Source organism: Carettochelys insculpta, chromosome 2 (assembly GCF_033958435.1).
Source record: "Carettochelys insculpta isolate YL-2023 chromosome 2, ASM3395843v1, whole genome shotgun sequence".
Lineage (NCBI taxonomy): Eukaryota > Metazoa > Chordata > Testudines > Carettochelyidae > Carettochelys > Carettochelys insculpta.
The window spans coordinates 5494620-5555759 of record NC_134138.1 but is presented as its reverse complement, the minus strand read 5'-3'; the positions used below and the strand labels follow the sequence as shown (position 1 = coordinate 5555759).

At 56.3% G+C, this 61140-nt stretch overlaps 3 protein-coding genes across 3 annotated transcripts; 1 reads left to right on the top strand and 2 right to left on the bottom strand.

The window, feature by feature from the left end:
- Positions 1 to 3412: 3412 nt before the first annotated feature.
- LOC142009065 (uncharacterized) lies at positions 3413 to 9597 on the bottom strand. The gene is made up of 2 exons (XM_074986504.1): positions 9428 to 9597; positions 3413 to 7953 (listed from the first exon to the last, which is right to left on the bottom strand). Exon 2 carries the CDS (start codon positions 7442 to 7444, stop codon positions 5930 to 5932), a length of 1515 nt encoding a protein of 504 aa, XP_074842605.1. The 5' UTR covers positions 7445 to 7953; positions 9428 to 9597; the 3' UTR covers positions 3413 to 5929.
- A 269-nt stretch (positions 9598 to 9866) lies between these two features.
- On the top strand, positions 9867 to 25120 carry LOC142009064 (tonsoku-like protein). Its single transcript, XM_074986503.1, has 26 exons — positions 9867 to 9897; positions 10676 to 10771; positions 13308 to 13450; positions 13734 to 13917; positions 14494 to 14623; positions 14860 to 15031; positions 15205 to 15319; positions 15889 to 16034; positions 16284 to 16436; positions 16732 to 16857; positions 17581 to 17776; positions 17933 to 17997; positions 18172 to 18261; positions 18593 to 18665; positions 18792 to 18955; positions 19065 to 19188; positions 19273 to 20015; positions 20096 to 20190; positions 20466 to 20622; positions 20877 to 20955; positions 21554 to 21855; positions 22306 to 22477; positions 22990 to 23162; positions 23346 to 23419; positions 24037 to 24170; positions 24551 to 25120. Exons 1-26 carry the CDS (start codon positions 9867 to 9869, stop codon positions 24742 to 24744), a joined length of 4131 nt encoding a protein of 1376 aa, XP_074842604.1. The 3' UTR covers positions 24745 to 25120.
- Positions 25121 to 25929: 809 nt separating this feature from the next.
- LOC142008389 (vacuolar protein sorting-associated protein 28 homolog) lies at positions 25930 to 27079 on the bottom strand. The gene is made up of 2 exons (XM_074985571.1): positions 26745 to 27079; positions 25930 to 26339 (listed from the first exon to the last, which is right to left on the bottom strand). The coding sequence occupies exons 1-2, from the start codon at positions 26936 to 26938 to the stop codon at positions 26222 to 26224; spliced, it is 312 nt and encodes a 103-aa protein (XP_074841672.1). The 5' UTR covers positions 26939 to 27079; the 3' UTR covers positions 25930 to 26221.
- Between the last annotated feature and the right edge of the window lie 34061 nt (positions 27080 to 61140).

Sequence of the window (61140 nt, the reverse complement as noted above, 5' to 3'; positions counted from 1 at the left end):
TACATTGTGATGGGGTCAAATCTAGATACGACAGATCAGGAAAGGGATCTTGGAGTTATAGTGGATAGTTCTCTGAAGACATCCACGCAGTGTGCAGTGGCAGTTAGTAAAGTAAATAGGATGTTAGGAATTATGAAAAAAGGGATAGATAATAAGACAAAAGATATCATACTTCCCCTATATAAAACTATGGTACATCCACATCTTGAGTACTGCGTGCAGATGTGGTCTCCTCACCTCAAAAAAGATATATTGGCATTAGAAAAGGTTCAGAAAAGGGCGACTAAGATGATTAGGGGTTTGCAACGGGTCCCATATGGGGAGAGGCTAGAGAGACTGGGACTTTTCAGTCTGGAAAAGAGGCAAGTGAGGGGCGATATGATAGAGGTATATAAAATCATGAATGGTGTGGAGAAAGTGAATATAGAAAAATTATTTCTCTTTTCCCATAATACAAGAACTAGGGGACACCAAATGAAATTGATGGGAAGTAGGTTCAAAACTAATCAAAGGAAATTTTTCTTCACACAGCGCACAGTCAACCTGTGGAACTCCTTGCCCGAGGAGGCTGTGAAGGCCAGGACTCTATTAGGGTTTAAAAAAGAGCTTGATAAATTTTTGCAGGTTAGGTCCATAAATGGCTATTAGCCAGGGGTAAAGTATGGTGCCCTAGCCTTCAGAACAAGGGCAGGAGATGGATGGCAGGAGATAAATCACTTGATCATTGTCTTCTGTTCTCCTTCTCTGGGGCACCTGGCATTGGCCACTCTCGGCAGACGGGATACTGGGCTGGATGGACCTTTGGTCTGACCCAGTATGGCCATTCTTATGCTCTTATGAGGGACAATTCCATTTTGCTCCATGGGCCTTGGCCCACCACCTGAGCCGGTGGGTCACTGTGCCGAGTTCCCATTTGTTGCAGGCCCAGCAGGAAACCCACCATCACAAAGTGAGTGTTGGCCATCTGGGCCTCTGCTCAGTCTATTGTCCTGGCTGGGGTGGAGCCCCACCTCCCTCTGTGAAGCTCAGCACTGAAGCATTTCTCACACAGCTGCAGAGCTAAACGTCTATAACTCTGCCTACGTCCATGCTACAGACACACAAATAGCACACATAGCTTCAGGGCATCAGTAGCTTTCATTCGACACCTCACATACCCCCACCCCCAGCAACATTTGGGGCCAATAGCCACCCTGGGCATTCAAATGGCTTCCGGAACCAGCATAAACTCCAGCCACATATGACACCCAGACTGACCCGAACCTACAGCAGTGACACCCTCCCTCCCGGCTTCTCCAGCCAGGCAGGCTCTGCCAGCCAGCTGTCCTGCGAGGGGCTGCGCTCAGGAAGCGAGTGGGAAGGGGCAGGTGTATAAAAGCAGCCATTGCAGAGCAGGGTATGTCGCCGTTTACGTGCTGACAGGCGTTTACAGCAGCACTAAGGCCCCACGCAGCTGAGAGCGCAGGTGTTCAGGCTCAAAGGAGGAAGCCTGGAGTGTAGTCCACTTCCTGGATAATTCCCTGCCCGCCCATGCCAACCCTCTGTTCGGCACTGGTGAGGCCCCCATCTGGAATATTGTGTCCAGTTTGCCCCCCGCCCACCCCCCAGTATAAAAAGGATGTGGATTTGCTGGAGCAGGTTCAGTGAAGGGCAACAAAAATGATTAAGGGTCTGGAGCACAAGACCTGTGAGGAGAGGCTGAGGGATTTGGGCTTGTTTAGTTTACAGAAGAGAAGGCTGATGGGGTGATTTAATAGCAGCCCTCAACTTCCTGAAGGGGAGCTCTAAAGGGGAGGGTGAGAAACTGTTCTCAGTGGTGTCAGATGGCAGAACAAGGAGCAATGGTCTGAAGTTACAGGGGGAGGTGTAGGTTGCAGCTGTCCTGGTTCCCTGAAACAGTCATGGCCTTACTTATGCTATTCTCCCACCCACCTACCTGCAGCCCCATCGGGGAAGATCTGAAACTACGCCTGTTTGAGGCCCAGAAACTTCCTGAGCTCTTAGTCCTGGGCAGCAACAGGCACTCTGCTGTCGACACTGGCTGTGAGGCAGTCGCACGCACACCCAACAGTAGTTCTCTTCCTTGTGGATGGTCGCTCTCCCATGGCTGAGGCAGTGTTTGGGGAGGCGGGTTTGAGCAGGTGGGAAGGACCAAGGACAGGAGAGAATTGCTGAGCCGGGAGGCCTTAGATCATTTCACGTGATTAACACCCACCGAGTCGCTGAGGGGACAGGCAGGCTGGGAAGGCCAAAGCTGCGGGTTTGCCCAGCAGAGGAACTTGCTAGAGGGACCAGTCTGAATGCCCTGAGGCCCTTGGGCTAAGGGTTGGCCCTGGGCCAGTGATTGAGAAGGACACTGCCCACTCTTGTGTCTGAGTAGCTACGTTCCCCGCCCCCCCCACAGAGCTGCATCTCTGCCAGGGCTGGGCAGAAGAGACTGAGCGTTTCCATGTGTGGATGGGCTGAACTGCCTCCAATGCTTGGAGAGATGAATTCACTCTGCTGGGGTCGCTGACTGATCGGAGGGGTGAGGGAGACTGGCCTGTGAGCTTTCCATGCAGGGCGTAGTAAGCACAGGCCCAGTATGAGGCCTTAGGCCTGAACCAAAGTAATGGTCAAGACTTTGCTAACAGAAAGCAAAGTGCAGCTGTGAGCTGAAGGAATGCATTGCTCACAGAAGCTGGCAAGAAGAGGGGTGACAGTGCATAAACATAGCTACCGAGCATATTGAAGTAGGTACATGGTACCAGAACACCCTACCCTGGAACATTCCACAGATAAGAAAGAACAGGCCGACCCATCCCAATGACAGGGGCAAAAGTGTAATATGATGGATAGAGTTGTTTTGTTGGAACCAACATATACAAAGTGAGAGGAGGAACCTGACTACGTAGAAGGGGTCTACCTCAGTACGTCAGGAGTGATGTGTAAATTGTTTGTACCTGTGTATAAGAATGTACTTCTGGGATGTGGTGTGGGTCCAGCCGAGGGGGCAGTGGAAAGTCCTGCCACTGACTGAGCCGAGTCCATTGACCGTGGGTGCATATTTGTAGTATGCCCTGACTTAGACTGAGAAGTCTACAGGGAACTATTATTGTGTCCAATACGGCAATAAACCTGGCCGACGTGCCTTTGCACCTTACTAGACTCTGCGGTCATTGGGGGTTCTCTTCGGGTCTGCTGTGTCGGCTGTCTGCAGAGCTGGGGCAGCACACAGAGGGAACGCACGCACGCAGCCGAGTGATACCAGCATTGGAGAGAGCAGAGCACCACGCTGGTAGCATCTGACACCAAAATGCAGGTTCTTCACAATCATTATACAAGATACACTGATCATTTCTGGAAAGTAACAGAGAGGAAGCCGTGCTAGTCTATATACTATCAAAACAAAAAAGCAGTCAAGTAGCACTTTAAAGACTAACAAAATAATTTATTAGGTGAGCTTTCGTGGGACAGACCCACTTCTTCAGATCATAGCCAGACCAGAACAGACTCAATATTTAAGGCACAGAGAACCAAAAATAGTAATCAAGGTTGACAAATCAGAAAAAAATTATCAAGGTGAGCAAATCAGAGAGTAGAGGGGTGGAGGGGGAGGTGGGAGTCAAGAATTAGATTAAGCCAAGTATGCAAAAGAGCCCCCATAATAACCCAGAAAATTTGCATCCCGGTTCAAACCACGTGTTAATGTGTCGAATTTCAATATAAAAGAGAGTTCAGCAGCCTCTCTTCCAAGACTGTTGTGAAAATTCCTGTTGAGTAAGATGCAGACTTTTAAGTCATTAACAGAACCCTGATTACTATTTTTGGTTCTCTGTGCCTTAAATATTGAGTTTATTGCTTTTTTTGTTTTGATCATTTCTGGAGTATGATATTGCAGTGAACAGCCAGGATGATGATTTGATAAATTCTTCAAAGCAACAGTGGATCAGTAAGTAAAAGTGATGAGACCTTTTGTTCACAGAAGGTAAAAACGTGCCTCCCAATACTAATTAAAGTGAAATTGCCCATTACATGTGTATAGTAAAGTTAATAAGTTTCTTCAGTGGGGGAGTTACCCCACCTGTTAAGTGCTAGTACAGTCAACATCATCTAACAGGAACACAGCTGCTCTTGTGGTTAGAGCACTGGACTGGAGGTAAGGATTACCTGGCTAAATTCACAAGTCTACCACTTTATTCCTGTGTGATCAAAGGCAAACAACGTATCAGTTAGTGCAATCACTGGTACTTCCCTATGTCACAGGAGATCCATGAAGATGCTCTCATTCTCATTAACAAAGGGTTTGGGTATGATAAGGGGACACCACCAATGCCCAAGAAAATTGTTTCATCAATCAACCAATCTTCTCAAGACTAACACCTTCACGCAGATTGATGTGCCATATTCCGAGCTGTGGTATCTCCATCTGCTGTTGTGTCCATGACACATGGAGCGGGGTTCCCTCCAGAAAGAGCTAAGCTATCTGGAGACCAGCCCTCTTGGAGGGCAGTGAGGTGCTAAACCCAGAAGTGCAGAAATTGCGACCACAAGAACTGGAACTGCAAAGTGTTGGGAATCCCTCAGTCACGCTGATGGTTATGGTTGATAACAGCTGGCAGGACGGGATCCAAGCTGCCAACTCCCTCCCACCTGATAGGTAGGAAAGTACAAAATGATGGTGAGGTGTTACGGTTTGATCTGACTGGATCTGTGCGATATTAAACCCAAGGTCGATGTTTAACTACAGTGTTTCCAGGTGTAACAAAAACCATTGGAACAGAACTGACAAATGATTAGGTTCCAGGATACCTTTATCAAGTTAAAGGACCTACAGAAAATCTTTAAAACCTCACTGCCTAAAATTAGGCATCTCAATTGACTTCCTCATAAAGCTAAGTAGATATTCAGTGGGGCCAAGCACCCACAAAACTTCGGGAAAGCAAGTGGCTTATTTGTGTGTGGTTTAGTACGCAGCTAGGTGCAAAGTTTAAAATGCCTGGACATGTCACTCGATGTCACATACTGATTCGATGCAAACGTTGTATCCCTTGTATTTTGCAGAAGTTTAAAAACAAAAATACAAGAACAGGACAAGAAACTCCATAAAACAGCCATAAAGAACTTTCACTGTCCCAATAGTGATGAGCGTGTAGAACAATGCCCCACCAGAGGACCCAATTCTCTGTGCATTTATTCCTCAACTTGAGGTACAAGCAGGACAGCGACAGGGCTTAAACTCACCTTTGCTGTGGGCCAGCTCAGTGTCTGCCTGGCTCACAAGTAATGAAGTAGAGCAACTTCAAGTATGGTCCACTAAATCACCTTCTGCCTCCAGAGTGGTTAATGTTTAATATTTTAGGATCGTTAAAATATTACCATATTGTATTATAACAGCAGGTAGTCTACACCAGTGTTTCTTAAAATTCTTAAGACCACAGAACACCAAACAAAACTATATCTATGAGGAACAGCTACAAAAATTTTCTTCCAAAAAAAGAACTGCTCCCCTCAACTAGCAACATATATAGCGAAACCAAACTGAAGTCATTGCTGTGGTACCTGATTAAATTAAATAGTAACATTGTATCTGATTGTAAAGACAGAACATACATACCAATACCATATCATGACACCAAAAAAGTGTCAGATGCTCACAGCACACCTGCGAGTTGTTCTGGGAACACCAGTATTCTGCAGAACATAGTTTAAGAAACCCTGCGCTAGATCAGGGTTCCTGGTATATTGAGCTCTTGGGCAGCTGCCCAGGAGAGCTTCATATGCCGCCCAGGTGATCAGCACAGTGCTCACAGCTGGCAGCACGTTTTTAACTGGTGGTGCACATCCTTGCACATACATCAGTGCACGTAACAAAATTTATTCTGCACACAGATGGGAAAAATGAGAGGGAGCATTAGTCTAGACCAAACAGCGGTGTGGGAAATGTCAATTAAAACATCTCACAATTGGCTGCTGCCGCCATGAGCTCCTTAGCTGCCCCTGTCTGCAGAAATCCAGCAAACTCATCACATGTCATTTTATAGTTGAAGTGCACAAACAGTTCAGCTTTCACTAGGTCTGTTTGGAGCCTGTTCCTTTCATCGGCCCACAAATTCTTCATTACGCTAACAATGCGTTCCACAAAGGTGTTGCTGGCTGGAACAGCAAACACATGCTGCACAATTCTAAGCAAGTTCGGGGCCTCGCAGCACTTAAAGAATTCTACCCAGACTTCAGAGCTGCCGGTCTGACGGTGGCGTTCATGTTGCTGCTGTTCCTGTTCTGATTCAGCATTAATTATTGAACCCTTTAGGATTGGTAGTGCATCATTCAATACAGACACTTCTGTGAAAAGTTCATCTACATCCACTTGAATGTCCAAGTTTGTCATCAAAGTGCACCGTTTGTCTAGCTCCAGAGGCCTGTCCAGACTGAGCGGTGCACACAACTTATAGAAAGAATTTTCACTGAAATCAAACCTCTTTTCTAGATACCGGAGCATGTGCATGTAAGTCTGCTGGGCGTCTCCAATCAAGGTGTTCTGCTCGTTAGGGTGTAGCTTTTTCAAGAGTTGCATCACCTTGTACCCATAGAAACCTTTCTCTTGTCGATTCTGAATCTCTCTTCTCAGCTTGTTGAATGTAGCATACAGTTCAGTTACCTGAAGGTAATTACTCTCAAGAACCTTTATGGTGCTGGTAAATTGGCTCATAAGGTTATGCACAAAGTAGATGTACAGTTCAGGAAGTGTAATAGTTTCATCATTGGAAGCTATGTCCTTATGCTCAGAAAGAAAGGCCCAGACTGTGCAGTTCACATCCTCCTCCCCTTTACTCACAAAGTAAGATTTGAGGGCCGGCCAATTCTTCAGTAACTTTTCAATGGCAGTGAAAAGGGCCAGAAAACTTTTAGGTACTTGGCGTAAGATTTCTGTATAGTCTGTCTTCATGAAATCAAAGAACTCTTTAAGTTCACCGTTATTCTCGTCTAGTGCAAAGACTTCACTGAAGACCTTGAGGACCAAACACTCTACGTCGTAAGAGAGCATTCTCAAGCCATGCTTTGCTGTATTGTGTACTATCTGAGTGCTGCAATGTGTTGGTACAAGGTTTGGTAAATCCAGCATTTGTTTTAGGTGCACAAAACCAGACTCATTTTCTTCAAAATCTCTCTCTCCATATGCCACAATTTTATTCTGTACCAGACTGGCATTTTGAAGACAACTCCGTAAGTTCTTTACAATCACCTCTGATGTTTCATCTGCATCTTCAAGAAAGTCTAGGAGTGATGTGCAGATTCCCTTATCTTTATTGAAGTACTGGATGACAACTGGGAATAGTTTCATGCTCCCTATATTAAAAGCATCCACTGAGATTGAGAAAGGTGCTGATCCAATGTCTCGCACAGCCAGTTTTAAAGAATGTGGTGCTAATACAGCCTCGATCAAAGCTTCTACTTTTGTCATTCCACAGTGAATTTTGGAAGCTATTTTGGAATCAGGGAAAACGGAGGGGTACAGTTTATTTCCACAATCTTGAGAACGGTAGCTGTGGTAGTGTTTAACTCCATGATATGTTAAAAGCAATTCAGCTGCGCATATGCGTTGTTCTTCAGCATTGTTACTCTTTACGGAGACTTTATTGCTAGCATTACACCACACCTGTCCTTGTACTTTGATTTTGTGACCCTTTGTTTCTGCATGATGCTTGACGGCTTTTACAGAATCAAACTTAACTGTGAATTGAACATCACAAATAGAACAATATCCTGAGTCTTCACTTGCCTTTATAAGCCAATTCTGATACTCTGGGAGTTGCAGCCACTCATTTTTAAAAGTGCACAGCCTTCGAATTCTTTTTTTTTCCGGGTTCTGTCATTTCGCCCTTGCATTTGTCTGACTGCAGCACAGTTTAGCCACCAGATAAGATTGTTGACTGTGGACATCAGTTGCTTCTCTCTGCTTTTGTTGACGCACTAAAAAAGTTACCCAGAGAGTAGATTAAACATATTGTTGTGATGGACCATCCCCCCACGCTTTACGGAAAAAGGGTTATGAACACACCTATGAATAACTCAGAAATGTTTTGAACAAAAAATGACTTGTGACCTATCATTTTTAATGTTATAACCCCCTGGACCTGTAAAATCTATTTATGTACATGTATAATTTTTATAGTTAAAGTTATGAGTAACATCCGTTAATTAGGGTGGGGAGATAGCTCAGGGGTTTGAGCATTGGCCTGTTAAACCCAGGAGTGTGAGCTCAAGCCTTGAGGAGGCCATTGAGGGATTGGGGCAAATTGATGCCAGGGCAGGGGACTGGATGAGATGACCTCCAGAGGTCCCTTCCAGCTCTAGGGGGTGTATGTACATATTTGTATAACAAATATTCATCTCCATTAAGATTGCAATAGGAGGTGCAGCAGCCCTAATGTGAGAGTATGGCCTCAGAGAGGATAGCAGTGCTTAGCCACTTAATGGCAATCAATCCACCTCTGAGGAACTTGACTGTGAGCATACATTCCAGCAGACAGGCAACAACTTGTTAATTGTGTGATTAATGGTGATTATTTTTTAAAATAATGACATGAATTTAATTGCTCAACAGCAGAAGTATAAATCTAAGGTTCATTGAAAAGCTACTGAAATTTAGAATTTCAGTCATCTGTGCATTGACAAAGTGAGATTACAAGATCTATGGCTCTATGAAGTGCTTTAATTGTGGGGTATCATGAAACAACCTTCTGACTTGGGGTGTGAGGGGCCATTATCACTGGCACCATTGCAGTACAGGTTGTTCCTCTCTAACCCAGAATCTCTCCTCCAGCAACATCTGTAATCCGGCACCATTTGAGTTACCCAGATAACCACTTATCACGGGCGTGGCCAAGTTTCCCGGGGTCCCATGAAGTTTGTCGACAGCCCCCAGTGCTGTCCACTCAGCAGGGGTAGCCTGGTGATGCCCGGTCAGCAGCAGCAGCAGCAGCGTTGGTGACGTGCGAGACAATAATCCCCTCCTGTGGTCCCGCAAGTTCTCTCCTCCCGCACCGGTGGGGGCCTGAGGGTGCCGCACCAGGGAGGCTGGACCCGACCATCAGGTTTAGGGTCAGAAAGGGGCCCCACAGCTAAAACCGGGGCTGGGGTCTTGGCGCTCCCGCACCTCAGCGGTTCCCGCGCGGGCTGGGGGCGTGGCCTTAAGGGCACCTCAGCGGCTCCCGCGCGGCGTGGGGGCGTGGCCTTAACCGCACCTCAGCGGCTCGCGCCCGGACTGGGGGCGTGGCCCGCCCCGCCGCACCTCAGCGCCCCTCTGGTAACCAAGACGGTCTCCCGGGAGACGGCCGTTTTGCCAATGTCACCGGCGCTCCCTGGTCAAGGCGGCGGTTCTCAGCCCCTCCCTCGGGCCCAGATCCCCGCCTCAGCCACCTGCCGAGGTTAGCGCCGCACCGACCTGGCTGCGGGAACCGGACCGGACTGCGATGTCCAGTCAGCCGAGACGACCGGACCGGACCGACCCAGCTCGCGTTGGCCCAGCCCTGCCGCTCGCAGGACTACTAGTCCCAGAATACAACGCAGCCCAGGCCCTAGGTTGAGCGAAAGGCCCGAGCCGGGAATCTTTGCGCGGCATGCTGGGAACTGTAGTTGCTGGCCGCATTGCATGCTGGGGGTCACGCCCCGTCGATGGAATTCCTTCGCAGCCTATCAGAATAGGGGATTTAACCAGCTCTGGGGCGGGATTTAAGGGACTCCATTTGTGATTGGCTCTGTTGTTTGTGATCCGAGTGAAAGGTAGCCAATGGGAGTACAGAAATGGGATTGGCGTCCAATGGGATCGGCGCGTGGGCGGGCTCGGTTCGAACCGGCGCGGCGGGACGGGAGCTGGCGGCGGAATGAGCGCGGAGCGGAGCCGGGAGATCCGCCGTGAGGGCCGGGCGCGGGGGGCCGCGGGGCAGGGAGCTTGGGGCAGGCGGATCGGAGGGGTGGTGGGCAGGGCAGTGGGGTGTGGGGTGATGGGGGGTGAGAGGGGGCGGGGCGGGGTGTGGGGTGATGGGGGGTGAGAGGGGGCGGGGCAGGGCAGTGGGGTGTGGGGTGGTGGGAGGTGAGAGGGAGCAGGGCAGTGATGGGGTGGGGTGATGGGGGCGGGGCAGGGCAGTGGGGTGTGGGGTGATCAAAGGGGGTGCACCATCTGGGGCGTGATGGGGGAGCAGAGGGGGCCGGGTGATGGGGGGAGTCAGAGGCAGGGGGGTGATAGGTTGGCAAGGGCAGAGGGGGTGCGGGATTTGAAGGCGATATTGCAGTTGTGTGTGGCAGGGAGGCAGGAGGGTGTCAGAGAGGGTGGAGGTGGGTGGGGCTGAGGGTGTGTGGGGCCAGAGAGAGGGTCATTTATAGGTGGGATCGTTGAGCTAGGCTCCCAGACGGGTCTGGGCAGTGTGGGGTGAGGGGGTTTGGACTACCCTGCGACAGTCCTGTCCATGTGTCTGGGACTCAGCTCCTGTCTCCCCCAGGGAGCATGCAGCCAGGCTGGGGGTCAGATTCCATGGTGGTGGAGGTAATTGGAAATCCTGCGTGTTGTGATTTGTTGCCCTGAGCTGGGCACGTAGTTAGAGGGCCGATGACTCTGCGCCAGAGGGGTTTGATGCTGACAGGCTGTGGGAGCTTGACCGGGTTCTGATGTTCTTCTCTCCCCCCGGCCCCCCAGTGCTCCAGAAAGCAAAGGACAAGGCCCGGAGGAGTGGCAGCCTGAAGGAGGAAGCTGCCATTTGCAACCAGCTTGGGGAGATCTTGGCCAGACATGGTGAGTGGGTCCCAGGGCCTGGCTCTCAATGGCAAAGGGTGGCTAGCTGACTGCTGTCTGGCTCTCGTGGCCAGGGCTGACGCTGGGAGAGATGGGTCCGGGAGAGCCGTTCTGAGGAAGGTTTGGAGGCCCTGCTTTTGGGGCCACCGTTCGAAAGTTGGTCACTGGGCAATGCTCTCGGCTGTCTTTGTCGGTGCTGGTCTGGCTGTGTTTGTGACGGCTGGGCTGGGGAGGGCTCCTGGCCGTGGGAGCAGGCCTGGAATGGCTCTTGTTTGCAGGGATGGTACATCCATGGGCTGGGACCAGCCCCCAGGAGATTGTGTCTGCCACACAGCTGACCTTCCCCCAGCAGGGAGCCGATTCAGTGCGATGATCCTGGCCTGTGACCTGACCCCTGCTCTTGAAGAAGAACGCCCCATGCCTGAAACTCCCTGCCATTGTGACATCTAGCTCTCTCTTTAACCTGAATCTTGTTTGGCCTCCGTCCCCACAGCTCCCTGCAATGGTTAGAAACCTTCTCCTTTGTGCCAGCCAACTTTACTCAAGACTCTCTGTTCTCAGGCCAGCATTGTCCCTTGCATTCCCTGCTTTGGCCCCAGCCTGGGCCTGACCTCCTTGGTGTATCACCGGAGACTCGGGGGACACCCTCACAGCCTTCTCTTTGCGAGCTAGGCCAGCCAAGTTCTTCCAGTCACCTCTGCCTTCCTCAACAACCTGAGTGGCTCTTCTCTGCCTTTCTCTGGGGTGAAGTCCCCCTTTGTGCTCAGGAAATGGTACTTCGTGTTCCAGACCAGCTGTCATCAGTCATGGACGTGGTCCTCTCTCTGCTGGAGAGACTGTGCCTTTGCCTGCTGTGTGGCTGCATTGCATAGGTGGCTTTAGTCACCCTATAACCAGCCAAAGCATCCAGGTTTCTCTCACCTTCCTTCACTTCAGCTGATGAGCCTCCGGCTATCGGTAGCCCTTCACTCCAAGCACCTTGTCCTTTGTCGTACTGAGCAGCGCCTCGTTTCTGCTGCAGGCTTTGAGATCCCCCCGATCGTCCTGCCTACCATGCCGATCCTCCTCCGGAGCGAGCGCCCTTCCTGACTTGTGTCTGCAGCAAAGCCCATCAGTGCACTCCTGCTGTTCCTGCCTTGGGCATTAATAGATATGGTACAACTGGGCTCATGTCGGATCTCTGAGGAGCTGTGCCAGGAGCATCCCTGCCCTCTGCCAGTTTACCTTTCGGCACAGCCTGTTGCCTTCACCCCCTGAAGCCTGTTCTCTCCCCCTGTACGCTCCTGGGCTGATCCCAGAGTGCTCCAGTTTGGCTAACGTTGCATGTAGCTAATTTTGTCTGATGCTCTGCTGCCATCCAAGTGTGCTAGAGCCACTGTATTTCCTGTAGCTAGAAAATCAGAGGCCGTCAGCTACAACATGGGAGATGAGTATCACAGAGGGAGCCATGTTAGTCTGTAACTTCGAGAACAACAAGCAGTCCTGAGGCACCTTATAGATTAGCAGAGATTTTGGAGCATGAGCTTTTGGAGGCAATGAACCGCTTTGTCAGAGCATGTCTAGGAATGAGTACAGCAGAAAGGGATCTAGGGGTTACAGTGGACCACAAGCTAAATATGAGTCAACAGTGTGATGCTGTTGCAAAAAAAGCAAACATGATTCTAGGATGCATTAACAGGTGTGTTGTGAACAAGACACGAGAAGTCATTCTCCCGCTCTACTCTGCGCTGGTTAGGCCTCAGCTGGAGTATTGTGTCCAGTTCTGGGTACCGCAGTTCAGGAAGGATGTGGAGAAACTAGAGAGGGTCCAGAAAAGAGTGACAAGAATGATTAAAGGTCTAGAGAATGTGACCTATGAAGAAAGGCTGAAAGAATTGGGCTTGTTGAGTTTGGGAAATAGAAGACTGAGGGGGGACATGATAGCGGTTTTCAGGTATCTAAAAGGGTGTCATAAGGAGGAAGGAGAAAACTTGTTCTTCTTGGCCTCTGAGGATAGAACAAGAGGCAATGGACTTAAACTGCAGCAAGGGAGGTTTAGGTTGGACATTAGGAAGAAGTTCCTCACTGTCAGGGTGGTCAAACACTGGAATAAATTGCCAAGGGAGGTTGTGGAATCTCTGTCGCTGGAGATATTTAAGAACAGGTTAGATAGATGTCTATCAGGGATGGTCTAGACAGTACTTGGTCCTGCCATTGGGGCAGGGGGCTGGACTCGATGGCCTCTCAAGGTCCCTTCCAGTCCTAGTGTTCTCTGATTCTATGTGATGCAGCAGGTCTTTGCCCACGAAAGCCTTTGCTGCAAAATACGTTAGTCTATAAGGTGCCACGGGACTTGTTGTTGTTAACATAGGAGATGTGCTCTTGAGTCCCCGGTGCATGTCAGCTCTGAGCCCCAAGAGGGGTTACGCCCCGGGCTTGTTACTCTGGCTGCTCTTGTAGCTGATGGAGTGGGTGTGCCTCATCCCAGGGACCCCTGCTGTGCCTTGGGAAGCCAGCTGGCTCGCTTGTCACCCCAGTGTCTCTCTGCTCCCGGCAGGGCGGTACCGAGAGGCGCTGGTGGAGCACCAGGAGGAGCTGCGCCTCCTGGAGAGCGTGGAGGATGTTATCGGCTGTGCCGTGGCCCACCGGAAGATTGGGGAGCGCCTGGCTGAGCTGGAGAACTATGAAGCTGCTTTGAAGGTAATGGGGGAGAGGGGGATAATCAGCTGCAGGGATTGGGGCTCCCCAGGACCTGGGCTGAGAGCTACTTTCCCAGTATTCAGCCCCGCCAAAGGCCACGGGGTGACAGGAGCAGCAAGCCAGAGCAGGGGCGACAGAATGGCTGGAGGGGTTTAAAAGGGAACACTAGGGCACATAGTGGTAACCCCTGAGCTGTCAACCTTGCAGGGCCCAATTCAAAGCCAGCCCAGATCCATGGGGCTTGGGGGGTCTCATGCGCCCTCTTGTTCTCCTGCTCCATCAGCACCAGCGCCAGCATCTGGAGCTGGCCTGCGCTGTGTCCGACCACACTGAGCAGCAGAGGGCTTGGGCCACCATTGGCCGCACCTACATGTTCGTGGCGGAGAGCGGCCAGGCCGGGGAGGCGCTCTGGGAGGCGGAGCAGGCCTTCATGAAGAGCCTGGCCATCTTGGAGGAGCAGCTGGAAGGTGAGAGCCAGGCTGGGAGCTGTGGGACACGGAGCTAGGGAGGGGAGCCATCAGCTTGGGATGTGGTGCGCCCTGGGGAGGGTCACCAGTCGGCCTCTGCCTTGGCTGTCTGACCAGACGGTCTAAGTCCCCACCTTTTACCCCTTGTCCTTGCCCCAGAGCCTGCATCTGGGATGTCCCTGGTCCCTGAGCTCCATCCCCTCCCCAAGCCGGAACTCCCTGGCCTGGCCAGGAAGGGGCAGGCTCTCAGGCTTTCATCCGGGCTTCCCATCTACTCGTGCTGGCTTGTAAGGCCCAGTTAGGCTCGCCGCCGGGATTGTGGGATATGCAAGGGCACTCAGGGACCTCCAGCCTTTTCTGACCTCTCGGTTCCACAGCAGGGCAGCCAGGACCGTGCCCGAGACTGTTCCGTAGGGACCTCCCAGCGCTCCCACCCCATCCCTTGGGAGACAATTTGCTCAGCTCATTCGGCCAGCTGGAGGGTGAGGGGTCCAGGACCTGTCCAGCCCCTCTCTGGCCCTGGAGCTTCTGCCTTGTGGAGCCGGCTGGGTGACGGGCTGGCTCTGGCTGTCCCAGGGAAGGTGCCGCAGCGGGAGCTGAGTGAGATGAGGGCCCGGCTTTACCTCAACCTGGGCTTGGTGTACGACAGCATGAAGGACCAGGCCAGGTGCAGCCAGTACATCAAGAAGAGCATCTTCATCTCCGAGTAAGGCCCTGGCCCCACCCTGGGAGGGGCGGGTGGTGGTGCTGATAGGCCGAAGGCCCCTCTGAAGAGCTCCTGTGTTTCCCTGGGGTTCACCCTCTGCTGGTGGCTGCAGCCGTTTGGCTCAGGAAACCGGCTGGTGCTGTGGCTGGGGGGTGTCAGGTGGGGGCACAGGGCCCAGGGGTTTCCTGAGGACGTGAATGGGCGGGCGACCCTGCGGGTGACCCGTCTCCCTCTAGGCAGACTCACCTCTGTGAAGACCTGTACCGGGCCTACTTCAATCTGGGCCACATCCACCTGCGGGAGGGGCAGCACTCCAAGGCCATGCGCTGCCTGGAGCGGGCACGCGACTGCGCCCACACCATGAAGGAGAAGTGCATGGAGAGTGAGTGCTGTGCCGGCATCGCCCAGGTGAGGGCAGCGGGGAGCCCGTACTTGGCCCCCAGGCTCTTCCCCCTGGGGCCTGACCACCCAGCATGGCCAGCAAGGGGACAGCCCCCTCCCCCCCGCCAGGCCAGCACCCTTTGGTAGTTGGACCTCTCTGCCCCTCCCCTTGCTGACCCTGCTGCCCTGGGGCCTTGCAGGTGCTCCTCAGCCTGGGGGACTTTGTGGCCGCCAGGCGCTCGCTGAAGAAGGCCTACGTGCTGGGCTCCCAGCAGCCCCAGCAGCGCGAGAGCATCCGCAGGAACCTGCGTTACGGTGAGGGGGCTCGGGTTGGGGCTCCCTGCGACACGGCGCGGGGGGGGCTGAGGGGACCCAGTGGCCTGTGCAGCTGGCCGGGAGGAGGTTGGGTGTCACTCCCCAGGGCTCAGCCCAGGCTGACTGGGGCTGGGAGCTCTCCACCTCTGGCTCTCAGTGCAGCCCCTCCCCTTCACAGCCCTGTGTGGCTTGTGGCTCCTGGGGCGGTGCCCGCCCCCCCCACCCCCGTGTCACAGGCACGCCCAGGGAAAGGTGCCGCGGCTTCTCGGGTGCAGGGCCGCGCTTGCACAGGCCACTCCTGACAGGGCTTCTGGCACGTCCCCGACGTAGCCCCAGTGGCACCACAGGGCGGTGCTTTGACACTGACCCCGCACCAGCCCAGGGGGGCAGCGAAGGGGGCTCTGCAGGTGCTCACTGTCCCAGAGGCCTGCAGGCTGGGTTGGGTGAGGGGGACCTTGGTCCCCACATACCCCTTCACCTGTGGCTCCCCTACCTGCCCTGAGCCTCTAGGGGGAAGAAACCAGCCCACCCCCGGTGCGTGCCACTCACACTGCTGGCCTCTCCCCCAGCCATGAAGGTCAGCCATCTGCAGGAGGCTCTGGAGGAGGCAGTGCCCGGCGACTTGCAGACAGCCCTGGGCCTGTGTGAGCAGCTGGGGGACCTGTTCTCCAAGCATGGGGACTATCGCCGGGCGGTGGAGTTCTACCAGAGGCAGGTGGGTGAGGGCTGCCCCTGCTCTCGGCCTGTGGGCTGGGGGAGGACCAGGCTGCCTGGAGGCTGGGCTCCGTGCATGGTAAGGGGCTGGTTCCGCTTCCTCCTAGCCGCCGAAGTGCTGCCAAGCTCTGGCCCGAGGGCAGGGGCACCCGCTCAGATTCCTGCAGGCAGCAGGGATGGGGCTGGGCGAGCCCTGCGGGGGCGGGCGGCCACCCCGGGCACAGCATGCTGTGGACGGTGTCTCTGGCAGCTGCGCTACGCCGAGTCCCTGCAGAAGCCTGAGCAGGAGCTGGCTGTGATCCACGTCTCTCTGGCTACCACCTTTGCGGACCTGAGGGAGCCCGGCCGGGCGGTCCAGCACTACCAGACGGAGCTGGCGCTGCGGCGAGGAAACCCACTGGAGGTGAGGGGGCGGCCTGGGCTCTGCCTTCTGCCCGCCAGTCTCACCCTGCAGGGCCTGGGGACCCCGTGCTGGGCTTGGCCGTGCTCTGGGGAGTTGCGGGAGGGGAGCTCAGCTCGCAAGCAGGGCCTGGCTGGGCCCCACAGCTCGGGAGCAGGGAAGGAGGGTGGGGCAGGAGTAAGAGTCAGGATGGCAAAGGAGTTGCTCTTTGTCACTTACCCCGTGCCCCTGGGTGGGCTCCCTGCCAGTGGAGCTGGACTGGTGGGGGGAAGCTAATCCCATTGTCTGTGTGCCCCAGGAGGGGAAGACCTGGCTGAACATCGCCCTGGCCAGGGAGGAGGCTGGCGAAGGCTACGAGGCCCTGGAGCCCTGCTTTCAGAGCGCGCTCCGGTGCGCGGAGCAGGCTGGGGAGCCCAGGCTGCAGGTGAGGGGACGGGCCCAAAGCTGCTGCCCAATGGGGATGCCAGTGCTCGCCTGCAGCACCCCCTTCAGGCTGGGCAGCTGGCAGTGCCCCTCCCGGGGTCCCCCGAGCCTGCGATAACTGAGACTGGCACCCAGGAGTCCTCCCAGCCCCCCGCCCTACGCACAACACCTCCCTGCTAGGGCCTGTGGCCGAAAGTGCTGGTTTCTGGCCCCCTCCCGCTTCCAGGCTCTGCTCCTTGTTGGCACATGCCCGGGAGGGACCGTGCTGCTCACCTGCCGGGGAGCCCAGGCTGCACCCGGCTCCTCCTGCGCCAGCACAGCAGAAAGGCAGGGGAAGGGCGTGGGGTGCCGGGGCTTGGAGCTGAAAGGCGCCCAGGGCAGCTGCGGTGCTGGGGCTGGACTCGAGAGTGCCTAGCCAGCGTCCTCCCCTCACTCATAGCCTGTCTGCTGGGCCAGGCTGGGGGGCCTGGCAGCTGCTCCAGTGGTCAGTGCTGGGAGCTGCTCCTTCTGGGCTAGGCAGGGGCTGGGGGACCTGGGAGCTGCTCCAATGGTCAGTGCCCTGGCCTTGCTCCCTGCAGGGCCCCTTCAGGCCTGGGCGGGGGGCCTGGGGACTGCCTTAAAGGCCAGCGCCCCCAGCTGACAAGGCCTGGGCTAGCAGCCCTGGGAGCGCCCAACCCCATCTGCGGCTGGGCAGGGTGATCAGCCCATCCTTTCACCCCCCCAGCGGCAAATCCTACAGCACCTTCACCCCCTGCAGCAGAAGTGGGGGCACCCTGAGGCCCCCGACACGCTGGCCAGGCTTCAGGGCCTGTGCCGCTCGCAGGGCTGGAGCAGCGCCAGGGACAGCCGGGGGGAGGAGGAGGAGGAGGAGGACAGCAGCGAGCCCCTGGATGAGAGCGACCTGGAGCTGTCTGAGAGCGGTGAGTGGGCCGGCTGTGGGGGACGGGGAGGGAGCCGGAGCCGAGTCCCGGCCGGGTGAGGCTGTAGCCCTGCGCGTCTGCCTGGCGCGGGCCCCCCTTTGGCAGGGTGGGGGCTGTATTGGAGCCGGGTGCCTCACTCAGGCCTGTGCGTTCCAGACGGGGAGGAAGATGACCTGGACGGCTACAGCAAGAGCGTGCCTGGCCGCCGCAGGATCGCCAAGGTGAGGCTGGGCCTGGGCGCAGCGTCCTCGCCCCGTGGGGCCGTCGCTCCAGCTCCTGCGCCGGCGAGTCCGGATCCCGGGGCGCTGCGCGGGGCGGGGGGCCGAGGGCGCTGGCTCTGATCTGGGGCCCCCGGGCAGTGCTGACCCCGCCTCCGCCCTCCCTGTGCCCTGCAGTGGAACCGGCGCAACGACCGGGGTGAGACCCCGCTGCACCGCGCCTGCATCGACGGGAACCTGCGCCGGGTCCATTTCTTCCTGGAGCAGGTGGGAGCCGCTCCTCGTTCCTGGGCAGGGCGCCCTGGGGTACCTTCCGTCGGCCCGTGGGGGCAGCTGGGCGGCTGGCTGGGGTCGCGGCGTCCCTCTGCTCTGGCCCTCACAGCCCCCAGCAGGGGACGCGTTCAGCAAGTGTGTCCGGCCTGCAGGGCGCGTGGGAGTGAGCCAGGTAGGCGCTGGGCACTGGGCAGCTTCCCGGCCTGGCCCGCAGGGAGGGCAGCTGGAGGGGGAGATCCTGCGGGAGTTGGCATGAAGCCCAGCAGGGCACCTGGCCCCCACGTAACCCTCATGCCTGTTCATGTCTCTTTCCTCCTGGGGGCAGGGCCACCCCCTGAACCCGCGGGATTACTGCGGCTGGACCCCGCTGCACGAGGCCTGTAACCACGGGCACCTGGGTGAGTGGTGAGGAGGGTGTCGGTGTTGGGGGCGGATGACGGCAGGGGCTGGAACGGGTGATGGGGGCCGGCTGGAGGGGGCCCTAGTGCTGCCACCCAGCAGTAACTGCTGGCTCCTGTGCCCAGAGATCGTGCGGCTGCTGCTGGAGCGTAGTGCCTCCATCGATGACCCCGGGGGCCCAGGCTGCGAGGGGATCACCCCCCTGCACGACGCTCTCAACTGCGGCCACTTCGACGTGGCCGAGCTGCTGCTCCAGAGGGGCGCGTCGGCGGTGCTGAGGAACGCCAAGGTGGGGGAGCAGCGGCCTGTGGGCGGGCGCTGGGCTCGGCACCCCTGCACAGCTGTGGGGTTTCTGGGGGCGGCCCTGAGGCTCAGCCCCTCCATCTTATCCGCCGCAGGGCCTGAGCCCTCTGGGCACCCTCCGGGAGTGGGTGAGGATGTACGGCCGGGACCTGGACCAGGAGACACGCCAGCGCTGCCGAGCCATGGAGCAGCTGCTCAAGGAGGCGGTGGTGGGGCGATGTGAGGCCGGGTGGGAGTGGTGCTGTGGGGGGGCATCTCTTGGGGGCTGGGCCCAACTCACGGGGTTCCCTGTCTCCCGCCCAGCAGCAGAGGTGGCTCAGCCCCCACAGGATGTGCCGCACAGCCAGCTGTTTGATGCGGAGCTCTCTGAGCCGCTGACACCCCCCCGCTCAGCTGTGGCCCCCCAGCCCCAGAGTGGGGGCCCCTCCACAAAGGCGACTGCGCCCTGCAGGATCCTGACCCAGCGTGGCGGGCAGGGGCCAGAGTGCTGGGCCAAGCTGGACGAGTGCATGACCCCGCTCCGGCCTGTCAAGAAGAGGCAGCGGCTCCTGAGCCTGAGGGCGCTGGGGGAGGAGAGCCGGGTGCCGGGGTTCCTCGGGCGGGCAGAGCCTGGGCTGCCCCCCGCTGGCACCGGGCAGGCCAAGTATGAAGCAGCCATCCGTGGCGTCGGCAGTGCCCAGTCCTGCCAGGTCCCTGAGCCGGTGCCGGCCGAGGCCTCTGCCAGGCCGGCCCTGATCCCAGCCGAGGAGTACGTGGGGGATGACTGGCTGGAGGACGACCTGGGGGCGAGCCGGGAGCCCCGCAAGAGGAGCCACCGGCGCCCGGGGGAGTCGGGCTCGGACTCAGGGGGCACCAGTGGGTCTGAGAGCGACGGCGCAGCCCCCTTCCCAGCTGCTCTGCCCCAGAAGAGGAGGGCCCGGCAAAGCCGCCTCACCCAGATAGTGGACAGGACGTCGCTGGGTCGGTCCCGCGGGGGCCAGGCCCTGGTGGCTCCGGAGCCAGCCACTGGTCTGAGGCCCGTAGACGGCAGTGGAGAGGCCCCACAGGTGAGGTGCTGGGGGTGCACAACAGCAAGGGAGTCCCCTGGGCTGTCTCTTGGGTCTTGACTCCCCTCTCCTGTTCCCAGGCCCCACTGCTGGCTGCAGCCCCGATTCGGCCACCCCCCATCCGAGTGCGGGTCCGGGTCCAAGACAACGTCTTCCTCATCCCCGTGCCGCACAGGTGAGAGCTGCCTCGCATCCTTCCTCCCAGCGTGGCCCAGAGCCCGGGAGTCCTGCCCCCCCAGCCGGGTCTGGGGCAACATTAGCAGCACCCTCGGAGGGGTCCAGCTCCCAGGCAGCGCCAGGGGGTCAGGGACTTGGGGTAACAGGGCCATTCCCCTCTGCCACTGGGGGGGGCTGCCCTGTTCCTGCCCCACCCTGGGAGGGCGGGCTGGGGGCCTGGTTCTGGTGGGGCGCTCTGGCTCAGCCCTTCCCTTCCCTTCCCTTCCCTTGCAGTGGCCTCGAGAGATGCCCGGTGGCGTGGCTGGCAGAGCAGGCGGCCCAGCGCCACTACCAGGCCTGTGGCCTGCTGCCCCAGCTCACCCTCAAGAAGGAAGGGGCACTGCTGGCTCCCCAGGATCTCATCGTGGACGTCCTGCAAAGCAACGAGGAGGTGAGGGGCACCCGAGCCAGGATTGGCGCTTCCAGGGCTGAGCCCACCAGGTCCCCCTGTAGGCCGCTGAAGGGTCGTGGTGGGGCCCATCACTGTGGACTCTGCACCAACCGGCAGGGCCCAGATGACTGGGAGCTCGGAGGTCTGGCTTCACCCCTCACTGGCGATGCCCTTCCCCTTGTGTTTGAGCCTGCCAGTGCTGCCCAGCCAGCCGGCCTTCCTTCCTACCCATAGGGCTCTCGTCTGCCTTGCAGGTGTTGGCAGAGGTGCAGTCCTGGGACCTGCCCCCGCTCGCCGACCGGTATCGCAAGGCCTGTTGCAGCCTGGCCGTGGGTAAGGGGATGCCACGGACCCTGCTGCCTGCCTGCGTGTGGGAACCGTTGGATGTACAGGGTCTCGCTGGGTTTTGTAGCGCCTCAGGGCGGTCAGCCGGCTGGGGAGAGTGCCAGCCGGCCCGTGGGGGGGACAGGCAGGAGGGGCTCCAGTGGGAAGGCTGGTCCAGGGGGCTTGGGCACAGCTGTGCCACCGTCTGCGTGTGTGACCTCGGGCAAGTCCCTCAGTCTCCGGGTCACTGGCCCAGCTACGGAAGGGGACAGAGGTGGAATGTGGCTTCGGGTGGACAGATTGGCACCCCCAGGGCCGTGCTACATGCCAGGGGAAGACCTGTCCAGCATCCGCTGAACGGTGCGCAATGTCAGGAGCCCTCGGTCGCGGCTGCCCCCCACGTGGTGCTGGGCGGGGGGAGGGTGCCCCCGGTCGCAGCTGCCCCCCACGTGGTGCTGGGCAGGGGGAGGGTGTCCTCGGTCGCGGCTGCCCCCCACCCTCTCCCTGGCTGCTTGGCTCTAGCCCCGGCCAGGCAGCAGCTGGCTGGGAGCTCGTCAGTCTGGGTGCCCCACAGCGACTGGTCTTCCCTCATGGACTCCTGTTGCAGGCGAGCACCGGCTTCTGCTGAAGATGATGGAGCTGCAGGAGTCGGGCCCCTCGTTCAGCACCTGTGGCCTCTCCTTGCACCAACCCCACCTCACCCCACTCCTGCGTGCCCTCAAGCTGCACAGCTCCATCCGCCAGCTGCGGCTGGCTGGGACGGGGCTGGACGATGGCCTGGCTGCCGAGCTGCTGGCTACGCTGGGCACCATGCCCAGCCTGGCCCTCCTCGACCTGTCGGCCAACCAGCTCGGTGCTGAGGGGCTCCGCGCGCTGGCAGCAGGGCTGCCCTCCCAAGCGGTCTTCCAGGTTGGCTTGTGGGTGTGTCCAGCACCTCCCTTCCCCTCAACGGCAGGTGGGAGGGGCCCCGGCCTCCCGCCTGAACCCCGGAGACACAAGCAGGTTCGGGGACCCCCAAGCTGCCCATCCTGGCGCTCTGGGCTACGGCTCTGGCACTGCTGGTGTAAAGGGCCCTGATGAGCTCCTGCCAGGGCTGCCCTGATGGACACCAGGGGCTCCCCGGATCAGGGAGGAGTAAGCTGTGGCCGTGCTGGTGCCAAGGTGCCTGCTCCTAGGTCCTTCTGGGAGGGGCTGGTTGTGAGGGTCCCTGTAGCATGGGGGGGGCTCTGCTGCTCCGTCCCTTCTCTGGGGCTGAGGCTGCCGCTGTGGTCCTCCCAGCGGGGGTCCAGCCCCGGCTGTCTGGTGGCACAGGGCAGAGCCCAGCAGGTTGGGGTGACTCCTCCGCCCCTGTTGTTCCAGAGCCTGGAAGAGCTGGACCTCAGCCTGAACCCCCTAGGGGACAAGAGCTGCGAGGCCCTGGCCTGCCTGGTTCGAGCCTGCCCGGTCCTGACCACGCTCCGGCTGCAGGCCTGTGGCTTCTCTGAGGCTTTTGGGCAGCACCAGCGCCTCTTGCTGGCCAACAGCCTGAAAGGTAAGTGCCCCTGCACTCCCCCAGCCCCGAGTGGGGGCACAGCAGGCGTGGCCTCATGGTACAGGTGGTGCCCTCCCTTGTGGCTCCCCTCCCCCAGCGCCACGGTCTACAGGCTAGGCCCCCGTTACACAGAGGCACTGCCAGGAGGGCCCCATTCACTGGGACGGGGCCTACAGCTTGGGGGTGAGGATGGTTCCACTCATGGAAAGAATGCGGACCGCTGTCCTGTCCGCTCTCTGCCAGCTTCTGCCCCACAGCTCGCAGCTACCCAGGCCTGGGCTTGCCTCAGTCTTGCCCCACAGCTACCACGCCCTGGGTTCCCTGCCAGGTCTGCCCCACAGCAGCCTGCTCTGCCGTTCTTTCCCAGTGCAGGCCTGTTGGGTGCCTGAGTTTCCAGTTAGGCAGCTATGGACAGCCCCTCCGCCAAGCTCCCAGCCTCCTTTATCTGCCCGGGCCAGACGGCAGCTGGCTCACTCTTAACACACTGTCTCTCCCGCATGCCCCTGGCCCAGGAGCTGTGCACCTGAAGACCCTCGCTTTGTCCCACAATGCCCTGGGCTCCAGCGGCCTGCAGCTGCTGCTCAGGAGTCTGCCCTACGCCACCCTCAGCCAGCTGGAGATTGGCTCGGTGGCGGCCCGCCTAGGCGAGCCTCTCGTGGATCCGGTGGTCAGGTGCCTGACACAGGTACGGGTGCAAGGGGGTCCTGCAGTAACCCTTCTCTGGCTCCAGGAGTTGCAGGAGCTCTGCACGTGGCAGGGGAGCCCCTTTTGTCCTGGGGCTGTGGGCCTCTCACGCAGCTGGCTTGGCCCTGACTGGCTCAGCTGTGGTGTGTGGCTTTGGGCTCAGCCCCCCCCCGTTCCATTCCAGCAGGGATGTGCGCTCACCCACCTGGCTCTCTCTGGGAACCACCTGAATGATGAGGCTGTCGCAGAGCTGGCCAGGTAAAGGGGCAGCGCTGGGGTCCCTGGGCCAGGGGCTTTGCTGTGGGGCAGAAGGTAATGGGGTGGGTGTGTGACACCAACCTTCACCCAGCTGGGTCCTATGCGGAGTGATCTCCTGCTGGGTAGGAGCCGTGGGGTGGCTGGGCCCAGCAGCCAGCCCATGGGGACATAGTAGGAAGAGAGCCTGAGTGAGACGTCAGGTGGCCATGTTCGCCTTTAGCCCACTGGCCACCTTCTGTCCCTGCATTGTGCTTTTCTGGGCCACCAGGTGAACCCCCTCCCGTAAAAAGAGACGGAGCGGGAAGGGAGTCTGAGCCACAAGCCCTTGGGTGGGAGGCCTGGTGAGCGGCAGGACCTGCCTCCAGAACCGGGCGTACGTGGATTGGTGGTCGGGTGGAGCTGCTGGTTCTACTACTGCACTTCACAGGCAGTACACCTGTCCAGCTGCCTCCCTTCCCCGTCGCACCTTGTGCTCCCTGGGGGTCTCGCTCCAAGGCTGCAGTGCCAGCACACCGCACATCTAACACCTAGCCCACAGGGAGTGGGTGGGCCATGGGGCAACAGTGCATTGTGGGTGAGCCGAGAGGCATGGGGCTGTTTGACTCTCTTGGTCCCAGGTGCCTCCTGGTTTGTCCCAGTTTGATCTCCCTGGATTTGTCTGCAAACCCAGAGGTTACCAGCGGGGGCTTGCAGATGCTGCTGTCAGCGCTGGGGGAGAGGCGCCAGGGGCTGCAATACCTCAGCCTGGCAGGTGAGGGGGTGAAGGGCTCCAAGATCCCTGGGTTGTGGAGGGGTCCTGCTTCCCTGCACCTGGCAGGGCCGCGGGAGCATCACACTGCCCTCGCTGGAGGGACTGAGAGGTGATCCTGAGGGGGCAGGGGCAGGCTGTGAGCCCTGGAGTTTTGCTCCTGATCCAGCAGAGCCCCCGGCCTGGCTGGCGCTGCCGAGTTGCTTCTCTCTCCGTAGTGGTGTGCAGAGCAGAGCAGAGCAGAGGAGGCAGGACTGGAGTAGCGAGGGGCAGCAGCTGATAGAAAGGGCACAAGGGGGGTCACCCAGCCTGTCCCCTCTTGGGCCGGGTCCAGGATTCTCAGTGCGCCACAGTAGCTACAACGGCCTGTTTCCTTCCCGCAGGCTGCAGGGTGCGAGGCCCATTGGACAGCACCACGTGGGCCCGGGTCTCTGCCAACGTGCGTGAGCTGCGGCTCTGCAGCCGGCAGCTGAGCAGCAGCAACCAGCGGGGCGTGGGTGAGTCCTGGCTTGGCCCTCCGGGCACCTCTCTGAGCACAGTCACGCAGCACCACAAGCTCTTCTGTAAGAGCATCTGAAGTGCCCGACCGCTCGCAGCTGGAGCACACAAGAGGCCCATCCTGCTTGGGGCTGTGGCTGCTCGCAGAGGGAACTTGGGCAGACGTGAGGAACCAGGCACGGTGACTGGCCTGTGCCAGCGACTTTTCTGCACTCAGAACTCAGGCCTGGCCCATGGGGAGGGGCAGGACCTGGCTGCTGCTGCTGCACCTGTTCTTTCTGGGGGCCCAGAGCCCTGCAGCTTCCCCCCACCTGGCACCAGTGCAAGCTGAGAAGGGAGCTGCTGGTCCCGTCGTAACCAAAGGAGGCAGGGCCCCGGCTGCTGTTGTGGAACTGGGCCTGTCTGCCTCGGGCTCCGAGCACCAGAACGCTGCAGGACTCTGCCCCATGGGGGTCCCTGGGCTTTGGAGCCAAGGCCTCGGCTGTGTCCCCAGGAGGCAGTGAGCTACCGGGCCTGTGCTGCTAACAGAGAGGGGTGGCAAGTCCCAGAGTGTCCCCGGAAAGCTGGTTTCCAGCCTGTGGTGTCTCACCAGCTGCAGTCACACCTGCGCAGCAGAACCCTGGGGCTGCTGGCAGGGCTGGGGGGTTGGCTCCTGGGGCAGCACTGGCCTTGGAGCAGGCTCTGAAGCCAGCGTGGGGAAATAAGCTGCCAGAGACTGAAGGCGGCCACCTGCAGAAGAGCCCTTCCCTACTGCACGTCTCCCCACACAGGTGGAGGGTGATATTTTATTTGTCCCCCATTCCCGAGCTGTACAGGTTCTAGCTCTGGCCTGCCAGTGGCCACTGGACTAGTTCAGACAGACTTATTAGCTGGCTGGTGTTTTCTTGGCTGCACAGGGTGGGCTTCTGCCTGGTGCAGGGGCCTGGGAAACCAATCAATAAAGTGCTGTATGTCTCCTCTGCTCCAGGCCGGCGTTGTGCCACCCTGCAGACAGTGACGCAGAGACCTGGCCCTCTGCTGCTTGGGCCAGAGCTCTGTACCCTGCCAGCCTTCTCCCCCTCTGGACAGCTGTTTGACACCCCCCACCCTCATTTCCCAGGCTCCCATGCAGCCTGGGGCATGACCTGTTGTCAGCAAGGGTGGAGCGCCCTGCCTTAGCCAGCTGCTGTGGCACCCAGAAAATCTGAGCTGATGGGCTGGTCCAGGCCCTGAGTACAGGGGCAGTGGCTGTGCCTGCTTCTCCCACCCAGCAAGAGCCGCAGCATAGCCAGCATGGGGGTTTATTACCGCAGGTGTACAAGTCTCCCGCCCTGCTTGCAGGACTCACGGGGAGGGAGGAGAGGAGACAGGCTGGCTGGAGCTGGCCCAGTGTGAATGTGCCCTGCAGCAGCACAGTTCACCTTGACTCTGCCCTAACCCTGCTGCGGGAATGGCTGCAGTGCACCACTCCCAGCCTCCTGCCCCCAACAGCAGCCTAGGGGAAAGGGCCTGGAGCCTGCTGGACTGCTACAGTGGGAGGGCGCTCCTCAGGACCAGGCAGGGCGCAGGGCCCAGCCTCAGGAGTGCAGGAACCGGTTGAAGGCATTGTAGGCGGATTCCAAATCAAACAGCATCTGGCGCACTTGGGAATCGTCCAGCTCGTCAGAGGCAGACATGCCGCTCAGCATCTGCAGCCTGCCGGGGAGAGTCAAGGCACAGTCCTGGCCCCCAGAGCAGGAAGAAGGCCCTTTGCTGGGCTGCACTTTGCGCCTGCACTAGTACTGGAGGGACCTGGCAGGAGCCATGACTTGTCGCCCTGAGTGCTGGCCTAGGAGGAAGCTGGTAGCTCCTCTGGCCACGGTCCCACCCCGCAACCAGGCCCCTGATCAGACATGGCGAGCAGGGCTGGGGACAAGCACCTCCCACTGCAGAGGGAGCAGACTGATGGAGCTGGGCCCGAAGGCACTCTGCGCTCCCCCATGCCCTCAGACTGGCAGGAGCGCCATGGGGCAAGGCAGGTCCAGGCCCTGTCCTGGAGAGCTGGGTCAGGACCCGGGCTTGCTCCTGCAGAGGGCAGGGGCCTCAGAGCACCCTACTCACCACTGGTTCACTTTCTGTCTCCCCTCGAAGTCAGGAGGTAGGTGGCTCATGCGGTTCATCGTCTCCATCAGCTGCCGCAGGTCTGGCTGGATCTGGATGCACAAAAGCATGGAGCTTCTGCTTTTCCTGCCTGGGGCCCGGCTGGGAAAGCCCCACCCCCCTTCAGGCGCTGCTTCCAGCAGTGAAGCCTCCATGCACCCCTAGCTTGTCCCCCTCTCTCTCCGAAGACCAGCCACACCGGGTCAGACCAAAATCCATCTTGCCCAGTGCCCTGTCTTCGGACAGTGGCCAATGCCACCTGCCCCAAGGGAAGCGAACAGAACAGCTGAGCATTGAGTGGTCCATCTCCTGTCATCTAGTTCCAACTTCTGACAAACGGAGGCTAGTGCCATCATTCCTGCCCATCCTGGCTAACAGCCACCGATGGACCTCACCTCCCTGAATGGATCTAGCTCTTTTTGGAACTCTATTGATAAAGTCCTGGTCTTCACGCCATCCTCTGGCCAGGAGCTCCAGAAGTGAACGGTGCACTGCATGAGAAATACATCCTGTTTGTTCTTAACCCTGTTGCTAATTTCACTGGGTAACCCCTAGATCTCGTGTGGTGGCAACAAGTAAATACCTTTTCCTTATTTTTCCTCCACACCAGTCATGATTTTGTCGACCTCTTAGTCGTCCCCGCACCCTTCATCTATTGTTTTCTAAACTGAAAAGTCACAGACTTTTTAATCTCTCTTCAGATGGACCCGGTCCAAATCCATTGTTTTTGTTACCCTTTTCTGAAACTTTTCCACAGCCAAGGGTGTTTTTTTTTTTTTTTTTTTGAGATGAGGCGACCACATCTGCACGCAGTATTCAAGCTGGGGGTGTACCCTGGATTTATACCAAGGCTGTAAGATACTCCCTGTCTTATCCTCTGTCCCTCTGTAAATGATTCTCACCTCATCCATGGCTCGGATCTCCAGGCGCAGCTTGTCCATCACTGTGATGAAAACCTGGAAGAGAAAAGAGGTGCCTCAGCAATGGCCTGGAAGCTAGCAGCAGGGCACCTCACTCCAGCCCTCTTGGGAGGGTGGGGGCAAGCCAGGACAGCGGGCCCTTGACAGCCCCCTGGGGACCAGCCATGCAGCTGCACAGGCCAGGCCAGCTGCCAAAGTCCCAGAAGCACAGGATGCCGGGATTACAGTGCGCACAGCCCCTTGCCCGGGGAACGTACAGAGACGATGTCAGCAATGCAGCGGTTCAGGTTGCCCTTGTCGTCCTTGATGGTGATTGGCCGATCCTCCTTGATCCTCTCCATGGCCAGCGGGCAGTCGAGCTGCAGCAGCAGGAGGGTTACAATGAGGCTGGGCAAGCTCAGGGCAGGGTAACAAGCACCATATAACCCCCAACAAAGAGCATTTCCCAGGGAAAGCCGGGTTCCGCTCCATGTGCTAAGCCGGGGGAAGGGAGTACAGTACAGAACGTGGCCAGATGGTCTGAACATAGGGCCACCCAGCCTGGTCGCAGATAGTGACCAGTGCTGGGTGCCCCAGAGGGCATGACCAGAACACGTCACCAAAAGGTGATCCTTCTCCTGTCACCCAGTCCCAGCTTCTGACAAACAGGGGGCTAGAGGCACCACCCTGTCCACCTTGCTGAACAGCCATTTGTGGCCCTGTTCTCCATGAACGTATCCAGTAGGTTTTTGAGCCTTGTTATAGTCTCAGCCTTCACATTGCCCTGTGGCAGGGAGTCCCACAGCTGGCCCTGCGTTGTGTGAAGAAATCCATCCTTCTGTCTGTTTTAACCCCACTACCTGTTTGTTTCATGGGGTGACCCCTAGTTCTTGCATTAGGAGAAGGAAGACAGAACACCACTTCCTTATCGACTTTGTCCAACCAGTTGGGATGTTCTGGACATTAGCCGCCTCTTTTCCAAGCTGAGAAATCCCACTCTTACTACTCTCCCCACACCATACCCCAGCCATTCCATACCCCTAATTGGTTTTCTGCCCTTTTCTGTACCTTTCCCAATTCCAATACATCTTTTTAGAGATGTGGTGACCTTGAATACTGCTGCAGGTGTGACGTGGAAGTACACGGGATTTATACGAAGGTAATATGATTACGACAAGGTGGAAGTGCCTTTGGTCCAGGGGAGGGAGGGAGAGAGTGTGTGTGCGCGCGCGCGCGCGCGCGCACACTCACCCCCCCAAGCCCAGGGGCCCCCTCTCTAAGCCAGGTGACCGCGAGAGTGTAATTCACCTTTGGTGGGTTCTCCAGCACCGACAGTTTTTAAATCTAGGCGGGCTGTATTTCTCATGGGACAGGTCTGCTCTGGGAGTGAGCTGGGGGCAGGGCTCTGGCCAGAGGGACACAGGGGAACAGCCTGGGTGACCACACTGGTTCCTCCAGGCTTGGAATAAACAAATCTATGCAGTCTCTCCCCCCAGCATCTAAGTCAGTCAGGCACAGTAGGGCTATGTCTACACAAGCCCCTTCCTTTCAGAAGGGACATGTTAATGAGCGAGTTGGGAAGATGCTAAGGAGGCGCTGCCATGAATATGCAGTGCCTCTGTGATGTAGTGGGAGATACCTGTGTGTACACGTGGGGCTCCTGCTGAGGGTAACCTGGCGACCAGGTGACACCCCTGGGCTGCAGACAAAGGAGGAGGTGGAGCCTGAGGGGTTTGAACCGGAACTGGGTGTTGGAAGCAGTTAGTCGGGGCTAGGAGAGAGAGAGACAAAGGAGGGGGCAAGACCCCGGCTCCGGGGGCCCCTCGGGGCCTCCTCTCCCCAGCATGGCTTGGACTGGCTGTCTCTGCCGGCTGTACTGACTCCTCTGTACGACGCTGGGCCCTGTTGCCTAATAAACCTGCTGTTCTCCTGCCTGCGGATGGAGTGCAGAGGATGGAGACCCCGAACCCCCTCACAGCCTCATTAGCATAATGGTGGCTGCATGTAATTTGAAAGTGTTGCTTTCAAATCGCGCACCGCCCATGTAGACAGGGGCCTTTCGAAAGGACCCCCCGGACTTCGGAAGCCCCTTCTTCCTATTTGGTTTTAGGAAGAAGGGTTTTTCAAAGTCCGGGGGCGGAGGAGTGTCCTTTCAAAAAGCCCCCGTCTAAAGAGGCAGCGCACAATTCAAAAGCTGTGCTTTCCAATTGTGTGGGGCCACTATTATGCTAATGAGGCACTGCATTCACAGTGGTGCCTCATTAGCATATTCCCAACTCGCCCCAAAAGGAAGGGACTAGTGTCGATGCGGCCTACATGTAGAACTCAGCAGCAACACAGCCCCCCCCCCCGCCCCCACTGTTCTAGGAGCCCCCCGAGATTCCTGTCCCAGAGTCCCCAAAAGCTGTACTGCTGGAGGCTGAACTCATCCGGAACTTGCGGCAAAATTCATCGATGGAGCCAATTTCGGATCCCTGTACCTGTTTGAAGGCAGCTTTGTACTGGACCAGGAGCCGGGAGCAGGCTGCGGTGTACCTGGGGCAGTGCATGGAGTAAGAACAGCTGGAGTGGCTCATGCCAAGCAGGAGGGGAACACGGAGTTCGAAGATGTACAAGCAGGTCCCCAGGGGAAAGGAGAACACTGTAACAGCCCCCACGGCAGGGGAGGCTCCCCAGGGTCTCTGACTGGAGACCCTCTGCATGGAGCAATGTTGCCTGGCCCCCAGGGGAAGTGGGCAGGGCCTGAGGGGGGACTAAGGGGCTGTTTTGATGCTTCTCTGAGCCCCCTCCCCAGTGTGTCCGCAGTGCCCTGGGGAGGGCAGGTCACTCTGCTCCACTCGGTAACGACGCATCCTGCAGGAGATGCTCCTGCTGCTGCATCCGCTTGGCTCCCCTGGGAGAGACCAGGCTGGAAACAAAACCCAGCTGGGGACTCACTCGTTGGGAGAGACACAGTCCTTGATATAGGCTTTCTCCAGAGCCTGCATCGTCTTCACCACCGCAAACAGCTCAGCCATGTTATCGTACCTGAAACCCAAGCGCAGAAGCCCGTGAAGGCGCATAGCCTGTGACCCCCACCGCTATACATGCGCCCGCGTCCCTGGGAACAGCACAGGGGCTCTCATGCTCCACAGCCCAGCAGGAGCACTCCCTTTTTGTGGAGAAGACCCTTCCGTCTATTGCATCTTTCTCAGCCGCAGGCTGCCCTGGCCAATGGCAGAGGCGGAGCAGAAGGGCTCTTGGGTCCTTCCTAGCTTGGCGCGGGGACAGAGCATCAGAACGCAGAGCTCCCTGCACCATCAGCCCCAGCATCTCCCGAGCAAGGACCTCACTGCAGACGACAGCTTGAAGTCCCAGCACTCCCAAGCCCCACAGTACTGTGTACCACATGGGAACCCATTCGGCTGGGGATGGACTCACTTTTCTCGCTCCCGTGCATTTTTATACAGCTTCACCTCCTGCAAGGAGAGCAGATACACAGCCTGTCAGGTACCCGCACAGTGTGTGGTCAGCTGCACAAATGGACAGGCTGGAAGCAGGTGGGGACGGAGCTGACAGATATGGACCTCCTGCATCCTCACCACAGGGTAGAGGAGACAGGGACCAGAGAAACCCACACTGAGATGGAGGTAAGGAGCTGGGAATCACCTCAAGAGCTGGGGTCCCCTGAATGCTCCAGCACTGAGGGCTGTGAAACCGTTTGCAGAGCCAAACCCGACTTACGCTGGAAGGTCATTCTGCCTCCTGTGCCAGAGACAGGACGAGGAGGGGAACGTGACCAGCGTTACTCACCTCGTACAGTTCTGGCTTATTCCCTGGGGCTGAAAAAGAGGAAATCCATGAACAGACCTAGCACTTATAGCTAGGAGCCTACCAGTGACGCCCACAATGCAAAACCTTCCTGGTAACCCGGTGTTAGGAAGGACCACGTCCACAGCTCCTTAGCCTACTAGCTACAGGGATACTGCTAGCACCCAGGACCTCTACAGCCTGCTCCGCTCTTCCATCCCGCCCCTCCTGCTGATCACCGCCCCTTGCTCCAGGCCAGAGAACCCAGCACAGTTCACAAGGGAGAATCAGATTCTGAGCTGGAAGGGTCCTTGAGAAGTTGAGTCCAGCCCCTGCACTGGAGCAGGGCCAAGTAAACAGAGCCCATCCCTTCCAGGCATCTGTCCAGCCTGTTCTTAACAACTTCCACTGATGGGGATCCACAACCTCCCTGGGGCACCTGCTCCACAGCTTAACTGCCCTCAGTGTGGGAAAGCTGTTCTTTATCTCAGGGGGTCTCAAACTTCATTGCTGTACTATCCACTTCTGCCAAGACAAAGTAATGCACAGACACATGCCTCAGCCAAAACCCAGGCCCTGCCACCAGGGGTGCGAGTAAGGGAAACAAAAGACCAGCCCCATTGCCCGAAGAAAGGAGAGGCTGAGGACCCAGGCTGCAGCCCCAGGAGGGGCCTGGAACCTGAGGCCCACTGCACAGGGCTGAAGCCCTTTGTCTGGCCTCGATCTCAGCAAGTCTAAGCCAACCCAGGGGAACTCATTAAAATGAGGTCCCAACCCAATTTGGGAACTGCTGTGCTATCCTAACCCCTGTTGATGCAGACTGAGCCATTGCTTCGTAACCTGCCTCTGTGGCCGTGATACCCACCCTCCCATGAGCCCAGTGTCCCACCACTCTGCTGCCCCCAGCCCCGCTAGCCTGACCCCTGGGGACTTTGAGGGCAGGCAGTCCCGTGAGGGGAGCTGGAGCCCGCGGTGTCACTGGGTCTCTGGCCAGGGGCGGGGTGGGCCTGGGTCACAGCCCTGCTCATGGGCAGCAGGCAGGGCTCTGTCAGGTGTCGACCGGGCCAGTCTGTGTCTCAGCCCAGGCCATGGGGTGGTGCTGTGGGGCCCCTTGCTCCCCACGGCGGCAGGGCCAGCGGGACTCACCTCCTGGGCCAGGCGCAGCAGGGATCCCGTGGAACATTGTGGTGGGCTGGGGCACTGCTGCCTGGGGGACCTCTGCGAGGGAGGGAGAGAGGCGTTAGTGTGGCCTGGTGGCCCGGCCCCTGCACCCGACGCGATCCCCGGACCCAAACAGCCCGGGGCCCCACACTCCCCACTGCCCCCTAGTGACAAACACCCCCCAGCCCTGCGCTCCCCACCGCCCCCTAGACACAAACACCCCCCGGCCCTGCGCTCCCCACCGCCCCCCAGCCAAACACACACACACACACACACAACCCCCCCGGCCCTGCGCTCCCCACCGCCCCCTAGTGACAAACACCCCCCGGCCCTGCGCTCCCCACCGCCCCCTAGTCACAAACGCCCCCCGGCCCTGCACTCCCCACCGCCCCGTAATGACAAACACCCCCCGGCCCTGCGCTCCCCACCGCCCCCCAGCCGCAAACGCCCCCCCCCCCGGCCCGGCGTTCCCCACCGCCCCCCAGCCACAAACACCCCCCCCCGGCCCTGCGCTCGCCACCGCCCCCCAGCCACAAACACCCCCCCCCCGGCCCCGCGCTCGCCACCGCCCCTGTCACAAACACCCCCCCCCGGCCCCGCGCTCGCCACCGCCCCCCAGTCACAAACACCCCCCCCGGCCCTGCGCTCCCCACCGCCCCACAGTCACAAACACCCCACCCCGGCCGTGCGCTCCTCACCGCCCCCCAGCCACAAACACCCCCCCCGCCCTGCGCTCCCCACCGCCCCCCAGCCACAAACACCCCCCCCGGCCCTGCGCTCCTCACCGCCCCCCAGCCAAACACACACACACACACACACACACCCTGAGCCGAGCGCACCGCACCGCACCGCTGCTCCCCGCGCCCCCGGCCCTGCCGCGCCACCGCCCTCTCACCCGCTTCCTGGAAAATGGCGCCGGAGCACATCGAGCGCTGGGCGCTCCGCTCGCCCGCCTGCCTGGGAGGGGCGCGGCCGTTATTTGGGCGGGAAGGGCGCGCGCTGCTGTGCTGAGGGATGAACAAGTGACCCCCCCCCCCGCCCCTCCAGAGACGGGGCTTTCCCGCCCGGCCCGGCGGTGTGCAATCCCGTGGGGGGGGGAGCCGGCGCCCTGCGCCTCTGGCCGGTGGGTGGATGCCGGAGTGCGCCACAGCCCCGGTACAAGGGCCAGGCGCCAGCAGCCCGAACGGGAGCGTGTGTGACGTGCTAGGGCTCCGCAGAGCCGGCACGCGTGCCAAGAACAGCACGCGTGCCAAGAACAGCAGGTGAGGCGGGAGCTCAGCCCCGCCCTTCCTCCCCCCAGGCAGCCGGGTGCTGGCACAGAGCCAGGCCGCCTGGGGAGTAGGAAAAGCCCGTCTCACACGGCCAACCCCCTCCCCGAGCGGGAGAGCCCTGCCTCCTCGCGTGTTTATTCACGGAGCTGTTGTCAGAAGGACCCCTAGTGGCTTTTAAAAGTATCACCGGCACTCAGGCTGGAGAGGATGGAAGGTCAGTTTTCAACACTGCCTCCAAGGTTGCTGAGCCCGGTGGTACTGCGGTGGGAACGAGTGGGTACTGTTACAGACACGCTGCGCCTCAGGGATGTTCTCTTTTCTGTAGGGTAACCCTGTCTGAATGTTCCCAGTAAAGTTCCCCAGAGGTGGCCCGGCAGTAAGGCCCTTTGTCAGTCCTTTACCTAGTAACCCTTTTGCAATAGGGTGCCGAGCCTCCTTGGTCAAAGCTGCCTGAGTCCCAGCCTGGCACAGGCTTGGTCAGTTCCTCCTGCTCCCATGGTTGCTCTGCAGAGCGGCTGTGAGGGGAAATGCTGACCCCACAGGAGTCTTCATGCTGAGAAACAGCTACAGTGCTGCTTCCTGGCCTGCCTGGGCTGGCAGGTAGCCCCCCATCCCCTGCTGTGCAAGGTCAGGGACAGAAGGATGGAGCCAGCTGGAACATGGTTTAAATGCAGCATCTCTGCCCCAAGGGGTTGGCAAGGAGAGGAGTCTGTTTTCTGGAGCTGCCTCCCTCAACTTGCCCATCTTTTTGTACAACTGCAGGCCCATGTTTCCTTCTAATCCTGTAAGGTGCTATTTATTCTCCTTTGCATTTTGCAATCGATCCATTGAATTTCAATTATTTATTGGTTCAATTATTTAATAAAATCATACTTGTAAAATATTGTTACAGATGTGAAATTCATAACATGAAAAGCAACATTCGGAGACCTGAACCAAACGTTGCATGTGTGGCTGATTTCGGGCTATGAATAGTTAGAAATAGTTGAGTTAAAGAATATTTTGAACATGTGTCTGTACTCGCTCTTCAAGGTGGTATATTCTGTGATGGATTTGAAACGTTGATGCATTTGATCCATGTTTAGTTTGTTGCATGCCCTACTATGTCACAAACCTCTCTAGTATAACCATAAGCATAGTAAATGTCAGTAATTGTGAAGTTTATGAGCAACTGATTCAGCTGTGAAATTGACCAGCACCTCTATTTCAGGAGAGATCTCTGTGCTGATGTATTCAGAGCAGAACAAACTCATTTTTACTCCAGAATAAAAATCCTTCTTGCTCTCTCCAGTAGTAGGTTCTGTGACAATCTCAGTACCCTAACTAGCTAATTCTGCACCTGAGGCAAGAATATAAAATTGCACCCCTCATGTATTCATGGTAGTTAGTTTGTAGAACAATGGAAAGTACATAAATAATCACAGTAACAGCAACAGTAACAACACACTGCTTATGCTGGCAGGGGGAGGGGGCTGTGTGGGGTGTACCCACCATACCTTGTCTCTCCTGCCTCAAGTGGGACTGTGCCGCTAGCAGATGCCTGCAGCGGGTGGTCGTGGGGCCACAAAAGAAATGGGGAAGGGCAGGGGGCAGGTGGGTGTGCTGACAGCACTGGGTGCAGAGCCAAGATAGCAACATTGGAGCCAGTGTGGTGCGTAGGGCCAAGGGGGTGTGTGTGTGTGGAGGTGCTGTGTGAAAGGATGTGTGTGTGTGTGTGTAAAGGTGGGGTGTGTATGTTGCTGCTGTGCCTCTGGGCAGCGTGCAAATGTAGATGTAGATGCTTGTGGTATTGAGTGTCGGGAGAGGGTGTGGACGGTGGTGGTGCTGTACCAAGAAGCAGGTGTTTGTCAGAGCTGGTTGCCCCTTATGTGTGCGTAGAGGCTGTGTGAAGGTGGGGCACTGCACAGGGACCAGGGATTGTCTCCAGGACCAAGGAGAGGTTGTCAGGGAGTCAAATCTGACAGGTGAAGCCCCAGACTCAGAACTAGCTCCCCCTAGGACCAAGTGAATCCCCACCTCCGTGGATGAGCTCCAGGAACACTGGTAGCTAATTCTGAAAGGCAGCAATGTGGGGCATGCTGGGCTACGTCTACATGTGAAGCCAACATCGAAATAGCTTATCTCAATGTAGCAACATCGAAATAGGCTATTTCGATGAGTAACGTCTACACGTCCTCCAGGGCTGGCAACGTCGATGTTCAACTTCGACGTTGCGCGGCACCACATCGAAATAGGCGCTGCGAGGGAACATCTACACGCCAAAGTAGCACACATCGAAAAAAGGGTGCCAGGCACAGCTGCAGACAGGGTCTCAGGGCGGACTGAACAGCAAGCCGCTCCCTTAAAGGGCCCCTCCCAGACACAGTTGCACTAAACAACACAAGATACACAGAGCCGACAACTGGTTGCAGACCCTGTGCATGCAGCATGGATCCCCAGCTGCCGCAGCAGCAGCCAGAAGCCCTGGGCTAAGGGCTGCTGCCCACGGTGACCATAGAGCCCCGCAGGGGCTGGAGAGAGAGCATCTCTCAACCCCTCAGCTGATGGCCGCCATGGCGGACCCCGCTATTTCGAAGTTGCGGGATGCGCAACGACTACACGGTCCCTACTTCGACGTTGAACGTCAAAGTAGGGCGCTATTCCTATCCCCTCATGGGGTTAGCGACTTCGACGTCTCGCCGCCTAACGTCGAAGTTAACTTCGAAATAGCGCCCGGCGCGTATAGCCGTGACGGGCACTATTTCGAAGTTAGTGCCGCTACTTCGAAGTAGCGTGCACGTGTAGACACGGCTCTGGTGTGTCAGAATGCCATACCAGCAGCTGATTTGGAGGAATAGCCTTTTTTGGCATCACAATGCAAAAAGTGTTCTTTAGATATAGCGCTGCTCCCCAGCTTCTCCCCAGCCACTCGCTCAAAGAAGGAAATTTGGTTGGTTTGGCATGATTCGTTCTTGGCATATATCAGAGAGGAGCCATGTTAGTCTGTAGCTTCGAGAACAACAAGAAGTCCTGTGGCACCTTATAGACTAACAGAGATTTTGGAGCATAAGCTTTTGTGGGCAAAGACCCGCTTTGTCAGGTGCATGAGTTGGGGGGCGTGGTTTCAGAGGGGTATTTAGAGAGTGGAGTCCCAGTAAGAGGGAGGGCCGGAGCTGACGAGGTCTATTCAGCCAGGCGGAAATGGCCCGGTATCAACAGTACTTACCAAAAGAGGGCAAAACAAGTTAGACTCTGACAAAGGTTCACATCCCCCATCTGATCTGACTTGGATTTTCCTCTTTTGATAACTGCTTTTGGGACTGGGCCATTTCCACCTTGCTGAATAGACCTTGTCAGCTCCGGCCCTCCCTCTTCCTGGGACTCCACTCTTTAAATACCCCTCTGACACCGCCCCCCTACTCATGCATCTGATGAAGCGGGTCTTTGCCCACGAAAGCTTATGCTGCAAGATATGTTAGTCTATAAGGGGCCACAGGCCTTCTTGTTGTTCTTGGCATATTTATTTCTTACCATGCTGTAGCCGCTGGAAGAAGGCAGCTTGGCTCTGCACTATGCCGGGATGTCCTTCTTCCCTGTGGACTAGTCCAAGGTTTAGGTCAGTGTTGGCCAGCTGCAATGAAAGGGGTGCAGTGCTCTAGCCAGGAGGCTCTTAGCTCCTTCAAGGTACATGGCAGCTTCTGCCTGCTCTTTCCTGAATTCCCTCCCGGTGTGCTATCATCTTTCTGGGCCTGAACCCAGAGCCGGAGGAACCTCCTCAGTTCAGCACTGGAAGCTGTGGCGAGACGCCATGACCGGTGTCAGAGAGCCTGTGGCATGTTCCGCGGGGGATGCCCTTGCTGCGATACCCAAACTGACGACCAGGTGGCACTGTTACGTTACTGGCTTATGCATTGGTGCTGGTGTAAGGCAGCCACATTTACCTGGCTGTGAGTACAGGCGAATTATTGTTATGTGTTATGGTGATTAATTCTTACGCCTGGAGCCTCCTCAGGGCATGTCAGAAGCCAGGTGTGGGTGAGGCTGCAGCGTAGCCTGCTCACAGTGATTGAAGGGAGGGCTGAGACCCATAGCTCAGCATGCCCCTCCTCCCCGCTCTCAGGTTTGTGCATGGGTGAAAGCTCCCTTGCTCTTTACCTCCCTCCCTTTCCTGGGCACAGGCAGCCCAGGGAACCTGGCAGGAGCTCAGGGCCAGAGCACAGCCTTGCGAAGGTCTCCACCTCCATCTGTGTCGCTGGGCTGGCCCTTTCGCACTGGGATGTGTGCCAGGAAGAGGGGTGGGGAAGGGGACAGCCCCAGCAGGGCCCAGGCAGGGAGCGCTTCTGTGACTCCCCTGCCCACCACTGCATAGGCTGACTGCCCAAGGGCTCTGCCCAACTCTGGCCTGCCCCCAGGCTCAGCCGCTATGCCTGTTGCTCAGCCAGAGCTCTGAGCAGATAACTTAGTGCTTAACAAGCCTCCACTACCCAGGTGGGGTGGGGAGCAACCTGAGAGTCCCTGTAGTGTAGGTGGGGCAGTGAGGCACAGAGAGAACACAACAAGGGATGAGAGCAAACCCTCCTAGGCTCTATTCACATCTCGGGGGGAAGGCCTCCTAGAGAGTACAGGAGGGACTGGGAGCCAGGACTCCTGGGTTCTGCACATGCAGCTGACTCTGTGACTCTGGGAGATTCTTGTTGCCGGTCGGTGGCTCTACTGCCACATCTCCTGCAAAGCATGAGGCTGAGTTAGCCAATGATTGCCAGGTATCTGGTGTCCCTGGATGGAAGTTGTACCAGACACACACACTGTTACGTTGGCTGATGCCTGGGTATTACTGTTGGCAGAGCCGCCCTGCTGTACAGGCTGTGGGAACATTGGGCTAGCACAGGTCCCAGCTCAGCTGCTCAGTTCATGGGGCAGTGAGTCCCCTGCTTCTGCAGAGCTGTGGGGGTCTGTCTGATCTCAGAGGCACCTGGGGCTTTCCCTTTTCAGCGTAGCTTTCCATCTCTTCTTCCTGGGATGCTCATCCCCCACCGAGCAGGAATCTCAGCCCCTGCTCTGCCCAGGCTTTGTGACTGGCAGGGATGTGCCCAGTCTGGGTGAGGCCTCAGCTGCAGCCACAATAACCTCTGGCTAAAATGCTTTGCTAGAGCACAGCCAGTTCTGTGGTCTGTGTTGAGGGCTAAAACCAGAAGAGTGGAGGTGGGCCCTGACCTTGTCACTTTCCCAGGCCTTGCTGAGTGATGAAGACGGGGGGATTGCAGTGGCACCCTCTCAGGGCTGGGCTCAGCTTGGCAGAGAAGATAATGGATGTACTGGTAGAGGCAGCTGAGGGAGGTCCCCCTGGAGCTCAAGTGACAGGCCCTGTGATTTATATACAGAGATACACATCTCACAGAGCTGGAAGGGGCCCTGGGAATTCATCCAGTCCAGTCCCCTTCCTCTGGGCAGGGCCAAGCACCATCCCTGCCACTTTTTTTTTTTTAAATCTATTTGCCTGAGACCCCCTAAATGGCCCTCTCAGGGGGTTGAGCTCAACACCCCTGGGTTTAGTGGGTCAATGCTCTAACCACTGACCTCTCCCACCCCCTTGACATTTTTTTCATCTGGGGAGATACACAGCACCAAGCAACATCCCTGACAGATTTCCTCCCCACACATTATTTCTCCCAAACTTCTCAAGGCCTGAACTCACAACTCAGGGAGTTTAACAGGCCACTGCTCAGACCACTGAGTTAACCCCTCCCCCCGCTTTTTTTTTAAAAGTGATACCCAGAGACCAATAAGCCAGCTAAATCTATTTGCCCCAGATCCCTAAATGGCCTCCTCAAGGACTGAGCTCACAACTTTGGCTTTAGCAGGGCAATGCTCAAACCACTGAGCTATCCCTACTCCTGTCGAAGCTATATGGAGATACACACCTCAAAGAGATGTAAAGGACCTCAGAATGTCATTCAGCCTGAACCAGCACCTCCCCCCTTTTTTTAAAAAACTTGGCCCTGGTCCCTAAGTGACTCCCTCAAGGACTGAGCTCACACCCCTGGGTTTAGCAGGCCAATGCTCTAACCACTGAGCTAGCTCCCCCCCCCCCCCACCACAGGCCTCCCTTACTCCCCTTCACCAACCCCTTCCTCCCACTGTTGGCCCCCCAGCCAACTCACGTTCCTCCCTTAAGTGCCCCTAACCCCAACTCCTACCCCCATTTGCCCTTCCAGTCACACAGCCCAGGCTCTCCAAAGGCGGCTCTTCCGAACCCTTCTCTGAGGATCTCCTGCCAGGGAGCCCTGGGCCCCCGCCAGCTCCAGCGCCTGTTTGGCTGCTCAGCAGAGCCGCATTGTCTGCATGAGCCTGCCTGCCCGCAGACAATGAGCTCCTTCCCTGGCACAATGGCGCTCAGCCTGCGGGGAGCCGGTGACATGCTGTCCTTCCCGCTGCGCCTGGCTCTATGAAGGGCTGGGGGAGGGCCAGCCCACAGCCCCCTCTGGCACAGCACAGGGCCCTGGGAGACTCAGCCAGGGACAAGCTGAGGTCCCTTCCCATCCCCCCCTTCTGTGGCTCCCCACCCCTACCTGCTGTGGGGCTCTGTGATGGAGTCGGGGGAGTGCATGTGTGAGACTCAGGCTGGATGTGTGGGACAAGCAGAGCAGCTCCCAGCGGCTGAGGATGACCCTGGGGCTATAACCTAGGCTGGCAGGTAACACCTCAGCCCTGAACAAAGAGGAGGGTGGAGCTGAGCTGGTTTTGAATCGGGGGCAGCAGTTAGAGGCTGGGTGAGAGGGAGCTGGAAGGCAGCCAGCCAAAAGCTACACCCCAGAGGGGCACCCCTCGGGCTCCTCACCCCAGGACGGGTTGGAAGGACTGTCTCTGACTGCTGCACTGACGCTTCTGTGAGAAACTGGGCATCTGGTGCCTAATAAACCTCCTGTTGTACCTGCTGAGTGAGAGTCACTCCTGCCAGCGGATGGGGTGCAGTGCAGGGGGACCCCTGAACCCCATTACAGGCTCCTATCAGCCAGAGCCCTGCCTGCCCCTCCTCACAGCACCCCCCTGCAGCGCGGGGGCCTTCTGTTCTGCATGAGCTGTCCAGGGTAGGAAGGGGTGAGGCCAGCCCAGGGGCTGCAAATTCCCTGGGACGCGGCGTGGATCCAGCGTGAAGTGGCTGAAACTGGCTGCCACAGCATGGACCCAGTGGCAGGGCTCAATTTATCCTTTGCCTGGGGCATGCCCCAAAGAGAGGCGGAGTGACGTCCTCAGTGGAGGGCAGCTCCGTCTGGGCTGTGCAATGGGGAGCTGCAGAGGCAGAAGCCTTTTCCTCCAGTGCCAATGGCACTCTCTGAGCACCCAGCAGGAGGCTAAGGCTAAGCTATGTCCTGTCCTGTCCTCTCCCCGTACCCCTGGTGCTGGTCCTGGTAGGCAGACCTTGCTCTAAACTTGGGAGTCCTGGCAGTGAGGGACACAGCTGCCCTGCGCAGCTCTCTCCCCACCAGACCAACCAGCAGGGCCAGTCTGTTCTCTAAAGCACAAATGGCCGCTGGATTTGCGCAACTGTTTTCAAAGCAGCTAGCTGGCTTGGCCTTGGGAAGGCTGGGTATCAGAGACAAGCAGGTCCCACCTCTCCCGCACCCTGGCAATCATGCCCTGAAATACAAGGGGTGACCACAGCACCTAAGACAAGATTTATGGGACATCAACCCCAGGGACCATGGGCCAGCTCCACCACCTGACAAAAAAACAGGGTTCAGTAATGCAAGTCACCCAACCACCTTTCTGAACACTTGCAAGCCGTGTCTACACGTGCACGCTACTTCGAAGTAGCGGCACTAACTTCGAAATAGCGCCCGTCACGGCTACACGTGTTGGGCGCTATTTCGATGTTAACATCGACATTAGGCGGCGAGACGTCGAAGCCGCTAACCCCATGAGGGGATGGGAATAGCGCCCTACTTCGAAGTTGAACATCGAAGTAGGGCACGTGTAGCCGATCCGCGTCCCGCAACATCGAAATAGCGGGGTCCACCATAGCAGCCATCAGCTGAGGGGTTGAGAGACGCTCTCTCTCCGGCCCCTGCGGGGCTCTATGGTCACCGTGTTCAGCAGCCCTGAGCCCAGGGCTTCTGGCTGCTGCTGCGGCAGCTGGGGATCCATGCTGCATGCACAGTGTCTGCAACCAGCTGTCGGCTCTGTGGATCTTGTGTTGTTTAGTGCAAGTGTGTCTGGGAGGGGCCCTTTAAGGGAGCAGCTTGCTGTTGAGTCCGCCCTGTGACCCTGTCTGCAGCTGTGCCTGGCACCCTTATTTCGATGTGTGCTACTTTGGCGTGTAGACGTTCCCTCGTAGCGCCTATTTCGATGTGGTGCCACGCAACGTCGATGTTGAACGTCGACGTTGCCAGCCCTGGAGAACGTACAGACGTTATTCATTGAAATAGCCTATTTCGATGTCGCTACATCAAAATAAGCTACTTCGATGTAGGCTTCACGTGTAGACGTAGCTCTGGACTGCAGCTGTACTTTGGAATGGCTATGCTAATAACTGAATAGAACAATACTAATGAGGTGCTGAAATGAATATTCAGTGCCTCATTAGGATGCTGTTGGACAGGGCACTTTGTGGCTTGGTTCCATAGGGATCCTTTTTGAAAGACCCTTGCAGACCTGGAAATCCCCTTATCAGTTGATAGGAACAAGGGGATTTTGAAGTGTGTAGGGTCCTTTGGGAAAGGACCCCCATGTAGCCAACCCACACGCAAGCAAACTGGGGCACTTCTGACGTGGCGCAGGTGGCAGTATGCTAATGAGGTGCTGAATATTCATTTCAGCACCTCATTAGTATTCTTCGATTTGGCCATTAGCACGGCCATTTCAAAATTTTGGCCAAGTGCGGCCACAGCCCCCTAGTCTTCGAAAGCCCCTAAAACCAAATAGCAATAAGGGGCTTTGCAAAGGGTCCCATCTGCACTGCATGGGCGGCCTGCTGTAGCTGCCATTATGCTAATTAGGTGCCTCATATTCATGGTAGTGCCTCATTAGCATATTCTGACCTTGCTTATTACCATACCCCTTTCAGAAAGAAGGGGCTAGCGTAGACGTAGCCTTTGTGAGACTCCTTCTTGGTAGGTGCTGCAGTTAGGCCCAAAGCTGAAACTGCTACGAGCTGAGCAGTAGAACCGGCGGCTCAAGCCATGGAGAGCTGGTTTTGCCTCCAGCCACAATACAGGGGACAAACGGCCAGTGGGGGGGCACACAGGACACTGGACCAATGAGAGGATGTCTGGCCTTGCCTCAGGCTCAATGAGGGGGTGCATCGGGGTGATGTGTCAGGACCTGCACGGACTGGACAGAGTTGTAAGTGGGGCATTTGAGGTTGGGTGCAGAGAATGTTGGGGTGTGTGGATTCGATCCTTACAGTACTGGACTTGTGAGCCTGAGAGGCAAAGGACACTGCTCAATCCATCTGAGCTGGGACAGTTACTTGAGGGTTAGTTACGAACTCTGGGTGTGGGATTTTCCCAAGCTATTGCCATGTGATTTCTCTGCCTCTTTCATTAAAAGTTTCTTTTCTACACTCAGACTCTGTGCGTGCGAGTGGGGAAGCATCGCCTCTCCAAGGCGCCCGGGGGTGCACATTTCCCAGGCTACTGGGTGTGGGCTGGAGCCAGTTCTGTGTGAGATGGGTGAAAAGGAGCCCCTAGATGCCCTGCTTGCTGCCGACACCTTCTGGCAGAAGAGTTACATGTGAACAAAGGACAGGAACGCTGCCTGTTGTGTCTGCCTGGCTGGCTGGGTTTGCTGGTCTAATGGGAAGAGATAAGAGCAGTTACAGGGTTACGGGCCATAGTACGGGGCATGGTGGGAGTGTAATACATGAGCATACGCTGGAAGGCTGCCTGGCTCCCTCTCTCAAACTGAAGTCAAGTTAGGCCCAGTTAGGACTGGCAAGAGGGCTGGGCGGGCGGGGGCAGCAAAAGCAACAGTAAAAGCTAAAGAAACTCCTGGCCATGGCCAGAACGCACCCTCTCCCATGACCCCTCCCCCATGGGATACAAAGGAGGTGGGATGAAGCCTCCTGTCTCAGGACCCGCCCAAGTGGAGGGTGACTATAAGGGATGTGGCTAAGGGCACACACTGCAGGTCTAGCGAGGCCTTATCAGAGGGAGTGTCAGGGATGGGGCCAGCGCGGTGTTCTGCAGTGTCTGAGCTGGGAAGCGAGACAGCGTGAAAGTGCTGGGGTGTCAGGCTGGCAGAGGAACCCTGGGGAGCAGATTTGGCCAGGTTGCAGAGCTAGGGGTGCACTTGCTTGGAACTAACTTGCTTTGGGCTTCTGATCTCCTGATTTCCGCTTGTGTGACGAGAGGTGGGGGCGGGGTGAAGGGAAAGCCTTCTAACATTGCCTCGCTGGGAACCAGAGCCACCCCCCCACTTCCACCCCCACCCACCCCCCTCTACAGCCACTGGGCTCACACACCTCTAGCCTGGAGGCAGAGCTGGGCCCTGCCTGTTCACATTGTCCAAATGCCCACCAGCTAAACGGGGAGCCCAGGGGGTTTGCCTTTTGGATCAAGAATGCTTGAGAACAGGGGCAGCAGCTCAGGTTTGTTCAGCTTTTGCAAAGATCTTTGCAAAGCTGTCAGCAACCGGCTGGGGCAGCTGGTTCTCCGGCAAACACCTCCAGGGTGGGGAGGAGGGGGACAGATCCCAGGCCAGGCTGTGCTACACACAGGCACCTCTGTTTAAACAGTCTGCAGCAAGCTAGTTGACATTAGACCACCACCAGGTTTTAGAGTTACCGGCCATTGAGCTGATTGGAGCCACTCAACACCGTCATTTGTGACTCCCTGCCGGAAGGCTGCATCAGGCAGCGGTGCGCAGGGGCATGGCTGCGGGGGGGATGCTGCTTCCCAGAACATCGGCACTCCAATTGAAGCATTATTTGGACTCTGTGGGTGCTTGGGACACCCTCACCCCATTGACACACGTTGGGAAGGCATTTGGGATTGATGACGATTTGCGTATAGGCACAGCCATCTCCCTGGGGCCTGCAGGGGGGGCTCCTTCGGAAACGTTTGGAGACTGGAGGGCAAAGCTGTGGCTGAGTCTAATTTTAGGGGAGGGCAAATGAGGGAAAATGTAATGGAGCATTCAGAGCTTGGCAGGGGTGTGTAGCTAAACTCTTCCCACATGGTGCCCCTGATTCTTGGGGTATTGAGTGTGGACGTATGGATTCCCTTCCCTCCGCCCCACAGTTGGCTTGGAATCAGTTACTGTGACAGCAGTTGCTGAGCCCCGTAAACTCGGATCGGTGCTCTCGGGCACACTCTGAGCGGCAGGCTGGGCGGTAAAGCAGCCCACGCGTCACCTCCGGCTTGCCCGCTTGCAAGCCCCTTAACCTCGGCTTCTTTGGGAGAGAGAGAGCCGTGTTAGTCTGTATTCTAGCAAAACAAAACAGCAGTCCGCTAGCGCTTTAAAGACTAGCAAAGTAATTTATTCAGTGATGAGCTTTCATGGGACAGAGCCACTCCTTCAGATCATAGCCAGACCAGAACAGACACAATATATAAAGCACAGAGGTCCACAAATCGTAATCAAGGTTGGCAAGTCAGAAGAGCAGAGGGGTGGCGGGGCCGGGGGGGAGTTAAGAGTTAGATAAAACAAGAAAGCACTTAAAAGGTAAAAGAATCCTTATAATGGGGCAGGTAGTTGCTGTCCCTCTTCAAACCACATGTTAATGTGTCGAATTTGAATATGAATGTTAGTTCTGAGCAGTCCCTCTGTAGACGGTCGTTAAAGTCCCTTTTCAGTAGCAAACAAGTTCTCAGGTCTTTAACAGAATGGCCCGCTCCAGTAAAGTGCGGGCTGACAGGTTGGGGTATTTGGAGATTTTAATGTCTGCTCTATGGTCGTTCATTCTTTGTCGAAGAGTGTTTGTGGTCTGTCTTATATACGTGGTGTGTGAGCATTGTAGAGGGGGTCAGAGGCTCAACACATTCCACATGCGCTGCCTTAGGCGCATACTCGGTATCTCATGGCAGGACAAGGTCCCCAATAGCGCAGTGCTTGAGAGAGCAGGCGCCGTCTCCATGTTCACCCTTCTCAAACAGAGGCGTATGCGCTGGCTGGGCCATGTCTCACGCATGATGGATGGCCGAATACCGAAGGACCTCCTCTTCGGCGAACTGGCGTCTGGAATGAGGCCGAAAGGGCAACCGAAATTGTGCTACAAGGACACGTGCAAGCGTGACCTCAGCGCTCTCTCTATCAGTGTGAGCACCTGGCATTCGCTCGCCTCAGACAGGCACGCCTGGAAACAGGGAGTGAAGGAAGCTCTTGCGATGTATGCAACTACCTTGGTGAAGGAAGCGGAAGACAGGAGAGCCCTCAGGAAAATCCCTGCCCGTGACACCAGAGCGACATCTGCCTACTGCTGCTCACAGTGCGGAAAGAACTGCCACTCCCGCATTGGATTGCACAGCCACAGAAGACGCTGCTCGAATCAGTCCAACTGGGGTGCAAACCCATGATCCCTTGGGATCGAAGGATGCCTACTGAGCATTGTTGGCACATGATGGCTGTGTCTACACGTGCCCCAAACTTCGAAATGGCCATGCAAATGGCCATTTCGAAGTTTACTAATGAAGCGCTGAAATGCATATTCAGCGCTTCATTAGCATGCGGGCAGCAGCGGCGCTTCGAAATTGACGAGCCTTGCGACCGCGCGGCGCGTCCAGACCGGGCTCCTTTTCGAAAGGACGCCACCTTCTTCGAAGTCCCCTTATTCCCATGAGCTCATGGGAATATGGGGACTTCGAAGTAGGCGGGGCCCTTTCGAAAAGGAGCCCCGTCTGGACGCGCTGCGCGGCGGCAAGGCTCGTCAATTTCGAAGCGCCGCTGCCGCCCGCATGCTAATGAAGCGCTGAATATGCATTTCAGCGCTTCATTAGTAAACTTCGAAATGGCCATTTGCATGGCCATTTCGAAGTTTGGGGCACGTGTAGACACAGCCGATGGCATATACGATTATAGCTGAGGAACAGGAGAATGTGCCCATGATCCTGTACTTAATGTGGTTCGGTCCAGGGATGAAATCTCCAGCATAGATATGTGGGCAAAACTGGCAACAGGGCTTGTTACAAGGAAAAGTTCCAGGATTAGTATTTTGGCGGTACAGCCTATGATTGGTGGTGAGAAGCCTGATAAGGTTGGGAGGTTCTCTATAGGAGAGAACAGGCCTGTCACCTAGGGCCTTCTGGAGTGTGGCATCATGATTAAGGATAGGTTGTAGGTCTTTAATAATTCGTTGCAGTGGTTTGAGTTGGGGGCTGTAGGTGATGACCAGTTGTGTTCTGTTCTTGGCTTTTTTGGGCCTATCTTGGGGTAGTTGGTTTCTCGGTATTCATCTAGCCCTGCTGATTTGTTTTTTGTTTGGTTTTTTTTAAGTTCATCTGGTGGGTAATTCAGGTTTATGAATGTTTGGTAGAGATCTTACAAAACAAAGCAGCCCAAAAGCAGTACTTTAAAGACTACCAAAATGATTTATTCGGTGTTGAGCTTTCGTGGGACAGACCCACTTCTTCAGATCAATGGTAGAGATCTTGTAGTTTTCGGTCTCTGTCACTAGGGTCAGAGCAGATGCGATAGTATCTCAGGGCATGACTATAAACGATGGATTGTGTTGTGTGTGCAGGATGGAAGCTAGAAGCATGTAGGTAAGTCTAGCGATCAGTGGGTTTCCGGTAGAGTGTGGTAGCAATCAGGCCATCCTTGATTTGTAGTGTAGTGTCCAGGACATGTATCTCTTGTGTGGAGTGGTCAAGGCATAAGTTGATGGTGGGGTGCAGATTGTTAGAGTCTCTGTGGAATTCTCCTAGAGTCTCTACACCAGGGGTCCGAATCATAAAGACGTCATCCATGTTTCGTAAGTACAGGAGGAGTCATAGGGAACGAGAGCGTCTTTGGGAGTGGCAGTGACACTGCTGTGGTCCCAGGAGTGGCTCCCTTTCCCAGCAGAAAATGCAACACAATCAACACAGGTACGACTTGAATCCACACCTCTGCAATCCTCCATTCGGCTACTGGGTCTGGCTGTAGATTACGGGCTTTTTGCTTCTCAGCGTGATGAAGGTTACTGAGCTGCCGCCCCTCAATGTTCTGCCAGTGCGGGGGTCAGGAGGGAATTTCTCACTTCCAGACTTTGGCAGCCAAGTGCCTGAGTAGGATCAAGTGGGACCTTTCTTAGAAGCAGCTGGTGTTTGCCACTGGCCCAGAAAGGCTCCCACCAACCATCCCATGCTTGGAAAGCAAATCCCTGCAAGGGAAAGGACCAGAGTGTGTTAGCAGGTGTAATAGGATGGGGTTTCTGGGCACAGCTAGTGAACTCAATCCAGGGCAACTTTGCTTAAAATCCAGGCTGCTTACAGCCTCAGGCTGGGATTTCCTTCTCACTAAGGCAAATCCAACCAGCCACCACAGCACCTCTGCCAGCCCCACTGGGCAGCTAGAGCCACATCAGCAAACCCCCAGACTTCCCAGCTCCTCTACCAGCCCAGACCAACAACCCCCAAATTAAGGTGAGAGGCTCTTAAGCCTATTTCACCAAACTCCACACAGATTGTTTCAGGTCCCAAAGGGCCCAGCCCCAGCCCCAGCCCCTGCCCCTGGTCAATGTATACTTGGATCTTACCCAAAACAACACGCTCAGCAATTCTTTAGATCTAATATCTAAAGATTTATTAACAAAAAAGAAAGAACAGGGTTAGAGAGAAGAAGTGTTGAAGCAAAACTTTACTTGCATCAGTCATAACTTCCGACGCAGCCAGCGATGTTATTTGCTGATTCTTGAAAGTCTCTGCAAGTTCATTTTGGCTACGTCTACATGTGCACGCTACATCGAAATAGTCTATTTCGATGAATAACGTCTACACGTCCTCCAGGGCTGGCAACGTTGACTTTCAACTTCGACGTTGGGCAGCACCACATCGAAATAGGCGCTGTGAGGGAACGTCTACACACCAAAGTAGCACACATCGAAATAAGGGTGCCAGGAACAGCTGTAGACAGGGTCACGGGGCGGACTTAACAGCAAGCCGCTCCCTTAAAGGGCCCCTCCCAGACACACTTGCACTAAACAACACAAGATCCACAGAGCCGACAACTGGTTGCAGACCCTGTGCATGCAGCATGGATCCCCAGCTGCCGCAGCAGAGCCAGAAGCCCTGGGCTAAGGGCTGCTGCACACGATGACCATAGAGCCCCACAGGGGCTGGAGAGAGAGCATCTCTCAACCCCTCAGCTGATGGCCGCCATGGCGGACCCCACTATTTCGATGTTGCGGGATGCAGATCATCTACACGTGCCCTATTTCGACGTTCAACTTCGAAGTAGGGCGCTATTCCCATCCCCTTATGGGGTTAGCGACTTCGACGTCTCGCCACCTATCGTCGATTTCAACTTCGAAATAGTGCCCAACACATGTAGCCGTGACGGGCGGTATTTCGAAGTTGGCGCCGCAACTTCGAAGTAGCGTGCACGTGTAGACACGGCCAAAAAAACCCATGCACTACACCTAGTACAGATAAACACAGCAGGTTCTTGCATAAACCTAAACTCATATATCTTTGTTGGATTCAGAGAATGCAAAAAATTGTCTGCCCTTAAAACATACACTCATCAATTTCTCAGCTCATTCAACAATTAGGTAGGTCTCCAGTGTTCAGTACTCCAAGTCATAGTATCTAAAGGTTCACTCAACTTGAGAATGTGTATCTGGTATTTACCAGATGTAGCTTAGTATAAGACATTTCAGTGCACAAACACTACCCCCATTGTTAAAAGAAACTAAATCAAGGCATGCATAAAGGCTATCACCAACAAACAACACAGATTCTTTTGTAAGTTCAAACTCATCTATTTTTGTTTAATTTAGAACAGGCAGGCAATGAAATACCCTTTAAGCACATTAATTCATTGCCTAGCTGTTCCTATAGCTAGGCAGCTCTGGAGGCAGCTCTCAATTCCTCAACACTATAGGTCATGGCAACCAAAGATTCATGCAACTTGAGGGTGCGTTTCTCGGGGTCTACGGTATGTGGCTTGGCCAACAGACATTTTAGCATATAGGCATCTTCCTCAGCCTGGGACAGACTTTGGGGGTTGACTTGTTGATATGTGTGTGTAAGGAAGGTGCCAGCAGGAGCTCAGGACTGGGAAAGGCTTCAGGGCCTGTGTCCTTCAGATCTCATTTGCATGAAAATCTAAAAAGATGCATATGTAATACCCTCTGTGGAAGTATAACATTGTATAAGTATAACGTTGTATAAGGGGACATGCTGGATACATTGTATATGAGAGGGCATGCCAAAACATGTTACAAAGTATCTGAGGGAGCACACGTAGGGACAGTTAGCTTTTGAATGGAGAAGCAATTAAGATGGAGCCAGCACGTCTAAGAAGCAGGCATCAGAATGGAAGGTGTGAAGGGCAATTAGTTAAGTTAACTGGAAGCTGTGAAAGGAGATTGTTAAGGGTGGCAGGTAATTGAAGATACGTGACTGGTCTCGGGGATCTCGAAGGGTGGTGACTAAAATCTTTTTCTTCTTTTGTCTGTAACTTCTCTGTAACTTGTTCTCCAAAAAACTGTATAAATTAAGAGACACAAGCCCCACTCGGGGCGCTCACTTCTAAATGTATTAGCAGAGCGGCTTTGCTAATAAAACAGAGTGGTCTGATAAATTGTGAGTCTGAGTCAAACTTTGACACCTCTTAACAAAGTCTGATGGGAGCAGGTGAAGCTGTGAGGTTTCATCTCTTGTCATGAACATGTTCTTGTAAAGTCACAATTTATGCTATCAAGCGTGTAAGAAATGTGGGTTCTCACCCATGCTTGAAGTTGTTGTGCAGTCCAGGGTAGTCACCGTTATGCCTAAAGGTATGGGTTGCACAGGGATCCTTTCATCGGGTAGTAGAAGAGAGTAAGCAGTGCTGGGGTATACACTATAAAAAAAAATAGTGAAATAATGCTTTAAAAATTAACAAAAGTTTTTGAAAAGTAGGCTTTTGTGAAACAGTTGTGTTTTCAAACTTGGAAAAAGGCCTTTACACTATAGAAGCTCACCTAGTGAGCTCTTTTGCTAGTGTTTAATTTATTGCTTGACAGTTTTTTGATTTTTTTAGGGTAGTTGAAGTTTTTTAAAAAAGAAGTGTTTGGAGGATGTGTTACTCTGCACGTGAGAATAAGAAAACTTCAAAATACATGGGGTCTGTTCAAAAAGAACTCCTGTCCAGACAAGCTGCATGGGGACAAGCTGCATCAATTTTGAAGCACTGCGGCAGCCTGCATGCTAACGAAGCGCTGAATATGCATTTCAGCACTTTATTAATAAACTTCAAAATGGCCATTTGCATGGCCATTTCGAAGTTTGGGGCTACTGTAGACGTACCCTCTGACAGAAGAGTTACATGCGAACAAAGGACAGGAACGCTGCCTGTTGTGTTTGCCTGGCTGGCTGGGTTTGCTGGGCTGATGGGAACAGATAAGAGCAGTTACAGGGTTACGGGCTGTGGTACAGGGCATGGTGGGAGTGTAATACATGAGCATACGCTGGAAGGCTGCCTGGCTCCCTCTCTCAAACTGAAGTCAAGTTAGGCCAAGTTAGGACGGGCAAGAGGGTTGGGGGGGCAGGGGGAGGAGCAGCAAAAGCAACAGTAAAAGCTAAAGAAAATCCTGGCGGTGGCCAGAACGCACCCTCTCCCATGACCCCTCCCCCGTGGGATACAAAGGAGGTGGGATGAAGCCTCCTGTCTCAGGACCCGCCCAAGTGAAGGGTGACTATAAGGGATGTGGCTAAGGGCACACACTGCAGGACTAGTGAGGCCTAATCAGAGGGGGTGTCAGGGAATGGGGCCAGTGCGGTGTTCTGCAGTGTCTGAGCTGGGAAGCGAGACAGCGTGAAAGCTCTGGGTTGTCAGGCTGGCAGAGGAACCCTGGGGAGCAGATTTGGCCAGGTTGCAGAGCTAGGGGTGCACTTGCTTGGAACTAACTTGCTTCGGGCTTCTGATCTCCTGATTTCCGCTTGTGTGATGAGAGCAGGGGGCGGGGTGAAGGAAAAGCCTTCTAACACTGCCTCGCTGGGAACCAGAGCCACCTCCCCACTTCCACCCCCACCCACCCCCCTCTACAGCCACTGGGCTCACACACCTCTAGCCTGGAGGCAGAGCTGGGCCCTGCCTGTTCACATTGTCCAAATGCCCACCAGCTAAACGGGGAGCCCAGGGGTTTTGCCCTTTGGATGAAGAATGCTTGAGAACAGGGGCAGCAGCTCAGGTTTGTTCAGCTTTTGCAAAGATCGTTGCAAAGCTGTCAGCAACCGGCTGGGGCAGCTGGTCTTCCGGCAAACACCTCCGTGACGGCAAGGAGGGGGACAGATCCCAGGCCAGGCTGTGCTACAGACGGGCACCTCTGTTTAAACAGTCTGCAGCAAGCTCGTTAACATTAGACCACCACCAGGTTTTAGAGCTACCGGCCATTGAGCTGAATGGAGCCACTCAACACCGTCATTTGTGACTCCCTGCCGGAAGGCTGCATTAGGTAGTGTTGCGCAGGGGCACGGCTGGGGGGGTGATGCTGCTTCCCAGAACATCGGCACCCCAATTGAAGCATTATTTGGACTCTGCGGGTGCTTGGGACACCTCCACCCCATTGGCCCAAGTTGAGAAGGCATTTGGGATTGACGAAGATTTGCGTATAGGCACAGCCATCTCCCTGGGGCCTGCAGGGGGGCTCCTTCGGAAACGTTTGGAGACTGGAGGGCAAAGCTGTGGCTGAGTCTAATTTTAGGGGAGGGCAAATGAGGGAAAATGTAATGGCGCATTCAGAGCTTGGCAGGGGTGTGTAGCTAAACTCTTCCCACATGGTGCCCCTGATTCTTGGGGTATTGAGTGTGGACGTATGGATTCCCTTCCCTCCGCCCCACAGTTTGCTTGGAATCAGTTACTGTGACAGCAGCTGCTGAGCCCGTAAACTCGGATCAGTGCTCTTGGGCACACTCTGAGCAGCAGGCTGGGCGGTAAAGCAGCCCACGCGTCACCTCCGGCTTGCCCGCTTGCAAGCCCCTTAACCTCGGCTTCTTTAGGACAGAGAGAGCCGTGTTAGTCTGTATTCTAGCAAAACAAAACAGCAGTCTGCTAGCGCTTTAAAGACTAGCAAAATAATTTATTCAGGGATGAGCTTTCATGGGACAGAGCCACTCCTTCAGATCATAGCCAGACCAGAACAGACACAATATATAAAGCACAGAGTTCCAAAAATCGTCATCAAGGGCTCCCCGTGTAGCTGGTGGGCATTTGGACAATGTGAACAGGCAGGGCCCAGCTCTGCCTCCAGGCTAGAGGTGTGTGAGCCCAGTGGCTGTAGAGGGGGGTTGGTGGGGGTGGAAGTGGGGAGGTGGCTCTGGTTCCCAGCGAGGCAGTGTCAGAAGGCTTTCCCTTCACCCCGCCCCCAGCTCTTGTCACAGATGCGGAAATCAGGAGATCAGAAGCCCGAAGTAAGTTAGTTCCAAGCAAGTGCACCCCTAGCTCTGCAACCCGGCCAAATCTGCTCCCCAGGGTTCCTCTGCCAGCCTGACACCCCAGAGCTTTCACGCTGTCTCGCTTCCCAGCTCAGACACTGCAGAACACCGCGCTCGCCTCATTCCCTGACACCCCCTCTGATTAGGCCTCGCTATACCTGCAGTGTGTGCCCTTAGCCACGTCCCTTATAGTCACTTCCACTTGGGCAGGTCCTGAGACAGAAGGCTTCATCCCACCTCCTTTGTATCCCACGGGGGAGGGGTCACGGGAGAGGGTGCGTTCTGGCCACGGCCAGGAGTTTCTTTAGCTTTTACTGTTGCTTTTGCTGCCCCTGCCCCTCCCCCCAGCCCTCTTGCCAGTCCTAACTGGGCCTAACTTGACTTCAGTTTGAGAGAAGGAGCCAGGCAGCCTTCCAGCGTATGCTCCTGTATTACACTCCCACCATGGCCCGTACCACGGCCCGTAACCCTGTAACTGCTCTTATCTGTTCCCATTAGACCAGCAAACCCAGCCAGCCAGGCGGACAAACAGGCAGCGTTCCTGTCCTTTGTTCACATGTAACTCTTCTGCCAGAAGGAGTCGGCAGCAAGCAGGGCCGGGTTCAACATCTAGGGGCTCCTTTTCACCCATCTCACACAGAACTGGCTCCAGCCCACACCCAGTAGCCTGGGAAATGTGCACCCCCGGGCGCCTCGGAGAGGCGATGCTTCCCCACTCGCACGCACAGAGTCTGAGTGTAGAAAAGAAACTTTTAATGAAAGAGGCAGAGAAATCACATGGCAATAGCTTGGGAAAATCCCACACCCAGAGTTCATAACCAACCCTCAAGTAAGTGTCCCAGCTCAGATGGATTGAGCAGTGTCCTTTGCCTCTCAGGCTCACCAGTCCAGTACTGTAAGGATCCAATCCACACACCCAAACTTTCTCTGCGCCCCACCTCAAATGCCCCACTTACAACTCTGTCCAGTCTGTGCAGACCCTGACACATCACCCTGATGCACCCCTCATTGAGCCTGAGGCAAGGCCAGACAACCTCTCATTGGTCCAGTGTCCTGCTTGCCCCCCCACTGGCCGTTTGTCCCCTCTATTGTGGCTGGAGGCAAAACCAGCTCTCCATGGCTTGAGCCACCAGTTCTTCTGCTCAGCTCGCAATAGTTTCAGCTTTGGGCCTAACTACAGCACCTACCAAGAAGGAGTCTCACAAAGGCTACGTCTACGCTAGCCCCTTCTTTCTGAAAGGGGTATGGTAATAAGCAAGGTCAGAACGTGCTCATGAGGCACTACCATGAATATGAGGCACCTAATTAGCATAACGGCAGCCACAGCAGGCTGCCTATGCAGTGCAGATGGGGGCCTTCGCAAAGCCCCTTATTCCTATTTGGTTTTAGGGGCTTTTGAAGACTAGGGGGCTGTGGCCGCACTTGGCCAAAATTTTGAAATGGCCGTGCTAATGGCCAAATCGAAGAATGCTAATGAGGTGCTGAAATGAATATTCAACACCTCATTAGCATACTGCCGCCCGCGGCACTTCAAAGGTGCCCCATTTTGCTTGCGTGTGGGTTGGCTACATGGGGGTCCTTTTCCAAAGGATCCTGCACACTTCAAAATCCCCTTGTTCCTATCCACTGATAAGGAGATTTTCCAGTTTGCAAGGGCCTTTCACAAAGGATCCCCATGGAACCAAGCCACAAAGTGCCCTGTCCAACAGCATGCTAATGAGGCACTGAATATTCATTTCAGCACCTCATTAGTATTCTTCCAGTCAGTTATTAGCAAAGCCATTCCAAAGTACAGCTACACTCCAGGGTTTGAAAATCCTGTCTACAAATTCCATGCCTTCTACAGCACCCCTTTTAAATTGCTAATGTTACCCCCAGGGCAACAATCCACTGCATGCTTACAAGAAAAAACCAGCAACAAAGGGTCCTGTGGCACCTTATAGACTAACAGAAAAGTTTCAAGCACAGAAAGCTCATAATTTAATCTTTTCTGTTAGTCTATAAGATGCCACAGCACCCTTCCTTGCTGTTACAGATCCAGACTAAAGCCGTGTCTACACGTGCACGCTACTTCGAAGTAGCGCCACTAACTTCGAAATAGCGCCCGTCACGGCTACACGTGTTGGGCGCTATTTCGATGTTAACATCGACGTTAGGCGGCGAGACGTCGAAGCCGCTAACCCCATGAGGGGATAGGAATAGCGCCCTACTTCGACGTTCAACGTCGAAGTAGGGACCGTGTAGTCGTTGCGCGTCCCGCAACATCGAAATTGCGGGGTCCGCCATGGCGGCCATCAGCTGAGGGGTTGAGAGACGCTGTCTCTCCAGCCCCTGCGGGGCTCTATGGTCACTGTGTGCAGCAGCCCTTAGCCCAGGGCTTCTGGCTGCTGCTGCTGCTGCTGCAGCTGGGGATCCATGCTGCATGCACAGGGTCTGCAACCAGTTGTCGGCTCTGTGGATCTTGTGTTGTGTAGTGCAAGTGTGTCTGGGAGGGGCCCTTTAAGGGAGCGGCTTGCTGTTGAGTCCGCCCTGTGACCCTGTCTATAGCTGTTCCTGGTACCCTACTTTCAATGTGTGCTACTGTGGCATATGGACCTTCCCTTGCAGCACCTATTTCCATGTGGTGCTGCGCAACGTCGATGTTGAACGTCGACGTTGCCAGCCCTGGAAAACGTGTTTCAAATGTAGCGTTCACGTGTAGATGTAGCCTAACTCAGCCACCCCTCCCATAATAAAAACCCAAAAGCTTGTTCTATCTTTTCCCCTCTTCGTAAAAAAAAAGTTACTGAAAGCTTACTACATCAAACACACAAACTTTCACCAACAACCCAAAAACACCCCCAACCCCCTTTCCAAAAAAATATACCACCACCCACACCCACCACACACTTGCATTTTGGAAAACCTTAACTCGCCTGATGAAAGAATCCCTGTGCAACCCATACCTTCCCAAGTCACGGTGACTACCCTCTATTGCACAAACACTTCAAGCATGGGTGAGAACCCACATTTTTTAGACTGGGTGATATGGTATGAAGAAGGGCATCTGCCCCACAAAAGCTCACCTATTAAAGTATTTTGCTGATTTTTAAAGTGCTACTTGACTGCTTTTTGTTTTGGGTGATAGCATAACTTGTGACTTTACAAGAACATGCTCATGACAAGAGATGAAACCTCACAGCTTCACCTGCTCCCATCAGACTCTGTTGAGAGGGTATTACATATGCATCTATTTAGATTTTCATGCAAATGAGATCTGAAACACACACGGCCTAAAGCCTTTCCCAGTCCTGAGCTCCTGCTGGCACATTCCTTACACACACATATCAACAAGTCCACCCCCAAACTCTGTCCCAGGCTGAGGAAGACGCCTATAAGCTAAAACGTCTGTTGCCAAGCCACATACGGTAGACCCCCGAGATACACACCCTCAAAGTGTGTGAATCTTTGGTTGCCATGACCTGGAGTGTTAAGGAATTGATAGCTGCCTCCAGGCTGCCTCCCCAGAAAAGCAGCAGGACAATGGCGTACTCCAGTTAACAGGAGTATTCCATTGTCCTGCTTCTCTGATTTACAACAAAATAGGTCAAAACATAAAAGCGGCCAAGGGCTACATCTGTGCGTGCCCCAAGCTTCTAAATGGCCCTTTGGAAGTTCACTAAAGAAGCGCGGAAATGCCTATTCAGCGCTTCATTAGTATGCGCGCAGCAGCGGTGCTTCGAAATTCACGCTCGCCGCCGCCGCGCGGCGAGTCCAGACGGGGCTCGTTTGGAAAGGACCCCGCCTACTTCCAAGTCCCCTTATTTCTATGAGCTGATGGGAATAAGGAGACTTGGAAGTAGGCGGGGTCCTTTTGAAACGAGCCCCGTCTGGACTCGCCGCGTGGCTGCGACGAGCGTCAATTTCAAAGCGCCGCTGCCGCGCGCATACTAATGAAGCGCTGAATAGGCATTTCCGCGCTTCGTTAGTGAACTTCAAAACGGCCATTTGCGTGGCAATTTCGAAGCTTGCGGCACGTGCTTTAAAGACTACTGAAATAGTTTATTAGATGAGTTTTTGTATGGCAGAACCCTTTTTTCAGACCATAGCCAGGCCAGAAGGGACTCAGTATTTAAAACACAGAGAACCAAAAACAGCAGGCAAAGAGAACAAATCAGAAAAAGATAATCCAGAAAAGCAAATCAGAGAGAGGAAAACTGGAAAAAGGCACCTGAGATAAATAGGATGAAATTCCATGAGGACGAATGCAAAGTACTGCACTTAGGGCATAACAGTTTGTTTCACGCTTACAAAATGGGAGATGCCTACGAAGGAGCACGGCAGAAAGGATCTGGGAGTCAGAGTGGGCCACAAGCTGACTATAAGTCAACAGTGTGATAAGAAAACCCTGGCACGTCATTCTGGGGTGCGTTCATCGGAGCACGCAAGACCCGAGAAGTCATTCTTCTGCTCTACTCTGTGAAGCTTAGGTCTCAGCTGGACTATTGTCTCCAGTTCTGAGCCTCACATTTCAGGAAAGATGTGGACGCTTTGGAGAAGGTCCAGAGAAGAGCAAGGCAAATGGAGAAAGTGCGAGAGAACATGGCCTGTGAGGGAGGATTGAAAGCACTGGGGTTGTTTAAGTTAGAAAAGAGAAGACTTGGGGAGGGGGGGACAATTGGAACTTTCAAGTACCTGAAAGGTTGTTACCAGGAGATACATTATTCTCCTTAACCTCTGAGGCTAGAACAAGAGGCAATGGGCTTAAACTGCAGCAAGGGAGGTGTAGGCTGGACGTGAGGAAAAACCTCCCAACCCTCAGGTTGGGCAAACACTGGAATTAATTGCCTGGGGAGGCTGTGGAATCTCCACTGCTGGAGGTTTTTCAGGGCAGACAAACCCTGGCCTGGGAGAGTCATAAATGCAGAGGACTGGACTTGTTGACCTCTCATACTCTCTCGACGTCCCTTCCACTGCCATGATTCTGTGGGCTTCTGATGGGCTGTTCCCCGAGCCGCATGGAGGGTATAACGTGGGCTTACGCACCAGAGGGAGGTGTGCTCTTGGGATGCTGGGCTAGGCCTCAGCTGCAGCCTTCCTGTGCAGCCCTCATCACAGAAGTCTGTAAATAACGTGGTAGGTGTGTCCTCCACCTCTATGAGAAGCCTTGGTAGGCTGGTGTCTGGTTGCAGCAGGACTGTGTTGAGGGAGCCCTGGCTGGTAGGTCACGGGCTCACTGGTATCCTGGGGGAACCTGTCATACCAATTTCAAGTGCAATGACAGCCTGGTGGAGGGGTCAGTGCAGGCAAGGTCGCCTTAGGGGTGTCTTCCGGCTGTGAATCTGTGACTCCCCTATGTCAGGTACATCCTCCCTAGGTCCTGGGGAACACTGGCCTGCCTGCATCACCTTCCCTGCGTATAACATTTGCAGCTGGCTCACGAGTCCTGGTGTTCCCGGTCCAGGGCTCCAGCCAGGCACCTGCTGTGACAACAAGGGAGTTTGGCAGGCTTCTCCCAGCTTCCTCTGCAGCCCCTGAGATCTGCCCCAGCTGGACACAGGGCTCCTGGGGAGCAGGACTGCCTGGCTGGTAGGCCTCGTCCACACGCTCAGGGTCTAACTCGGGAGGCTGAGTGTCCCCAAACAGCCAGGCAAGGCCCCGCTGGGGACCAAGGTCCCTTGGTGAGAGGGAGGCACTTTCGAGCCACCTGGAGCTTGTCTTCAGGTCTGGGCAAGGTGCTCGGAGAGTCCCGGGTTGAGTCTGCACCCGTTTGCTTGCTCTGGAGTGACACAGCTACAACCTTCACCCCCGTGCAGGCAGACGAACCCCTCCCTCTGACACAGTGAGCACCTCTCTGGGAAGCGGATTAACTACGCTGGCGGGAGACCGTCTCCCTGTTCGCACAGAGCAGCCACATCTGTGCGGACGCAGTGCCTGAAGCGTAGCCGGGCCCGTGGCTAACGACCCGGTGGAACAGATCGTTGAGCCCAAGGAGTTGATGTGCGTTCCAAGGGAAGCGACCCGTGGACAGCTCTGCAGTCCTGGGGGGAAGGCAAAGCCAGAGGAGGCCTGTTCTCTGCCCTGGACAAGCCCAGCTATTAACCCTCCAGCTAAGAGTTACTTGGCCCCCTCAAGAGATAACCCCCAGCACTACTAAGAACAAGACACTGCCCCAGCCCATGTGACAGCCCAGAGCTGGACTTGCTCAGTCTTTGACAGGCCCATGAGCCTGCGCTCAGCCTTGGGTCGTTGCGCTGGACGGGCTGGGCACACATGGGCCCACCTGAGCCTGAGGGGCCAGGCCAGACAGGTGACTGCTGCCAGCCCCTCTGCCCCAGGCACCGCTGGTCGCCTTGCCTACTATTCTGCATGGCTGAGCCAGCGCAACGCCCGGCCCAGGGCAGTGCACGGCGCCGGCAGTGTAATCCTGCACTGCACAGGCTGCGCCCCAGCCCCTCACTCCTGGGACTCCTGCCTCCCGACTGTTGATTGCAGCGATTCCCATCTGCATGTCAGTGACGGAGCTTTGCACAGTTTGCACCTCAGGCTCCTGCCCCCAGCCCCTGGGGCAGAACCCGGTGCTGGCTGCCTCTCTTTGGGCTGCCGTCCCCTATGGCCACCCACCCCTGCTGACAGGAGGCAGAGCCAGAACCAAACCCCGCTGGCAGCGGCTCGTGCTCCCAGGCTGCTCTGCAGTGCATCCTCCTCCCCTGGGGCTGGGGCTGGGACGCGACACCAGCGCACCTTCAGGACACTTCCTGCATCCCAGCTCCGGCTCAGCCCAGCCGCTCTCTCACGTCCACCCAGAGATGCCTGACCTGGCCACACACACTTCCTCTCTTCACCTGGGGGGGCGAAAGGACTGTGTCGGAGGGTGGGGCTAAGCGCCATACTGCCTGACAGGGCCAGCCATGCTGGGAGGGGCCCATCACCCTGGCATCTGGGCTGCCAGAGGCAGCGCTGGTAATACTGCCCCTGCTCATTCCGCACCTGTGCACAGGAGATGGGCCCGTCACCTGCAGCGGCACAAGGTGCCTGCCTGGCTGGGCTGGCTGACAGCTCACCGCAGATTGGCCCGTGTGCGTTGCCGCGGCGGGAGATGCACATCCCCCGAGGGAGTCCTGGGCATGCTCTGCCCCGGCGCTGCCTCCCCGGGAAATGAGATCCTTCCTCCTGCTCTGCAAGGCGGCCCCAAGCAGCGGGACAGCCTGTGGGAGCCCTGGGCTCCATGGCAGGTCGGGGTTACCTGCTCCCCAGAAACCAACCCAAGACCCGGGGCCTGGAGTGTGCCCCCCCCGTGCTCCGCCCGCTACTACTAAGAGCAACGGGAGCCCACAGCCTCCTCCAAACACAAGGTTCTCTGCCTGCCCAGCTCGCCCTGCCGGTGCCACCTGCCTGGCTGCCCTTTGCCCACTGTCCTCAGCCGCTGTTAGGAAACGAGCTGACATCTGCACTCTCCCTTGGGACCGAAAGGAGGCTCATAAACCTGGCTGGGAGCTGACTCTTGGTCTGGCGCACTCGCTGCTCTTCCAGCGTGGCACTGGAGGTGGCTGCCCTGCCCTGCCCTGCCCTGCCCTCCGAGCTGATCTCAGGCACCCAGACTCAGAAGAAGCAGGACTCGGCTACACAGAGACTGGGAGAGGAAAGGGGATGGGGTCTGCTCACGGTGGAACTGGGAGATGGTCCAGACGGAATGAGCCTCTGCAGCAGGGCGTCCACCCCA

Coding starts and splice junctions, on each gene's coding strand:
- LOC142009065 (XM_074986504.1), bottom strand. CDS start 7,444: ATGACAAAAGTAGAAGCTTTGATCGAGGCTGTATTAGCACCACATTCT.
- LOC142008389 (XM_074985571.1), bottom strand. CDS start 26,938: ATGGAGGCTTCACTGCTGGAAGCAGCGCCTGAAGGGGGGTGGGGCTTT. Junction 26,340..26,744: donor AGACAGAAAGTGAACCAGTG/GTGAGTAGGGTG, acceptor TCTCCCCGGCAG/GCTGCAGATGCTGAGCGGCA.
- LOC142009064 (XM_074986503.1), top strand. CDS start 9,867: ATGAGCGCGGAGCGGAGCCGGGAGATCCGCC. Junction 13,451..13,733: donor ACTATGAAGCTGCTTTGAAG/GTAATGGGGGAG, acceptor CTGCTCCATCAG/CACCAGCGCCAGCATCTGGA. Junction 20,956..21,553: donor CTGTTGCAGCCTGGCCGTGG/GTAAGGGGATGC, acceptor CTCCTGTTGCAG/GCGAGCACCGGCTTCTGCTG.